Source organism: Miscanthus floridulus, chromosome 18 (assembly GCF_019320115.1).
Source record: "Miscanthus floridulus cultivar M001 chromosome 18, ASM1932011v1, whole genome shotgun sequence".
NCBI lineage: Eukaryota > Viridiplantae > Streptophyta > Magnoliopsida > Poales > Poaceae > Miscanthus > Miscanthus floridulus.
In genome coordinates this window covers 28,137,466-28,208,808 of record NC_089597.1, presented here as the reverse complement: position 1 = coordinate 28,208,808, position 71,343 = coordinate 28,137,466, and the positions used below count along the sequence as shown (strand labels likewise).

Genomic DNA, 71,343 nt, shown 5'->3' with positions numbered 1-71,343 from the left:
AATCACCTACAACTAAAAAGAACAAAGTGTGGATATTTTTTTGTGCGACATTTATTTTGGTTCGTCCGTCTGCCCACGCCTGCGATCCCACGACATCTTAATTACTGATTGATCGTGCCATTCTCCTTGATTGAATATTGCCTGTTATGTGATAGAGGAATCACGGCAAAATAGTAAGTAGAAAAATATTGTGCTATCCATATACACATTACATGTTTGCATGCACCAGCATACATGACAACGAACAAAAGGAAAGAGAATTAACACAGAAGGAAAGAGAATTAAGACAAAAGAACCTCTTTGCATTTCTGAGAACCTTGCCAAATCTATCTACATTTAATTACTTCCCTTCTTTGTATTTGCAAAAGGGACAGCTTTTTCCTCTTTTCATTTGGTTTCACGCTCACGTGTTCCATCGTCCTCGCTTGCTGTTTCTTGCATGAACCATAGTTGATGTCATCTGTCTTTTATGGCTCAGCCTCCTAATTTTAAGAGAAGGTCCCTACCTCTCCCTGACTGGAGATCCGGCCTGCCAGAGGATCTCCTCGAGTCCATCGGGCAGCGTCTTGCGTCAGGCCACGACGCGGCGTCCTTCCGATCCGCTTGCTCCCCATGGCGTGCCGCCGTCCCGTTCGCGACCTTCGGGCCGCTCCTGCTGCTCCCGTTCGACCCCGACTCGGACCGCGTTGGCTTCTACTGCGTCCTGGAGAAGAAAGTCTTGTCCAAGACGCTGCCCGACGTGCGCGGCAAGGTGGCGTGCGGCTCTTCCCGGGTGGCTGGCGCTCATGGACGAGGCGGCGTCCGTGACGCTGCTGAATCCATTCGCCGGTGCCCGTGCCCCCCGCGTTGAGCTCCCGCCAGCAGGCGAACACGTCGCGGCGGCAGCCTCATCGGAACGTGTGTCTAGGGTCTACGGCCGGTGGGTCCTCCATCCCACCAACGGCTATGGACGCGGATGCCGCAAGCAGAACCATCAAGTTAGAAGACATGAGGGACGTGTTCTTCTGTGAGATCGTGCTCTCGGCGCCGCCTGACGCCGCCGGCCGTGAGTGCGTGACCATGGCCATGCTTGGGTGCTCCACGGAGGTCGCATTCTGTCAGGTTAGAGTCGACAGCGCATGGACGCTGCTCGACACCAAACTGGAGTTCTCCGTGGGGTCCATCGTCCACTACCAAGACAAGTTCTTGGCGATCGACTGCACTGGAGAATCTTCGTTTGCAGCGGCAATGCCGCCGACGCTACTCCAACCGCGACGCTGCTGCCATCGCTGTCGCCACCTGCGGGGCTCTGCCATCACAGCTACCTAGAATCAAACGATGAGCTGCACATTGTGGGTGCCATGGTGAGCATGTTTCACGAGACACAGAGCTTCACCTACAGCAGCGCGATCTACAAGTGCAACCTCCACGCACGTACGCCGGAGTGGTCTAGTGTGAGAGACATCGATGATCAGACACTGTTCGTGTCTAAACATTTCAATGAAAGCTTCAGTGGAATAAGTGTATCCAATTTCAAGGAGAACAAAATCTACATGTCTGAGCCATTGTATGGGGATCCATACGACTTGGTCCATCGACTGGAGATCGTTGATATTGCTACCGGCGCATCCGAAGTGAAGCCCGTCCAGAAAAAGTACAGGGTTTCGAGGCTCTAGGTTGGATTCGACCCAATTTCTGAAAGCTCTAGAGTTTGTGAGCCCGCGACGCCGTGCACTCCGTGACTGTGTTAAATTCATAAACTTTGTTTTTTTGGATTAAATGCCACTTTAACGTTGGTATTTAATTTAACAGTATTGTTATCTTATCGAGCGATCCGTGTGTTTTTAGTATAAATTGTTAGTTATCCCGTAGCAACGCACGAGCACGCTACCTAGGCCATGTTTAGATTGCAAAAAATTTCAAACCCGATGAATAGTAGCACTTTCGTCTTATTTGGTAAATATTGTCCAATCGTGGACCAACTAAGCTCAAAAGATTCATCTCGTGATTTCCAACTAAACTGTGCAATTAGTTATTTTTTTTTTACCTACATTTAATGCTCCATGCAAACGGCTAAAAATTGATGTGATGGAAAGAAAGTAAAAAAACTTAGAATTTGGAGATGATCTAAACAAGGCCTAGTCAAGTTAAACTTGATATGCTTAAAGAGTCGGGACTCTTGCTCGGCACGCAAGCGCTCAGAACGATCCCGACGCACGTGCGCTCAGAGCGGACAGCGACGCGCGCTGTGCTGCGAGTTAGTTGCGCTCGAGTCTTGCCTATGGACTTTGCAGCCTGGTTCTCCTATCTAGCTTCATTCTAAGGTCCATTTAGCTGCTGGAGTCCAGTTTTCTCCTGTCTTACATTCTGGGCCAATGGGCCAATTTGGATTCTGCGAGCTATTTTTTTTTCTCTTTCGGGATAGCGGGTTTGTGGGAGATGAAAAGGGCGGGGCATGGTTTGACATCCATTTGGATGTAGAAGTACTATTTTCAAATTTCATATATCTTATGTCCCTTAATACTTTATACGGAATTAGTAATTTAACCGACACTGAAAAAATAGTTATCAACAAAAAAAAACTATTAAAAGGAGTACATCTTATTTGTCGAGATATATATGTATTTGCAAATAGCTAATATAAAGCACATGTGGCTTCCGTTCTTCGGTGCTAAAATAGTTGTCATTAATACCCTGGAAAAAAAACAAGGTACATAGATTAAAAAAATGCATGAAGTTATGTTGAACTTTACATCTGTGCATGTAAAAAAAATGAATACTACAAAATTGTAAAATTGATTCTAGAATTTATAAACTTTAAACTATCACGTTACAAACTTTATAATGATAGTTTCAAAAATTTAAACTATCACATTATAAACTTTACACTGTTAGGTTTAAAAAAATTTACACTCAGAATTTATAAACTTTGAACTATGACATTACAAATTTTATACTTCTAGGTACAAATATTTAAACTATGACATTATAAACTTTATCCTACTAGGTTCGGAACTTTACACTTAGAATTTAAAAACTTTCAACTATGACAATACAAAATTTGTAATGTTAGGTTAAAAACTTTAAAATATCATATTATAAACTTTGTACTCCTAAGTTGAAAACTTTACACTCAGAATTTTGTAAAAAGCTTTGAACTATCACATCAGAAACTTTATAATGCTAAGTAAAAAAACTTTGACCTATCACATGACAAACTTTGTACGGCTAGTGGAAAACTTTACACTCAAATTAATAAAACTTTGAACTATAACAATATAAACTTTGTACTGATAGCTTCAGAACTTTACACTTAGAATTTATAATCTTTAAACTATGACACTACAAAATTTGCACTGCAAGGTTTAAAACTTTACACTAAGAATTTCTAAAACTTTGAACTATCACATTGTAAACTTTGTAATGGTAGGTTAAAAACTTTGAACTATCACATTATAAACTTTGTACTGCTAGGTTCAGAACTTTACACTTAGAATTTTTAAAACTTTGAACTATGATATTACAAACTTTGTACTGCTAAGTACAGAACTTTACACTCAGAATTTGTAAAAACTTTGAACTATCACATACATACTTTGTAATGGTAAGTTAAAAACTTTGTAAAATCACATCATAAACTTTGTCCTGCTAGGTTGAAAACTTTACAGTTGGAATTTATAAACTTTGAACAATCACATTATAAACTTTGTACAGCTAGGTTGAAGACTTTACACTCAGAATTAATAAACTTTGAACTATCGCATTACAAACTTTATACTGCTAGGTTAAAACTTTGAACTATCACATTATAAACTTTGTACCGCTAGATTGAAAACTTTACACTCAGAATTTATAAAAACTTTAAACTATGACATTGCAAACTTTGTACTGCTAGGTTATTGTCAAATATATATGCTGCAGATTCATCTGTATCAAAAAGATGCATATTCTAATCTTTCCTGGCAGCATTCATACTTGAAAAAATGACATGTATGCATATTTAAGAACTTGTTATTGTGCTATTGAAAACTGTATACAAACTTCATACCTGCTAATGTGCATCTTGTTTTTCATTATAGGGATTGAGATTGATACCCTGAAAAAAACAAGAAAAGGGAAAAAAAAACTGAAGTATATGAAGTAATACAAATTGCAACATGAACTTTTTTGAAAAAAAAAGAGAACTCACGTGTATTGATAATATCTTCTTGATATGGAACAGAGAATCAAATTTTTCATTGCTTGGGTGGGTGAGTAAATAATATGACAAGAACTCTCGTAATGTCTTTGCTTCCTCCTGTTAAAAAGAAGTGATGCAGTTGTGATATTTAAAAAAATGTTTATAAGGATTGCAATGAGGCGTTATGAATCCTGAATTTTAAAAACACTATACTCAATGGATACTGGGAAAAAAAGAACAAAGAGATAGCAAAGCATACAGTTTATTAATGTAACAAAGATGAAATGTGATCCAATATACACTTTGAACCTGTCATAACACATATATATATGTAAATAAGATCAAAAGTTTGGTTTTGTTCTAGGATCATACAAAGAGTGTAGAATATGAAAACAGACAGTGTTTCAAAATACACATATACAGAGTTTATACTCATATAAGGAGATGGGGTGGTTCAATAGTTACCGGTTTGAATAGGTGCTGGCTTTCACCATCATGGCTTTGGATGAGCTTCATCACAAAAATTCCACTGTCACAACTTGTGGACCATCTTCCTAATTTAGAAAAAAAGAATGAAATTAGGAAAGGGATGTTTATAGAAAACGGAGCATTAAAAGCACAGCAGTACATAACCAGAAACTAAAAAGAAGCATGGAGCGCACGGCTTCCTATTCAGTATTAGCTACTATAGTAACTAGCTAACTATTGGGTGGTATTGGATCTGAGCAGAGTCTTAGGTGGTTGTTTTAGCTAGCAGATCCAAACCACACCAAAAGCTAAAAAAATAGATAGCTAAAAAATATTAGCTAGTGAAGTATTGTATTAATCAGCTATCTATTGGATGCTATTAGTTCGTCTTAGCGAGAGACATCAAACTACCAACTAATTGTTAGCCTACAGACACTACTCATCCGTCCACTACAATAGGATAACCTGTCAAAAAGCATAGGTGTGCGCTCCTCCATCATCAGTCAACTTGTAATTTTTAATCTACTGGGCTTTAAGCACACCACAGCCAGCTAGATTATGATATGTTGCAGAAATGCGTCTCAATTCTCAAAACATCTAGAACATGGTGGTTGCTATTTGATAGATGCAACCTTAATCCTCACACAAAAAGTGGTTAGAACATGACTGCTATTGTCAAAAATGCAACCTTGATCCTCAAGCTCAAGGATTAATCTAGGATAATGATCTCATTCCTCAGTATAAAGGAACAGACCACAAAAAAAGGCGCGGAACTACATTTAATTTCTAACGTATTCGAGAACCTGGAACGCCAAGTTGTTATCTAACTATTCACATAAACTCACTATTAAAAATACATCTCATCTTTGCCAAACCAGAGAAGCTTATATGAGGGGCAGAAATAATAATCCAAAAGGTTAGCACAGCACAATCAGGCAAAAAAAATATAAAAAAAGAAACGAGCAGAAAAGCACAAAAGTCAGACCTCAAGCAATCCAAATGATCTACCATCTCCACTGTTTATAACTTTGTACTGCAGCATCATAAATTTCATACTCACAAATTTATAACTTTATATATTAAAAACTTCACATGCTGAATTAGGAACTTTATACTAGCTCATTGAAAACATTATAGTTCAAGATATAAAACATACATGTTTAGGTTAAAAAAATTGTAACACCATCAGCTAACGTACAGAATTATACATGAGACTTGTAATTTAAAATCAAACATACATGTTTAGGTTACTGAACATTGCCTCTATAATCAGCGCAATGGTTACCAGGTAGCAGTTTTATGTTGAAAGATCAACACAAAATCTTCTGTGAGTTCTGAAAAAGAGGTTCTCAGTTTTTTGAACTATATGATGACTACAAATTTCACCCTATAGATTTGCACAAGACATAGGCACATTGAATTAGGTCACAGGTATACGGTCAGAAGAACATGAATTTGATCAGGATGTACTGAAAGCAAAAGCAGGAAGCTGATGCCAGTTAAATTATATAACATTCCTACTGGCCTGCCTATAGTCTTGTAATAATGTTTATCCTGATTGGGTGGTAGTGGTACTAGTTGGTGTGGAATTGATTGGTTGAGTGAGTTGTCTCATCTTCAACCAGAAGGACCAAGAAGAAAACTAAACTACAACATGAAAAAGCGGATAATGATGCCTCAAAAACTAGCCTCTTAGTTCAGGTTTGAACACGTATTACATATTTTGCTTTACATGTTGAAAAGACCATGCTGTTTTTTTGGCTACAATTGTTTTACATACTCATGTAATATATTTTGATATATGCTGTAAATTGTTCACAGGTAGCTGTAAAAAACTAAAAATTATGGCAAAACAATCTTATCTGCACAAAAAGCACCAGATCACAAAAAGTGTATGCCCTCAAGTCCCAGCTACAAGATGTATCTCTTCACATTTCAGGTAACTATACAACTTTAAGATTTTTTTGAGACAGTAAGATAACTTTGTGCAAACTGTGATGATATCGATGAATACAAACTTAGTTGACTCGATCTTTCCTAGCAAGCTTCATTGTACTGTTAAAAATTCTGAATAACATAGGAATATTAAATTTGCTACACTTTCTGAACTGAATCAGGAAAATATCTTAGCAAGAAAAAAATAGTCAATTTGTAACCAGAGGTACAAAGTTAGCAAAAATCGTAGGAAGAGTACCAGACTATACCTCGATAGTAAAAACAGGGAGGAAATAACCAAAATCACTCTTGTCCAGAAACGTTCTTTTCTTCAAATGCTCCCACAGACCATGACCTGAAAAAAATGGAGGTAAGTCATAATTGTATTTGTTAGTTTCTAGTTTAAGAAATGCATTGTATTAGCACAGCTCACTTGTTTATTTGTTATTTTCTGGCATGCCCAGGAAGACAAACTTTCAAGATCCATAGCTTCATGCAAAGTAGAAGCAAGCACTGTCAGTGCATGGATCAGCTTTTTGAAAAGATACATGAAAATTGCAGTCCTTGTTTGAAGAACTAAGGGAAAAGCAGGCCAAGTAAGTAGGCTCTCTCCCTGAACCCCTGAACAACACATTGTGATAACTAATAACCATTCTCAGAAGTTACAGGCTCAATATTTGCTGACATACAGTGGCATTTCTCTTATGTTGACTGCAGCGAAGAATTGGATAGATGTGGACTCTGTTTTGCGAAATTGACGAAGTATCATGTTTCTGCATGCGTGGTAATTATTTTAACTTTTACTTTCCAAAGAAGTGATACGCTATTGTAACACCCAAAAAAAAATTCAGTCTTTTGAAATAAGAAAATTCGATTTAATTATGTTATTATGTGAGCATTGAAATATAGGAAAGAAATATTTTTTGTGAAAATAAAATCAAATATGAGGTTAGTAACATGTTGATGCATTCATGCTGTTGCACATTTGTTTTTGTAATGATTGACTTTGACTAGAATTTGAATTGAATTCAAATTCAACTTGAAAATGGAATTTGAAATTGATTGAGAAAAAAAGAAGGGGCTTCTTCATTCTCTCCTCCCCTTTCTTCATTTTCGGCATGCTGGCCCACTTTCTTCCCCGCGGCCCGCTCGCCCTCCTCCTCTTTCCTTCTTGGGCTGGCCCAGCTCGGCCACAACTGCACGGCCCAGCCAACGTGCCGGCCCAGCACCGCGCGCCTAACCGCTGCCGCGCGCCTGCGCCCCGCGCCCAGCCGCTGACCGCCTGGCCCCACCTGTCGGCGCCGCCTCCTTCCTTCCGCAACCGTCGCGCGAGCCGCAACCGCAGCCCGCTCCTAGCATCGTGGGCGCGTCGCCCCACGCCCGGCCTCTACAAAAGGGTGCCGTGACCCCCGCGCGCACCCCTGCTGCCTATCCCCGCTCCCATTTCGCACTCGCTCGAGCCGAGGAAGCCGAAAACCGCCGCGCCGAGGATCGCCGGTTCCTCCGTCCGTCTCACCGCGCGGACAGCCGTCCTCGAGCCGCGTTCGTCCCCGATTGAAGTCGCGGTGAGCTTCGCCTTGTTCCCCTCTCTCTCTGTGTGCCTTCAATTTGACGAACCGTGGCCACTAGGGCCCTATCCGTTGCGCCATGGAGCTTCTTGCCGCCAGCCATGGCTGCCACCGCGCCAACCGCGTCCACCGGCCCCGTTCTTGGCCTGACCGAGTTCCCCTGCTCCCCCTTCTTCTCCCGGTGCCCTCGGTTCTTCGAACCGTGGCCCGTAGGCCCCTAACCGCGCGCGCCGGCAAGCTCTCGCCGCCGTCCATGGCAGAGCCGCCGCGGCTGCTACTGTTCCGGCGCTGGCGTCACCTTCTCCCTCCCCAGATCTAATTTGTGCCGCCCAATCTTGATCCAACGACTCTCAGAGGCCGATACCCCTTCGCTGGTAGATTTGCTAAAGAGCCCTCCTGGTTTCACCTATTTGAACCCACCGTCCCTAGCGCAGTTTTCAGAGTACACTTTCTCGTTTTAAAAACGTAAAGTACACTGTTTTAGTTCAAAATACGTTTTCAGTATTTACAGAAATGCCACTAGATTTGTTTTGCTCATAAAAACTTCATTTTAGCTCCGAATTGACCCGTTCAAATTGCGTTAGCTTCGTAATTTCATAATCTATGTGTTAGTACCACTGTTAATCAAGTTTGTAGCTTTTAAATTTCATGGTTAGGTTTAATTAAATAAAGTGCTATAGGAAACCCCGATTAATTCATAACTTTCGCGTTTTAGCTCTGAATTTCGTGAACTTCGCGTTGACGTGATCGTAGCGAGACGTAGATTCTTTTCATAAATATTTTAACTTGTTTTCTATACTGCCGGTGTACTGTTCTAACCGTAGGATTGTTTGCTTGGCATGAATGTTCCTGGAATGTTGTGTGTTGCCGTGTTGGTCGTGTTCAGACGGTGAGGAGAACGTTGGAGACCAAGAGTTCTTCGACGACCAGCAGAACCAGCAAGAGTTTGTGAACCAAGGCAAGTATAGCATGGGATCTACCTTGATGCCTATTCACCTTTATTAATTACTCATTTGCATGTGTCTAATTTTGATACCCGTAAGGACATCCTAGTGATTGATTATCCTGTTCCTTGTCTCCTATGGGTTATATGCATATGGGTAGTTTGCTAGTGCTCAACATAATTGTATATGATCTACATATTGAACAATAATTCTAGGGAAAGAAAAGGTAAAAGTTGCTTTTAAACAACTGGATTATAGGGCGATGGAGCAAATGACTTTCGATCATGATGCTCTTGGCCCTCCATAAGGACTTATCTGTCGGCAAAAGCTGGGACTAACAGTGCAACCATGAGGGTCATATGGCTCTGACTTTAGCTCAGTAATAGGACCTTTTCTAGCTTGTTAGAGGTTACCTTTATGGCGCAAAAGGGGCTTGCCACGTTGGGTATAGGACTGCCTCTGTTCCTATGTGTATAGCCGCGATGGATATGTGCCATAGGAAAGGGGAGGTTCCTACATCTATCTGCTAAGAAAACCTAGCGACCCTAACTTGTTAGAGAAACCTATGAAATGGCTTCATAGTGTACCCTGTCCGTTCACCTTGGCAGTGACATGGGAGTAATTAACCCGAGCATATGGGAACCATGACTCGCGGTGAATGTGCACCACCTCTGTAGAGGGTTACAAACTATTATAACAGTCGTGCTCATGGTCACGAGCGGCCCGAAAAACTCACAGAATAATTGGTTACTCAATGTGGTTCATTCATGATGGTATACGATGATAATATGATACAAATGATTCTGATATCTAATTATGTGGGTATAAATGGGAGCTTAAGCATAACTTGTTAATACTTGATAATAAAATCTTGACTTACTAAAAGAGCTAACTGCAGTAAACCAGTGTCATCCTTTTTGAGCTTCATAACCCCATGTTATCTTATTAAGTACGGGAAGTACTTACGCTTGTTTACTTTCTATATTTGGATAAAAATCCTGGATGGGTAACATATGACAATGTGTATGAGGAGTTTCCTGAGGATTTTTAGGCTTATGGTCAACCAGTTGACCTTCCCTGTGATGGTGTTCCACGAGAGAGTTATCTTTTATTTTCCGCTGTGATGTGTAAGACAAAGTTATGTTAATATCGTGATATAAGATACACTGTGATGATACTCTTTTATAATTTGTCAGCTTGTGTGTGTGACTGATCCCTGGGCACACATGAGTTAATGCATTTAATTTTATCCTTAAAATTGGGTGTGACAAATTGGTATCAGAGCCGTGTTGACTGTAGGAAGCAAGACTAGTTATAAATGGTCGTTTTAGCATCTTTGCTCCTCTGATTTCATGCTTACTGTCTTATTCTTGTTATTTTATTAAAATATTTATGCTTTTCATACCTTAATCTATTATATAAAATTGTTGATTCTAATTCTATCTCACTTTAAATCTTTAGATGTCTCATAACCCAAAGACCGCCCGTCTCAGCACTGTAGGCTACCGTGCCTTGTTCACCCCACGTGCTCCATAGGCGGAGGAGATTGTGATCATCTCTGACGATGAGGAGATGGCTACCCCGACACCTGCACCTGCTCCTCTCCAGCTGTTGCACCGGTCTATCCTGTTGTAGCTACACTCGAGGAGTCATCAGCTACTTCACCTACACCTGTGCCATCCACAGCTGTCCCTGTAGTGGATGAGGAGATAGGCTAGAAGTGCAAGTATTACTTCAAGCCAGCCCCTGAGACAGCCTACTACCACACCCTCCTCACCCATATGCTGGACGACTACTACCTCGATCTGTACGCCCCCATCAGCTATCATTGTGCAGAGTACCAGCATCCTTTGGAGGCAACCTTTTGGAAGGTAGAGCTGGTTGTCACTGCTTGGAATGACATTAAGAATGGACATGAGGTGGAGACTGTCCACCGTGCCACTGCCAGGAGGGCCCATGCATTGGATGGCATGGAAGATGCAGCGCAGGACGCCTACATCTACTACCATGGTCGCCACTTTGAGACCATGAGGGAGGATCATTTCAGGTTCCTTCCTCGCAATGATCATGAGGGTGTTTGGCAGGTCTTGGCACCACCAGAGAGTGACACAACTCTAGAAGCAACAGTGCAGCATGGCCATGCCATGCAGGGGGTGGATGAAGAAATCAAGGGAGAGCTGCGTGCATCACAGAGGGCCGAGAGACGCCTCTAGAAGCAAGTTGATGAACTACGTGCTCAACTTGGGCAGCCACCCATCTACAAGAAGAAGCGCCGGTCGTTCACCATGATTGACACCGCCCCATAGGTGTTAGGTGCCTTGTTTAAGATTACAATATTGTTAGTTTGTGAGTCATGTTTAGACTTATTGGTCTTGTGAACTTTGATGATTAGATGTTTTAATTTGTGAACTTGGTTGATTTGGAGTTTGGTTGTTTGCTGGAAGTTTGTGGGCATGTCCACAACTTTCTTAGGTTGGAACCATAAGTTTAGAGGAAATCTTAATACAGATGGTTTGCTTTATCTTATCTCTGCTGTGCTGTTTTCTGGAGCAGCCTGTGATCTTTATTTTGTATCTCGAAATCTGGGCTGTCAAAAATTCTAAAATTTTTGTGGAGATAACTAGACTTCTGTATCTTTCAAATGTCTCTAGAATCACGTCAATAGCTGTTTAGGTTTGTGAGATCTAGCTGTCACAAGTTGATGTTCCTGCGTAGACTGGAACCTAGGATAGATTCGGTTTAGCTCTATTTATGACCATGTGTATGTCAGAATCTGTAAAAGTGATCTAAATAAAAGTTGTAGCTGATCTCCTAAGCTTTCCAACTGTTCTTGGTACACCTCTGTTGGATCTCTGAAACTCGAGTTATAACAGATTTACTGAACTGCTGAATTTGAATCTTATCCAGAAAATTCTCAGTATGGTTTCTTATCTTTTGTAAGCTCTCTATAATTTGAAAATATCTAAATTTTGCGCATTTGTTGGAAAATAGATGGCCGCAAGAGGAGGAAGAGGCAGAGGCCATGGTCGTGGACGTGATGCTCTCATAAATCCACCACCACCGCCACCTATGACCATGGAACAATTGATGGGAATGCAAGCGCAGTTGATGCAAGCTATGATGCAGCGCTTGGATAATGAACCTGCAAGAGGACTACCGCCTGTTCAGGTCAGGGATAAGCGTGGAGAGTTTATGAAGGGTCGCCCACCGGTGTTCACCCATGCCTCAGACCCTATGGAGGTAGATGATTGGTTGCGTGCTGTGGAGAAGCAACTTAACATAGCACAATGCAATGATCTTGAGAAGGTGTTGTATGCTTCTGGTCAACTCCAGAGAGCAGCTCAGGATTGGTGGGATTCTTTCTAGTATGGATATCCCAACAACGCTCCTGCTATCACCTGGCAGGAATTCAAGGACAATTTTCGGTCTTATCATATCCCTGATGGACTCGTGGAATTGAAGCAGGAGGAATTCAGGTCCCTCAAGCAAGGATTCATGACTGTGGCGGAGTATCGTGACAAGTTTGTTCAACTGTCACGCTATGCTCCAAATGATGTAGCTGAGGATAAGGAGAAGCAACGCCGCTTCCTCAAGGGACTTTACGATGGCCTATAGCTCCAGCTAATGTCCAACACCTACCCTAACTTTTAGTCCTTGGTGAACCGCGCTATTGTGATTGACGATAACCGCAAAGAGATGGAAGCCAAGAAGAGGAGGCTTCAAGGGCAAGCTTCTAGAAGCAACACCCGCCCGCGTGCCTATCCCCAGTAGGGTTTTCAACAAAGGAATCAAGGACCATCTAACTAGGGAAACCGTGATCAGTATCCTCGGCGTAACCAGTTCCAGCAACGTCCTCAGTACCAACAATAGTATGGTAATCAGCGTCCCCCGCAACAGACAGGCAATCCGGCAACATGCTAGGGAACGCCCAACAATGCTCCTGTGAAGAGTGGTGCACCCAATAACCCCAATGCATGCTACCGCTGTGGAGAAGTAGGTCACTATGCTCATCAGTGTCCAAAGAAGCAGAACCAGCAAGCCCCTCAAAACCAGACTGGCAATCAGAAGTTCAACGCCCGACCACCTCACACTACGAAGGTGAACTATGTGTCATCTGATGTAGCTCAGGAGACGCTCGAGGTCATGTTGGGTACGTTCAGCGTCAACTCTATCTCTGCTATAGTACTTTTTGATTCCGGTGCTTCGCATTCTTTTATTTCCCAAGCTTTTGTTAGAATGCATAGCATACCTTTGTGTGCCATGAAAAAACCCATACTAGTAAATTCACTGAGAGGTAGTATGCCCGCTTCTTATTGGAGTCCCTCAACTAGTATTTCCTTAAGGGGGGTAGACTTCAAAGTGAAACCTATTGTGTTGAGAACAGTGGGAATTGATCTTATTCTAGGAATGGATTGGATGAAACAACACCAGGCAGTGATTCAGTGTTAGGAAGAAATCTGTGGTTGTGACATCACTCAATGGAGATAGGATCTGTGTAGAAGTGATAGTGCAAGCTCAGCCAACAGCCACTGTGAATCAGTTGGATGGTGATGCCAATGAACAAGATCGTGTCATGGAGGAGTTCCCGGATGTCTTCCCCGATGACTTGCCAGGTATGCCACCTGACCGAGACATTGAATTCATTATTGAATTATTACCTGAAACTGCACCAATAGCTAAACGTCCATATATAATGGGGGTTAATGAATTAGAAGAGCTTAAGAAACAACTAAAAGAGTTGCAAGAAAAAGGTTTCATACGCCCCAGTTCTTCCCCATGGGGGACACCTGTGATCTTTGTGGATAAGAAGGATGGTAGTCAATGGATGTGTGTGGATTACTGTTCACTTAATGAGGTTACAATCAAGAATAAATATCCTTTGCCTAGGATTGATGACCTGTTTGATTAGTTGAGAGGAGCCTTTGTGTTCTCCAAGATTGATCTTCACTCAGGATACCATCAACTTAAGATTCAAAACTCGGACATACCCAAGACAATATTCACTACATGGTATGACTTGTATGAGTATACCGTTATGTCTTTTGGATTGACCAATGCACCTGCATACTTTATGTATCTGATGAATAAGGTGTTCATGGAGTTTCTCGATAAATTTGTGGTGGTATTCATTGATGACATACTGATATTCTCCAAGACTAAGAAGAACATGCTGAACATATAAGGTTGGTCTTGCAAAAGCTTAGAGAACATAAGTTGTATGCTAAGCAGAGCAAGTGTGAGTTTTGGTTGAAGGAGGTCTCTTTTCTGGGTCATGTTGTCTCCAATGGTGGAATAGCAGTGGATCCAGGCAAAGTACAAGATGTGTTGAATTGGAAGCCACCAATCAATGTAAGTGAGATTCGTAGCTTTTTGGGATTGGCTGGATATTACAGGAGGTTCATAGAAGGTTTTTCCAAGCTTGCTAAGCCTATGACAGCTCTGTTGAAAAAGAATGCTAAATATGTATGGTCGGATAAATGCCAGGCAAACTTTGAATGAGCTAAAGAAGAGATTGACTACAGCTCCAGTATTGATTTTGCCCGACTTAAGCAAGAACTTCTCTATATATTGTGATGCATCCCGTTTGGGCCTTGGATGTGTGCTTATGCAAGAAGGAAGAGTGGTGACATATGCATCTAGACAGTTGAGGAAGCATGAGTTGAATTACCCTACTCATGACTTGGAATTGGTAGCTGTGGTACATGCTTTGAAAATCTGGAGACATTATCTAATTGGGCATAAGAGTGATATCTATACAGATCACAAGAGTTTGAAGTATATCTTTACCCAATCAGATCTGAATCTAAGACAACGTCGTTGGTTAGAATTGATCAAAGACTATGATTTGGAAGTGCATTATCATCCGGGAAAAGCAAATGTCGTAGCTGATGCACTTAGCAGGAAAAGTTATGCTAATGGACTTGGGATGACATTTCTGTCAGTGGAGTTGTGTGCTGAAATGGAGTATCTCAACTTGAGTTTTGTCACTAATGCAATGGAAATTGGTGATAGAGCCTACATTGGAGCAAGAGATACGCAAAGGTCAATTGGAGGATAAAAAACTAAAAGAGATAGCGGAGAATGTAGTGCTTGGAAAAGCACCAGGATTTAGGATGGATGAGAATGGTACTCTTTGGTTTAGAAAAAGGATATGTGTACCTGAAGTGAAGGCTATCCGTGATGCAATTCTACAAGAGGCCCATGAGTCTGCTTATTCCATACATCCCGGAAGTACGAAGATGTATTTGGATCTCAAGGAGAAGTATTGGTGGTATGGTTTGAAGAGAGATGTGGCAGAGTATGTGGCTTTGTGTGACACTTGTCAAAGAGTGAAAGCTGAGCATCAAAGACCTGCAGGGTTGTTACAACCAATGAAGATTCCTGAATAGAAATGGGAAGAAAGTTGGTATGGATTTTATTGTAGGTTTGCCCCGCACTCAAAGAGGTTATGATTCAATATGGGTAATAGTGGATCGACTCACCAAGGTTGCTCACTTTTTATCAGTCAAGACTACCTATACGGGTGCAAGGTTAGCAGAGTTGTATATGGAAAGAATAGTGTGCTTACATGGTGTTCCCAAGAAAATTGTGTCGGATAGAGGCACTCAGTTTACATCAGCAATTCTGGCATAAAGTACATAGATCCTTGGGGACAAAGTTGAATTTCAGTTCTGCTTACCACCCGCAAACTGATGGACAGACTAAAAGGATCAACTAGATTTTGGAAGATATGTTGAGAGCTTGTGCACTACAGTATGGTAATAGTTGGGATAAGAGTCTGCCATATGCAGAGTTCTCGTACAACAACCGTTATCAGAAGAGTCTTAAGATGACACCTTTCGAGGCGCTATATGGACATAAATGTAGAACGCCTTTGTTCTGGAATCAGACTGGTGAAACTCAAGTGTTTGGACCTGATGTCCTTAGAGACACGGAAGAACAAGTGAGAATGATTAGAGACAATTTGAGAGTGGCTCAGTCCCGACAGAAGAGTTACGCTGATACTCGTAGAAGAGAGTTGACTTTCAAAGTTGGTGATTATGTGTACTTGAAGGTGTCACCAATGAGAAGTGTGAAAAGATTCAATATGAAGGGAAAGTTGGCACCAAGGTATATATGACCTTTTAAGATCCTAGAGAGACGTGGAGAAGTAGCCTATCAATTGGAACTGCCTAAAAGTTTGTCAGGTGTGCATGATGTGTTCCATGTTTCTCAATTGAAAAAGTGTTTGAGGGTACCAGAAGAGCAGATTCCATTGGAAGAGCTTGCTGTTAAGGAAGATCTTATATATGAAGAGTATCCGATAAAGATCTTGGAAACTGCCGAAAGAGTTACAAGAAGCCGAACTATAAAGATGTGCAAGGTGCAGTGGAATCGGTATACAGAGGATGAGGCTACTTGGGAAAGAGCAGAGGATCTGAGAAAAGTCTTATCCCCAACTGTTTGAGTAAGCAATCACCTGAATCTCGAGGACGAGATTCATCTTAAGGGGGGTAGAATTGTAACACCCAAAAAAAATTCAGTCTTTTGAAATAAGAAAATTCAATTTAATTATGTTATTATGTGAGCATTGAAATATAGGAAAGAAATAATTTTTGTGAAAATAAAATCAAATATGAGGTTAGTAACATGTTGATACATTCATGCTGCTGCACATTTGTTTTTGTAATGATTGACTTTGACTAGAATTTGAATTGAATTCAAATTCAACTTGAAAATGGAATTTGAAATTGATTGGGAAAAAAAGAAGGGGCTTCTTCATTCTCTCCTCCCCTTTCTTCATTTTTGGCCTGCTGGCCCACTTCCTTCCCTGTGGCCCGCTCGCCCTCCTCTTTCCTTCTTGGGCTGGCCCAGCTCAGCCACAACTGCCCGGCCCAGCCAACGCGTCGGCCCAGCACCACGTGCCTAACCGCTGTCGCGCGCCTATGCCCTGTGCCCATCCGCTGACCGCATGGCCCCACCCGTCGACGTCGTCTCCTTCCTTCCGCAACCATCGCGCGAGCCGCAACCGCCGCTCGCTCCTGGCATCGTGGGCGCATCGCCCCACTCCTGACCTCTACAAAAGGGTGTCGTGACCCCCGTGCGCACCCCTGCTGCCTATCCCCACTCCCATTTCACACTCGCTCGAGCCGAGGAAGCTGAAAACCGCCACGCCAAGGATCACCGGTTCTGCCGTCAATCTCACCACGTGGACAGCCGTCCCTGAGCCGCGTTCGTCCCCGATTGAAGTCGCGGTGAGCTTCACCTTGTTCCCCTCTCTCCTCTCTGTGCCTTTAATTTGACGAATCGTGGCCACTAGGGCCTTATCCGCGGCTGCCATGGAGCTTCTTGCCACCGGCCATGGCTGCCACCGTGCCAACCGCGTCCACCGGCCCCGTTCTCGGCCTGGCCGAGTTCCCCTGCTCCCCCTTCTTCTCCCGGTGCCCTCGGTTCTTCGAACCATGGCCCATAGGCCCCTAACCGCGTGCGCCGGCGAGCTCTCGCCGCCGTCCATGGCTGAGCCACCGCGGTTGCTACTGTTCCAGCACCGGCGTCACCTTCTCCCTCCCCAGATCTAATCTGTGCCGCCCGATCTTGATCCAACAGCTCTCAGAGGCCGATACCCCTTCGCTGGTAGATTTGCTAAAGAGCCCTCCTGGTTTCATCTATTTGAACCCGCCATCCCTAGCGCAGTTTTCAGAGTACGCTTTCTCGTTTTGAAAACGTAAAGTACACTATGTTTAGTCCAAAATACGTTTTCAGTATTTACATAAATGCCACTAGATTTGTTTTGATCATAAAAACTTCGTTTTAGCTCCGAATTGACCCGTTCAAATTGTGTTAGCTTCGTAATTTCATAATCTATGTGTTAGTACCACTGTTAATCAAGTTGGTAGCTTTTAAATTTCATGGTTAGGTTTAATTAAATAAAGTGCTATAGGAAACCCCGATTAATTCATAACTTTCGCAGTTTTAGCTCCGAATTTCGTGAATTCGCGTTGATGTGATCGTAGCGAGACATAGATTCTTTTCATAAGCATTTTAACTTGTTTTCTATACTATTGGTATACTGTTCTAACTATAGGATTGTTTGCTTTGCATTGAATGTTCTGGAATGTTGTGTGTTGCCGTGTTGGTCAGTGTTCAGACGGTGAGGAGAACGTTGGAGACCAAGAGTTCTTCGATGACCAGCTAGGACCAGCAAGAGTTTGTGAACCAAGGCAAGTATAGCATGGGCCTACCTTGATGTCCAATTCACTTTAATCATTTACTCATGTGCATGTGTCTAAAATTGATAACCTCAAGGACATCCTAGTTATTTGATGACATGTTCCCTTGACTCCTTGGGTTAACTGCATACGGGTAGATTGCTAGTGCTCTAACTGAACATGGTCTACACAATGGTTAATGGTTCTATGGAACTAAAGGTAAAACATGTTTTATAACAACTGGTCCATAGAGCGAAGGTGCAAATGACTTCGATCATGTTGCTCCTGGCCCTCCATAAGGACTTATCTGTCGGCAAAAGCTGGGACTGACAGTGCAACCATGAGAGTCATATGGCTCTGACTTTAGCTCAGTAATAGAACCTTTTCTAGCTTGTTAGAGGTTACCTTTATGGCGCAAGAGGGGCTTGCCACGTTGGGTATAGGGTTGCCTCTGTTCCTATGTGTATTGCCGCGATGGATATGTGCCATAGGAAAGGGGGGTTCCTACATCTGCCTGCCAAGGAAACCTAGCGGCCCTAACTTGTTAGAGAAACCTATGAAATAGCTTCATAGTGTACCCTACCCGCTCACCTTGGCAGTGACATGGGAGTAATTAACCCGGGCATATGGGAACCATGACTCACAGTGAATGTGCACCACCTCTATAGAGGGTTACAAACTGTTATAACAGTCGTGCTCACTGGTCACGAGCGGCCCGGAAAACTCATAGAATAATTGGTTACTCAATGTGGTTCATTCATGATGGTATACGATGATAATATGATACAAATGATTCTGATATCTGATTATGTGGGTATAAATGGGAGCTTAAGCATAACTTGTTAATACTTGATAATAAAATCTTGACTTACTAAAAGAGCTAACTGCAGTAAACCAGTGTCATCCTTTTTGAGCTTCATTACCCCATGTTATCTTGTTAAGTATGGGAAAGTACTTACGCTTGTTTACTTTCTATATTTGGATAAAAATCCCGGATGGGTAACAGATGACAACGTGTATGAGGAGTTTCCTGAGGATTTTTAGGCTTGTGGTCAACCAGTTGACCTTCCCTATGATGGTGTTCCATGAGAGAGAGTTATCTTTTATTTTCCGCTATGATGTGTAAGACAAAGTTATGTTAATATCGTGATGTAAGATACACTATGATGATACTCTTTTATAATTTGTCAGCTTATGTGTGTGACTGATCTCTGGGCACACATGAGTTAGTGCATTCAATTTTATCCTTAAAATTGGGTGTGACAGCTATTGAGGCCTTTCTATTTACGAGCTTTTGCACACCAATATTAGTTATTCTACTGAAGTTCTCTTTTGGAATTCTAGGAAGTGCTAAGCACTTCTATTGACTGTATCAAAGCATTTGTTGATAACTTGAAATGTTTTGGTGATAGGTACGGTTTTCATTTTTCAGTCTAATTTGTTCAAAGCATCTTCCCCTATGGCTGAACATTTTTAGTCGCATCACCAGAACCGTGTCAGCGGAGGATGGAGCTAATGGTCTGTCTAAGCAATCAAAACCCTTGTAAAATACCTTGATGAAGAATATCTCCAAACTGAGAAATAGATGATTTTGAGGTAGGTCCATTTCATCTTCTCAGTTTTTAGAACTATATGATGACTACAAATTTCACTCTATAGATTTGCAATACACAGTTATTCTTATCGATCAAAACATAAGGTCAATTTGAAACAAATGTTGTAGACAAGTTGGTTTGCTTCTAAATTTTTAGCAGGATGGCATCTCACCGTGAAACCCACTGCTCTGCTAGCACACAACCAAAGTAGGAACGAGAATGAAACTATCAACCGCCTTGTCCAGGACCTTGCGGGTGCCTAACCAGGCATCGGCCGCAAAAAGGGAGTCACCACGACACGCATCACTAGTGAACGGTCGGCAGAACGCACAACCGTGTCGAACAAGGTCAACACCAATGTCCTGGCGACCGCGGAACATGACGTCGGGGATCACTGAATGACCGGCGCAACGCACACAAGTCTCGCACGCGCACCTAGCGGGAGTAGAGGAGCGAAGAGCGGGGAGGGGTAGGCGGACAAAGCAGCGACACATACCTAGAAAAGCTGGAGTCGTTCGAGACCATCGCCGGTGACAATGTCGATGTCCTCGTAGCCGCGCGGCCGTCAGTCGTGTCGTAGTAGGGTTCGGATCCTTGTTCCCGGTCCTGACTGCAGATGCCGGGTCTCGACGGGTGGCACATTCGTAGGGCCCCTCACTCCTTAGCCCGAAGCATGCTCGAATCAGCCTCCACCGCCTCCCGCCTCCACCTCAAATCGAGGCCGCGTCACCGAATCCACCCCAAATCGAGGCCTCGCCGACGACGACGGACCTTCACCTCCACGTCGACCGGCCCGCACCAGCATCGATGGCAGAGGAGGTCAGCTGGTGCCACCCAAATTGATGCCGCGCCGCGACAATGGAGCTTCCACCTCTGCCTTGAAGAAAGTTGAAACCAACGCGTTGAATATGGAGAAGGGGGAAAGGGCATGGACGCACTGTTCTGATTTTTTTTAAATGGCAGAATCCAGACAGAACGTGACAAAAACATGACGGTAAGGGCAGTCCCAATGATGTATTTACGGTAGTTTCTATCTTCATTAATTACTTGGACAAGTCAGCATTTTGCTGATGTGGCATGAAAATTAATGAAGAGAGAAAAAAATGAAGAAACCATTTCTTCAGTAGGGAACGACTTCGACGCTAGCAATGATGCACCTAGAAACTACGAAAATCCCGTTGGGAAGAAACGACCAGCGTCGAGCGCCCTGCACCCGGATCCCATGCGTCGCCGCCCCCTCGCACCGATGGCGCGCGCGCTCACCCTCCCCTCGCTCCCGCCTTCGATTTCCCATGCGCGCTTGCCCTTCCCTCCCTTCCCCGCGCTTCTCCCGCCATTGTGTCGCCCTTTCCCCCATGCGCTCGCCTAGATCTCCCCCGCGCGCTCACCTAGCCTCAAATAGCCTGGCCTCCAAGACCAAGAATCATCTAGCCCCCAATCTGCAAGCATGAATCTTCTCCGGACGCCATCGTCAAGCTCTAGGCAAGGCAGGGCAGGGGAAGGCAGAACAGGGTAGGGCAGGGGTGCTCCTGCCACCCTTGCTACCCGATCTGATTCGGTAGTCGGTGCTCCCGTTGCCCCTGATGATGGATCCAGTTCGGCCGCCGATAATCCCTCTCGCATGACTATAGCAGCATCTCCACCACTTCCAAGCCTTCAAGCAGCCGGATTTCCAACATGGTGGACAAATTCCTCTCCGATGGGCTCCAATGAAGGGTATGTGTTCTTATCAGTTTTAGTGTTCCAATTTTGATCGAGGCAATTGTGCTGGTTCATATTGTTACTACAAGTATTTATGGTAGAAAATGCTTTTTCTATATGATCAGATGAATGCTCATTGAACATCTCTTTTTATTTTTTTAGGATGTACCCACCAGGTGGGTTTACCAATTTTCTCCAGTCAAATGGTAGTCCAGAGAATTTTCATTTAGTTGGAAATACAACAAGTAGAACTACAATTTCTCCAACTGCTCCAAGTTTGAAAAGAACCCTAGAAAGCAATGCACAAGACAAAGAAACAATCAATATTGATGCGAATGAAACCAACGAAGACGAGAGGACTGAGAGGCGATTGAACTGGACGAAACCTAAAGACGTTAGATTGGTAAGCATCCTTTCTTAGTTTGTGAACAACTTGAACAATCTGCTTGGTTATAAACTTTGAGGTGTTGTTTTGTGAATGTAGGCTTCTGCTTGGCTGCATAACTCAAAGGACCCAGTTGATGGAACCGATAGGAAGGCAGATCAATATTGGGCGGATGTTACTAAAGAATACAATAAAAACACAGAGGTTTGTTGTAGGAGAAACCGGAATCAACTGAAGATCCGCTGGGACCGTGTTAAGAAACTAGTAATGGATTTCCATGGTTGCTGGAATAGAACCACCAAAGTCTACAGAAGTGGTGTGAGCGATGATCAATTGATGGAAATTGCTGAGAAGATGTATGCTGGTGAACATAATGATAAAGATTTTACACTTAAGCACTTTTGGAAGGTTGTGCGGAATGAAAGGAAGTGGTCTGCATATGTGAAAAAGGAACAGGAAAAGGAGAAGAACAAGAGTGCAGCTGATTCGCCGTCTGAAGTGGTGAATTTGGAAGATAATCATAAGATTCGTCCTATTGGACATAAGAAGGCTAAGGCTAAGCTCTATGGGAAAAAGAAGACACCTGAAGCTTTTTGTGCTATTAGTGACAAGCTAGACAAGTTCATTGAAGTAAGCACATTGGCTAGAAAGGTCCATGAGAAGATGGCGGAGACACAGCAAATTATGGCAAAAAGTAAGGTAGAAGCTGCTAGGTTGACTGATAAGGCAGCAGAGAAGCAACTCAAGTGTAAAATGCTAGACACTTATAGAGGGCTTCTGTTAGCACCAACAACTAATATGAATGCTCATGCTTTGGCTGAGAGGGAGAAAGCACTAGAGAGTATGAGGTTGGCCTTATTTGCTACAGATAAGTAAGGTATTTGCTAAATGCTTGTAGTGACAATTACTTGAGCACTAGAGAGTATGTGTTAAAGTTTAATTTATTTGTGACAGCAGGTCTTCAAGTATGAACTTGGTGTCCAGAAGCTTTTTCTTCTACTGGAGTGTATGATGAGTTTCTATGTGACATTACTGGGTTTCTAGGTAACTGGCACTTGAAAACTCGTACCTATCCTTTCAAGTATGAACTTGGTGAAAACTGATGTATTTATTAGTGTGAAAACTGACTCTAGTGTGAAAACTAACCATTATTTGTGTGAAACTGAAACCCATCATGCCATGCTGAACGTAACATGCCTGCTTCCCTGCATATATATGTGCATCTAGCGGGTATACATACTCCTCTTTCTGTAGTTCTTCTCTCTTCATACTCCTAATGTCTAACCAACCACCGAGTGATGCTGAACCTCAAGACAAGAATGGCAGCATAGATCCAGAAGAGTTGTACACATTTGAAGAATTTGAAGCCGAGCAAGAACTATTAGAAGACCTGCAAGATGAGATGGTTGTAGAATTGAAGAATGATATTGAAGCACTAGAAGAAGGGAGGAGACGCAAGGCCTCGAGAAGAAGACAATCAGCGGCTTATGGATGACTATTTCACGGAGAATCCTATCTATAATTCTACTATCTTTCGTAGAAGGTTTAGGATGAGAAGGCTCTTGTTTCTGCGCATTGTCCATGCCCTAGGTGAGTGGTCTCCCTTTTTCACCTTAAGAGTGGATGCTGCTAATCGCCCTGGGCTATCTCCAATTCAAAAGTGCATTGCTGCAATAAGGCAGTTAGCAAATGGAAGCCCAGCAGACCAGTTTGATGAGTATATTAAGATTGGTGAAAGTACTGTAGTAGAGTGTTTGAAGTTATTTGTGGAGGGAGTGATTGCAAAATTTGGGGCGGAATATTTGAGGCGACCAACAGTACAAGATGTTGAGCGCTTAATGGAGATTGGTGAGCGTCGTGGGTTCCCTGGCATGCTAGGGAGTGTTGACTGTATGCATTGGCACTGGGAAAAATGTCCTTATGCATGGAAGGGTATGTATACCCGCGGTGATCACGGTGTTCCTATGATCATTCTAGAGGCAGTTGCTTCGCACGATCGTTGGATATGGCACGCCTTCTTTGGTGTTGCCGGATCGAACAACAATATCAACGTGCTTAACCAATCACATTTGTTTGTCGAGCAGCTGAGAGGAGAAGCTCCTCAGGTGCAGTACTCTATCAATGGTAGACAACATAATATTGGTTATTACTTAGCAGACGGCATATATCCAGAGTGGCCTATTTTCGTGAAGTCTATACGTAAACCACAATCTGATAAACATAAACTTTTTGCTGAGAAGCAAGAAGGGGCAAGGAAGGATGTTGAATGCGCCTTTGGCATTTTGCAGTCTTGCTTTTGTATTTTGCGTCGACCAGCCCGTCTATATGACCAAGGAGATCTGGAGAATATCATGCTTGCTTGTATAATTCTCCACAACATGATAATTGAAGATGAGAAGGATATAGAGCAGGTTCCAATTGATTTGAATGAGGAAGCCAGCACATATACTGTTCAAGAAGCTACAATCTCTCATGGAGAAAACCCTGAGATGGAAGATGTACTTAACAGAAATACTACCTTACATGATCGCCAAGCGTATAGACAACTTCAATCTGATTTGATTGATCATATTTGGCAAAAGTTTGGGAATACATATAGGCAAAATAATTAGGTACATATCTTCAATCTGATTTGGTTTAGTGTGCAAATATAGCTAAGTCATCCTAGTATGTTTGTTTACAAAGAACAGGTTAGTTTTTTGAAAAACACATGTGCCGGTTCAACCTTTCCAATTGCACTAAGTAATGTTTTTCATCTAATCACTATTTCTTTCCTTGTAGATGATGGTTTCTGAAGATTTGGAGTCCATTGCGACCTGATGGATTTTGGAGTGCATGTGCAACCTACCTGACATGGACGTGGCACCTTATTATTTTATTTTGCATATGATGAACTTCAGTACTTCCGTACGAACTATGTATGTTACATGTTATCTTTATCTCCGGATTGCTATTATTAATTAATGTATGGTTTTCGAGACTGAAATCTGGGTTGTTGCATGGTGATATTTGGTTCTGGAAAGTGATGGAATGCAGAAATATGATTTATGTTTGCCGGCTGTGTTGATTTGCTGACAGCTATCGACCAATTTTGTTTCTTTGTCATTGTGTGTTGTCGACGGAACACATGTGGGCTGCAAAAATAGTTGTCACAATTGATCTATCTGTTTTTGGTGCTGCATTTAATTTACTCTTTGTATGAATGATGTTATAGAAACCATGGGTTGGAAAGCAGTACTTTTTGGTGCGGTATTCTATGTTATAGAAATTACTAGTTTCTTTCATTGGGACTGCCCTAAGGGAAAGGAAGCAGACGCAAGGAAACGTACCTGCCCGAAAAAGTAACCGCGCGTTGCTAACTCGTACAGCGCACGCGCGCTGTATAAGATCTGGGTTAAAGAGTTGGATGTTTTGGTGAAGCAGGCGCATGAAAAGTCGGGAAGAGTTAGGAAGTTGCAAGAGGAGCTGGATAAGTCACAAAGCATTGCAAAGAAGAGGAAGAGGGAGGCGTAAGGAGAGCTTTAGGGTAACATTGCATTGGCATCGAAGTTTGGTGTTGGTGTAGTTGACGAATCCAAGGCTCTTAAAGCATTGCAAAGAAGAGGAAGAGGGAGGCGTAAGGAGAGCTTTAGATATGAAGAGTCGCGATAGGTAGATGATAGGAAAGAAATAATATGTGATTGTACCAAATTTATCCTAAAGAAACCATCCATTGAAAATATGGTTTTGTTGCGTAGTGTCTAACTTGACAAGTATTTTTTAACTATTGCAGGAGCTCTACCTTTCAATTAATATAGGAGTGAAATAAGTTTATGTACAAGCAGGTAAGGAATAAACTACGCCCCCGTGGGCATAACAGAAGGGTGGAAGCCCACTCAGAAAAAAGAAACCCCTTCTAGCGGAGCGCTCCTTCCTCTGTTCGATGTCATCTTTGATCCTCGCAGCTAACTGCCACACTGTTCCAGAACGTGTATATTACTATGCCATTGAACCTCTTTTGATCGGCTGGGGGCACTTTGCTAGCAGCCTTCTCCCACCAAGGCATGATCTATAGGGGGTCTTCCTGTTGCTGCCCCAATAAACCGTCAAAGTGCTCTCAAGTAAGAACTTGGTTCCAAACCTTCTTTGCAAAAAGGCAGCATATACACAAGTGAAGGCCGGTCTCCAAGGGCCCATTGCATAGAACACGGTGTTTCTGGTGCGGCCATCCTCTTTTTTGCAAAATGTCCGCCATTAGGATTTTTCCATGAATTAGGATCTAGGTGAACACCTTGCGCTTGTTTTCCGCCTGCGCTTTCCAAACGTGGTCCCTCGGGAATTTTGCGAAGGATCCTCTAAATTGGATCCGGTAAGCTGAGCGAGTGGAGTAGTTACCCTCCGGAGTCCATTTCCAGATGATGGAATCCATGACGCCTTGAGCCAAGTGCACATCTTGGATCCTGATCCAAAGAGAGACAAACTATAATTTTATGGGACTGATGTAAGACACTAGAATTTTATGGGAATTGGCTAAGGTGTTCCAATGACAGATAATCTAATGTCTTGCATTGCACAAGTCATGTAACTACTACTTCCTCTGCCCCTTCTTAGGCGTTGTTTTAAGTTAGTCTCTTGTAAATTTCACCGAATCTATAGAAAAGAGTGTGAACAATCATAACACCAAATTCGAATGATTAGATACATCATAAAGTATTCATAATGCGCTCACTTAGAATCATAAATTTCGAACTCTTTTTCTATAAATTTGATCAAAAATAAGAAAGTTCAACTCAAAATAATTCTAGAAATTAATTTATTTTAGATGCGAATGGCTAGATGAGAACCACATGTCCACACAATCTTAGTATGACTATATAGATGTAATTATCTAAAATCAATAAAGCTTTCCTTTTCGTTCTAGCCAAGCGGATGGTATTTAGGATATTATTCATCACAACTCATCACTTATTTATTAGCTTCTATATAATACGAATTATATAATTTATAAGACAGTCAATTATCTTTTTACTACCATGATGACATATGCCAGCATGATATTATTATTAACTAACTAAGCTACTAGCTAGTTTCTCACGAAGAATGTACTACTAGTAGAGGCAAAAATCAAATGGACTACAGTTTTAAAAAAAATCAAATGGACTTGTCAGCGGCAAAATTTCAGATATACTACTCCTACATATAGTGCTGGATTTGTATGGTGTCCTTCGCCAGCTGCCGGCAATCCAGCTCCTCCTCGACCAGAGCGAGCGCTCGGTTTCTGAGCGATTCTCCGTCCGTCGCGCTGGCATCGCCACCACTCCGAGTCTCCGATGCCGTCGAGGTCAGCCCTTGTCTCTTGAGATCTGCGTGTCTGCCTCTGTGGATGCAAGCATTTAAGGCAGGTATTGAAGGAAATTTTCTATTACTATTCCCAAGCAACAGCCAACAACCTCCGCGAGGCAGGCTGACTGTGAACCTGCTAGCTAGCTTAGACTAATGGCGTCATTAACATAGATTATAGAGTTGAGCTCCCAGGTTCGTGCTAATGGTCGATCTGCACATGCTTGTGATGCTTCTAACTAGGAGTAGAACCTGTTGACCTCCACTCCAAGCGAGACTGCGCGCGTCCAACCGGCTGGCGGCAGCTCGGCACGGCAGGCGCGCGCGCATGGCGCCGGAGTGCAGCCGCCGCGACGCTTCCCCCAGCGCGACCCTTCTGATCGTTAGCGTTGCACTCTACACCGTCCTCGCCGCCGCCTCCAGTCCGAAGGCGGTGGCGTCCTCGTCGGCGCTGTCCTCTCGCGCAGCGCCGGAACAGCGGCAGCTGCCCCTGTCCGCTGATCTCACCACGGTATTCATCACCTGCTGATCTCGTGAGTTTACCTTAGCATTCACAGAAAAAAAAACTGTTAAGAGCTTAGCTAAGCGGACCTTTGTGTGCCACGACCAGGAGAGGGCAAGAAGGCCGGGGGAGACGCGGAGACCGCTGAGCGTGGAGCAGGAGCTCGACGTGGCGCGAGCTGCGATCCGGCGCACAGCGCAGCGGCACGGTGTTGCCGGCCGAGCAGGCAACGGCAATGTCAGCTCGGTGAACAGCTGGTTCGACGCCGGAGTGGAGCATGCTCTCTTGGCCAGCGTCTACCGCAATCCGGCCGCGTTCCACCGGTGAGTGAGTCGTCCATTATTCTGGCACAAATCACACAATGCGAAAGTTGGTTGTCGAGCAGCCTTTGGTGTTACACGTACGGTGCACGCGCAGGAGCTATACGGAGATGGAGAAGCGGTTCAGAGTGTACGTGTACGAGGAAGGCGAGCCGCCGATCCTGCACGACGGTCCGTGCAAGAACATCTACACCATCGAGGGGCGCTTCATCGAGCAGCTCGAGCTCATGGCGCCGTCGTCGGCAGCTTCGTCGTCGCGGCAGGGCAGCCGCTGGCGTCGGGCGGTCAGTGGCGTCCGGACGTCGGAACCCGCGCGCGCCCACGCCTTCTTCCTGCCGTTCAGCGTCTCCCAGATGGTGCAGTTCGCGTACCGCCCCAACAGCTACGACAAAACCCCTCTCCGCGCCATCGTCGCCGACTACGTCCGCGTCGTCGCGTCCCGACACCCCTACTGGAACCGCTCCGCCGGCGCCGACCACTTCATGCTCGCCTGCCACGATTGGGTCAGTGTCGCCGCCAGCCCGCTAGCTACGAAATCTTGGCATCTTGCTCGATCGACGCAAACGGCTGGTTTGACGAACATTTTACTGGATCTTACTTGCGGTGGCTGCATATATGCACAGGGTCCTGCGGCGTCGAGGGGGCACCCGGAGCTGTACGCGAACGGCATCCGCGCGCTCTGCAACGCCAACACCTCGGAGGGCTTCCGGCCGGGGCAGGACGTGAGCGTGCCGGACATTAACCTCTACGACGGAGAGATGCCGCGGGAGCTCCAGGCGCCGGCGGCGCCAGGGGTGACGTCGCGTCCGTTCCTCGCCTTCTTCGCTGGCGGCCGGCACGGGCACATCCGCGACCTCCTGCTCCGGCACTGGAAGGACCGTGACCCGGACGTGTTCCCGGTGTACGAGCACAGGCATGACGATGCGCTCGACTACTACTCGTTCATGCGGCGCGCGCGCTTCTGCCTGTGCCCGAGCGGGTTCGAGGTGGCGAGCCCGCGCGTGGTCGAGGCCATCCACGCCGAGTGCGTGCCGGTGATCCTGTCCGACGGGTACGCGCTGCCCTTCGCCGACGTGCTGCGGTGGGAGGCGTTCTCGGTGGCGGTGCCGGTCGCCGACATCCCCAGGCTGAGGGAGATGCTGGAGCGGATACCGGCGCTGGAGGTGGAGAGGCTCCAGCAGGGGGTGCGCCTGGTGAAGCGGCACCTCTTGCTGAACCAACCGCCACAAAGGCTGGACATGTTTAACATGATCCTGCATTCCGTATGGCTCAGGAGGCTTAACCTCAGGCTGGATCGCTGAGTTTTTCAACTTGCAAATGTGGGAGTTGCTGTAGTTTTGGTGTTTGAGAATTTAACACTTTTTAGGGGACGGGTTGCAAGTTGCAACGTAGAAATCGTGCCATTTGAAACATCGAGGAACAATGCCTACAAATGAGAGCTGCAACATCATGCATGTTCCATTCAACTACAACAAGGAGCAAATCTGCAACATGCAAGAACAACATTGAGTTCCGAGAGAGAATATCTAAAATATTGAATAAGTCCCGGATCAGTGAAAATTTTCAGGCAGCTGAAATATATAGGAGGTGCAGCATGTCTCTTGGCTTATGAATGGGCAGCCTATGTGTGATGGACCGGAAGCAGTGAAGGATAGACAAGTAGGCTTGGACTAAAGAACCAAGAGGCCAAGGACAGACCATGGGCGGCTGGCATCGAGCACAAGAAGAGAAAAGTACATGAGTGATGATGATGATGTCATCGATAAAATCAAGGACGAGGTTGGACCAAGTCACAGTGAGGTGTCGCTAGCACTTTGTGGACCATGGGTTGAGGACATGAAGGCCAAACACACATCAAGATCGTTAGTCACACCTTGCGAGGCGTGCACGAGGGTTTGCCGATTTGATCCTCAAAACCAGTGATGGATGGTTTTGTGGTTCGGGCCTCAAAACTATCAGTAGTGGGTTTGATCAGTTTAGGCCTCAAAACTTAGAAGTGATGGATCGATGGACACATGGTGGCATCTCAAAGCTTGCCTCGAGGCGAAGCAAAGTTGAGATCGGATGATGAAGGAAGAGTTGGACCGTTTTACCCCTCTAGGTATTTGGGATGAGTACTTCATGTAAGGGAAATTTAAGAAATATCCAAATGTGTATATATGAGAGATGGTTGGTTGTGAGAGCACAACTTGGAGGGATTAGAAGGATTTGGCTCTCATTTGTTATCAGGGGCGAAGCCCAGTAAGGCCCAGTGGGTGCAGATGAACCCCCCTCCCCCCCAAAAAAATCAGTGCTTACCCCCACATCTTGGCTCTTTATGCACCCCCTTGGCCCAACAAGCTGCATCCCCCCAGCAGGCAGCAGCCCAACAGTCTAGGCGTCTAGCGCGCGTCCAGACCACTACGCCAGTAGCCCAGCACGGCAACACCACCGACGTGCGCCGTTTCCTCTCCCTAACGATCTGACGATAGCCTGCCTCACAATCTGACTCCAGCGCCCTTTCCCCCCCCCCCTCATGATCTGACAGAAGCCTGCGCCGCCGCCCGCTGGCACTGGCAGGTGATCCTCGCCTCTCCGCGCCAGGCGCCACCGCGTGACCATGGTAAAAAAATGGCCAGCGTCCCAGACTCCCAGCGCTAGTGCGCGTGTCAGCGTGTGCCGTGTGCCCACTCCCAGCCGTCCCCTTCTCTACAGGTCAGAACGAATCTTTTTATTATAAGCACCGGTCAAGTGCTGTCCAGGTCCGATTGGTGATGCTTTAGGGGCCACTGATTAGCAGAAGCAAGGTATTCACTTATTCTTTCTTAATTAATCTGATTTGTTATATATATAATCGGAAAGTTCTAATGATTGGGTATTCTTTTTCATACAATTATTTTAATGGAATGATTTTACTCCACAGGTCAATTAATGAAACGATTTTACAAAAGGAAAGCACCAGAGTCGGATAGTGGCAATAATGCTAGAAATTCACGTTTGGATGATATCAACTAGGAGGAGGAGATTAAGTCTGATCCAGGATTAAGGAAACAAATTGATGATTATCATTCTAATGTTAGAGAGAGGGTGAGAAGAAAGTACTTAGAGAATGGGCCTTGCCAACCTCGCACAGTTCATTTTCCTGTGACAGATATTAGAGGAATTCCAATAAGGTTTGTTCCAGAATGGTTCGATGAGTTTGGAGGTTGGCTTGAATATAGTGAGTCCAAAGACAAAGCATATTGCTTTTATTGTTTCTTGTTTAGAGAAAAGAAGGATGGCGGATATGAAGCATTTGTTAAAAATGGTTGGAATGGCTATCATAGAAAGGAAAGGCTACAAAATCATGTTGGTAATGTCGGTGGCTCACACTATCTGTCAATGAAGAAATGTGATGATCTCTTACAAACAAAACAACACATTGATGTTGCTTTCCGTGATGTGAGTGAATCTGCTAAGAAGGACTATTTTACTCGTTTGAATGGGTCTATTGATGTTGCTAGAATATTGGCGAAGCAAGGATTGCCGTTTCGGGGCCACGACGAGTCGAAGAAGTCCTTAAATAAAGGGAACTTCAGGGAATTTCGTAATTTTGCAGAGGAGCAAAATCCGACCTTAAGAAAGGCAGTAGATAAAAAGAATTTGGATAACAGCCTTTTGATTGCTCCTGAAATACAAAAGGATATTGTGCATTGTTTTGCAAAGGAAGTGCTACACTCTATTCTAGAAGAAATATGGGATGATGTTTTTTGCTTGCTAGTTGATGAGTCGAGAGATGTTTGTTGAAAAGAACAAATGGCAGTGGTCTTAAGATATGTAGATAAATGTGGAATTGTTAAAGAGAGATTTGTTGCTCTTGTTCATGTGAAAGAAACAAATTCTGCAAGTCTCAAGTCTACTATTGATGCATTATTTGCTGATCTTAAGTTAAGCCTAAAGTAAGTTAGAGGCCAAGGATATGATGCTGCTAGCAATATGCGAGGTGAGTTCAACGGCTTGCAATCATTGATCATGAAAGAAAATAGTTCAGCTTATTATGTTCACTGTTTTGCTCACCAACTTCAATTAGTCCTTGTGCCCATTGCGAGAAAGCATAAAGGGGTTAGTGAATTTTTTACTATGATTTCTATGTTATTGAATGTGGTGGGTGGATCATCTAAGAGAAGGGACATGATTAGAGATATTAATCTTGAAGAAATGAGTAAAGCATTAGGCTACGGGCAACTTCAGACCGGGACATGGTTAAATCAAGAGCAAAGTCTTCAAAGACCTAGAGATATTCGTTGGAGTTCCCATTATAAATCTCTCAAAAGTTTGGTTGACATGTTTCCTACAATAGTCAAGGTACTAGAAATTGTGGAAAAGATAAAAAGGATTGGAAAATTAGAGATCAAGCATCAAACCTTCTATGATACATCCAGTCTTTTGACTTTGTCTTCTATTTGCATCTCATGTTGACTATATTAGGAATCACAAATACCTTGTCATTAGCATTGCAACGGAAGGATCCGGACATAGTGAATGCTATTAAATGTGTGAAAGCAACAAAGTGCCAATTGGATGAACTTAGAAAAGAAAAGTGGGTGAAACTATTAGATGATGTGCATGGATTTTGTGACAAGAATGATATTTGCAAATTGGAAATGGAAGATGAATATATTGATCCAAAGAAGTGGAGCCATAAATCTGGAATTACAAACAAGCATTATTATCAAGTAGATTGTTTTAATGATGTTATTGATTGGCTACTTCAAGAGCTTGACAGCCGCTTCAATGAGACAAGCTCTCAATTGCTCGTTTGCTCAGCAGCTTTTAGTCCAAGAGACTCATTCCATGATTTTAGTATAGAAAATTTGATGAGCCTAGCGAAGCTTTATCCACATGATTTTGATTCTGGGAATTTGAGGGATCTTAACCACGAGCTTGGCCTCTACATATATGATGTGAGAGATGATGAATGGTTCTCCAACCTACAAACTGTTGCCGAGCTTTCTCAAACAATGGTGAAGACTAGAAAACACGAACGTTATCTAATGGTTTACCGACTTTTGAAGCTTGTGCTAGTGCTACCTGTTGCTACTGCTACAGTTGAGAGGTGTTTCTCAGCCATGAAAATTGTGAAAACAGAATTGCGCAATCGCATTGGTGATATATATATTTGAGCAATAGCCTTATTTGCTATGTGAAGAAAGAAGAGCTGTTGAAAGTCACTAATGAGGTCGTGGTTCGTCGCTTCATGAAAATGCAAGGTCGTAGATTTGATGATGAAGGTTAAAGGTAATATTTGTGTTTTTTTCATTGGTTCATTTTTTGGTCTTAAAATATTGTTCGTGGAATTCTTTGGTTTGGTAATTATATTTTATCACTTCTTTATTCTTGCACCCCCCTCCATTTCGCTCTAGCTTCGCCACTGTTTGTTATGTGGAGAGTCTTTGCATATATAGATCTAGATAGAGGAAGAGTGGAGAGGCTCTTTCATTTGAGATTTTTGTCATCCAAACTTTGAGATTTTGCGCGCCTTTGAGCTATATTGCTTACTCCTCATAGCGCTTTGCCATCCCTAGAACTTGCAAGTGCTTTGTGTTCTACTTGAGAAACTTTCTAGGATGGCATTCATGCTTTGGAGTTTGTGTTTGAATTGGTACCAAGTGCTTTTAAGTTTATCCATAAATTGGTATCAAGTGCTTTTGTATTATCGCTTCCACTCAATGGAGTCCTTTTGGTTGATTCCAAGGATTTGTTTTAACCCTCCTAAGCACTTCTTGATCTTGAGCCAAATCCTATCTCTTTTAGCATTGCTTTTACATCTTGTATCATATGAGCACCTTGCATTTAGTTGAGTTTCCTTGTATAACCTTAGCATTTTCTTGTGCTAAGAGTGGATGTGTGCTTTGTGTAGCATAAAAGTGTAGTAAGATGTGCAAGATTAGTCTCATTTTGATGCTTTGACATAAAATCTTTGAGCAACGCTTATTTTGAAAATTGAACATATGCTTCTAACGATATAACTTGAGTAGATACTTAGCATGTGTAGGGCTTGTATTAAGGCTAGTTCTATGATAAGTTTATGCCTGGCATGCTTGTTCTTATTGTTTGGGTCAAATACTTTTTGCCATTGCAAATGTTAAGCCCATGATAGACCCTTGGGAGAGCTAGTCTCTTTTGTGTCACAAAGACATAACCTGTGCTAAAATGCGAATAGCTTTGTGATTAACATAATCTTTCACCCCATGGTTGCTTAATCCTCTCATGACCAAGGTAATTTGTGCTAAATTGTGATCAATACATATGCTTACTTGCTTCATGTTGCTTGCCAAATAAGTGGGCATATGGTTGTGAGAAGTCAACTTGAATATGGAATATAACAAGGCTTGGATCCATATGCAGGGCATTTGCAATGACCTTCGAATGAGAATGTGTTGCCTAGTTTAGGCTTATCATAGCACTAGTGATAACTGATCCTCGTGCTATTCATGACTAGTTACTTACTCTTGAGGTGAACAATTTTTTTGCATAATCTTGAAAGCTTGATAAAATGCTTTCACTCTTAGTGCTTGTGACGTAGTATCACTTAGAGAATTTTGAGGCTCACATTCACACTCTCTTATCGTTACGGAATTGCTATCTGTTGCCCGTGTGTTTCTTTTGTTGGCAGCACACGATTTTTTGCTACGTTCATCTGGCGATGGAGGGCTAGGAGCGCTGGTTTTGGTGGAGAGTGAGGTGCCCTTTCGTTGTCTGGCTGATGCATGGGTCCCACTGCTACTGTTTGTATTTTGGAAGTCGCGCCGGGTATCCGATGGGTCGCGTGGCTCCCCCATTTCTCTCGCTCACATCCCCATTTCTCTCGCTCACATCGCCGAGTAGCCGAGGGGTCGCGTCCCATTTCTCTCGCTCACATTGCGGCGATGGCAACCCTCTCCCTCCCGGCGTGGTGACCAGGCGGTGTATCGGCGGCAGCGGCGCCTCCTCCTGTTGATCTGCTCGATGACCTGTCGACTAGCTGCTTCCCGGTGCGCTGGAGGCGATTTGATCGGCGGAAGCGGCAGTTGCTCCAGCTCGTTCTTCTTCGTCTCGGACTCGTTGTTGAGGTTCGTAGTCGATCCCATTTCTGTGTTGGTAAGATTGCTGGGTCTCAAATCTGTTGGATTTCGTTTCGATTTGGTTTGGGTTTAGGGTTTTTTGGGTTGTGTTTGTCAATTTGGTTGCGGCAGCGGATGTGGTTGAGGATTAGGTTGCAGTCGAATCCTCTCCGCATCGCACGGTTGTGCTAGCAAGCGGCGGGTGGGTTGGAGGTTGTCCGCGGCAGGGAACAGGTGGGGCAGAGTTGTGGGTGGGGGCGCTTTCCTTGCGCTTCGCTTCCCACTGTGCTGTGGTGCCTCGCTCAGGCGGTGGGTGGGGCGAAGCTTCTTCGTCCTGCATTCCGATGAGCTGTGGGTGAGATTGTCCTCTTTTTCATGTTGGTCAGGTCCTTGTGTCTGTACTTGTCGATTTAGAGAAGATATGGTTTGTTTGTAGATCTCGTTTTGATGCATTGCTTGTTGTAGATCTCGTTTTGATGCATTGCTTGTTGTTGTCTGTCGATGAGCGGATGCGGGCTCTGTGTGGGTGAGGTTCGAATGCGTCTAGGGTTTGTTTTGTTAGTCCTTGTTAGGGTTTCTTTAGATTTGCTGATCTATTGTGTTCAGTCTTTTACAGCTGTGGTTCATCTTCAGTTTTTGAATTTTTTTTCTGAATGGTGGTTTAGATTTTTGGTGAACTTTTTTTTGGTGAACTTGTTAATTAGGGTTTGGTTTGATGGATTGTTCTTTTGGTTGTTGGGTTTTGTTTGATGTTTATGAGTTATTGAACTCATGATTCAATCAGATTCAGTTCTTTTGTGTTGTTTCCTCTGTTGCATACAAGGTTCAGTACACTCTGTTGTAGTTTCAGTATGTCTATTTAGTGCTTTTAGTAGAATGTATTAGTCTCGGTGTGTGGCATCATCACTGTCTGTTCATTTGTTGTTCTTGCTCTTTTAGGTAGTGAAGATTTGGTTGAATCCATGATGTGTGTTTTTATCTCAATCAGTTCCTCCATGCTAATGTGTCCTTTATTTTCAGGTTTTGTGTGCACCACAGATAGAAGCATTGCTAGCTTTTAGGCTGTTCTTCCCTGGTTTGTATAGATCATGTGTCATCCTTTTTTTGTGACCTTTTATATCTGTGATTGGTTTCATTGTCGTACATCAAGCTTGTTGATGGCTAGTTGACATCCTGATTTTTTGTTGATGGCTAGTAACCCTAGCTTGCAGAGATCCAAGGCTTGGAGGAGGGTACCCACTGAAGGCTATCAGCAAGGTAATAATATTGTAGCGAGTCCTATCATTTCTGTGTCTTGTATGTTTGTATGTTTTTAGTTGTCCCTTTTCAATTTCTATCAATTTCACAAGAGACTTGAATTAAGGTGATTCAGGACTGCATGCTTATTACGGCCAAACTGATGATTTGTCCCAATGTTAAAATGATGATTTGTCTTGTTAGATCTGCGTGAGGATAAATTGCATTGCACTGTACCTAGGCCAAACAGGTAGCCTTGGTAAAATGATGATTTGTCATTTCTTTTAAAGTGCCTGTTTGATTATATACTTCTTTTTACTGACATTCCATATGGTCCCTTGGTAAGATTGTATACATCAATTTTCAGTTGCCTCTATTCTTGTCAACATTGGTTGTCTCTAAAGCAAACTGCATTAGAATTCTACTGAACTGTGATTTTATTCTATTACTTTATTTAGAAGCACCATTTTCTTGATTGCACATTTATTAGTAGTAAATTGCACACTTTAACTACTGTAATTATGGTGTGTAACATGTGTAATATCTGTTCTTGGAGCATGCAATTTTAGTTAACTTGGAGCATGCAATTGTTCTTGCTTTAGGGCATCGATATTCTTCTGGATGGGCTATTTGGGACTGGACAGTACATTTTTAAGGAGTGCATCTCATTTCTATTTTAATACAAGTCTTCTCTTTAAGGAATAGATCTAATTTGGCTTGATACAACAATTGTTTCCTGAATTGTAGTGAAAATGCTGGTTTTGCTTGCTTTACTGTGAAAATGCTGGTTTTGCTTGCTTAACTGTAGTGATACACCATTTTCCTTAATTGTTTCCTTAATTGTGAAAATGTTGAATTCTGTTATGCTTACTGAAACTCTACGCAGTTTCAAAGAACTTTGCTAAAGCAATATTGTTAGTAGCAAATCTAAAATATTTTGCTTGTTAGTACTAGCTGCTACTTACGGCTTTAGCAATCTGTTCATTTCAGTCTTGTTCTTCTTTATTTAGTTTTTTTAGAATTTCTATGTGTATGGATAAGTATCATTGATACATTTATTGAAGAGTCTCTATTTTTTCAGCGCTTGTTATTTCAGTACTTCATAATTGTATGATATGTCATTTTCAAGCAATGGTGATGTATTGTTAATGTTCAGTTTCAGTTCTTGTGATTTGCTATTTTATTTTGAGCAAATTGTACAACATTGCGGTCTGACAGAGATGATGCAATATTTGTAGTTCCCAGTGAAACACATTGATTTAATATTTTCATCTTTGATCGTTTGAGTTTAGATGGACAGGCGCATGCGGAGCTCTTCATGTCCCCCTATTATTCAATCGTCAGCTCCTCGCGTTGAAAGGGAACCTATTTTAGTGCCTTTGAAAGACGACGATGTCTGTGCTATCTGCTTGGGTGTCTTAGATATCAGAAAAGAGGACGATGACGAAGCTGCTTTAGAGGCTGCCATGGAGACACTGAGGGTGCTGCCTTGTATGCATGTCTTCCACAAGATATGCATTTTTGAGTGGCTTGGTAGCGATAAGTCATGCCCTCTGTGCTGATATAGGTATCCTAGTGTAAACGATGGTGATGATGTTGAGTTGTAGTTTGGTTAGTTGATATTATAAGTATTGTTTTTTTATGAATACCAGCTATTGCTGGCTTGTAATTATTATATTGAACTATGATATATAATATATTTGGCTCTAGTTATTCCAATGATCTTAGTTCATTTTTGTCCTAAAATTCATGTCATTGAGTTGTTTGGAGTTTCAGGTTATTTTTTCAGGAAGGCTATCAGTTATTTTTTATTTGTTCTATAAGCGTCCAATTACTTTTTGAGCTAGTTGTTTTGCTTCTTCTTTTATTGGCTGCAGCTAGCAATGAGGTCATTAACCAATTTTTTTTGTTATGTTATGTAGCCATGTATGATGATGAGTTTCTTTCTGATGCTGATTCTAGAAATGCTGAGAGTGAGGATGACTTTGCTATAAACTGTGAAGAAGAAAACAACTCTGATTCTATGAATGTTGGAGAGGTACTAAGTTCACTTGATTTTGTTTTGTTTGTGCACTTGTGTATTATAATATGATACTTGTTTGGGACTTAAAGGCTTTGTTGTTGTTGTTGTTGTTGTTGTTGTCTTTTTAGGATGTAAATTCCTTGGATGATGATATTGATCCTGCTGTAGCAGTCCAGGCTTTGAAGCATCTGAAAGGAGCATTTTCTGGAGTATGTTCTAAATCTTTTATGACTGAACTGTGCATATTTCTGTATCTCTTTGTACTATTACCTTCACTATGTCATAGTTATAGGAGTAGGGCATCAGTCTGTCTCTCATTTGCACATATCAACCTTTTCTGTTCTTATCCTCCAGCAGTTACGTTACTATTATGAGTCCATGCCACTATGTTTTTTATGAACTAACTATTGATGTTGTTTTTTAGTTTGTTAAGTCTATTAAGAAGAAAGGGAAATCATGACATTCTGAAGTCCAGAAGTGTGCTAGAAAGGTAAATTCAGTAGTATGTGCTTTTTTTGACACCATGTTTAGTGAACTGATGATTAGTTTCATAACTGGAAACTTAGTTTTTCATCGGTTTTTCAAAATCAATTGCCGGTGAGAGCTCATCTGCTAAAGCAGGAAGTAGGTGCAATAACAAGTATTTTGGAGAGAAAATAAGAGAATTGGATGAGTGTAAGAAAAAGATCATCAGGGATCATGGATTTGGGATCTTGCTTGAGTATGATGGATGTTCAGTGCCTAGAAACTTTGTCCAATGGATTGCGGATCAAGTCGATGTCAACTGTTGTGATATACTTGTTGGAGGCAAAGTAGTCCCTTTTTCTGCAAAATCAGTTCACCTTTTCTTAGGGATTCCAATTGGTGGTGAAGACATTAGGCAACAGAAAGATGAGTCTGCAAAGGCCAATTTTCTTAAAGAAATCAATGAGACTTCTTTGCCCCTCATCAAGACCTTTGGCAACAAGTTGGTAGGCAACACTTTGTCTAATGATGACATCTTCCGATACTTCATGGTTGTTGCATTGTCAACTTTCCTGTGCCCAAACTCAAGTACTCTTCCCAGCCCCAAGTATCTAGGTGCTTTGATTGATGTTTCGACTGTGAAAGATTGGGACTGGTCCAAGTTTGTATTTGAATGGTTATTTGCTTCGATATCATTATACAGAAAAAAGCAAAGAAGGACAATCGGTGGCTGCATATACTTCTTTGCGGTATGTCTTTTTTTCCATTGCTTGTTTTTAGCTGTGGCATGTGAAAATGTATCTGACACTATAGATCCTTCAGACTTTGTTTCTAAGCTTGTTGTTCACGTGTTGCCCTGAAGCGAAGTTGTGAGTCATTTCTTTGAATTTTTCTTTTTTAGCTGATAGTCAGTGCCTTTGTTGTAGAAATTATTAGTTTGCGAGTTTTTTTACTAGAAATTTGACCACGAATAAATTTAAGCACTACAAATGACAGTTAATAAATTTGTCTAACCAATTCCAGCTATCTAGCTAGTTTACCCCTGTTGCTCGATGAACTTTTGGTTTTTCTTTAATAAAGGCCTGTAGTGGCTTCAAGCCTCTCCAGTTTCTTAAAAAAATCACCCTGTCTAGCTAGTTTGTAGAGAGACATACATCTACTACTACTAGTAGGTGAGTTGGCTATAAACACTTTTGCACAATGAACCGGTGGGTACTTGTACTGCGAACCTGTGGGTCTCATGATTAGCTCCTATTGTTGTATTTTTGGATGTGAGTATTTTTTTTAGTACTTGTTAGGCTGTCACTTTGGAAGGTCCGTCAGTCTGTGAACCAGTGGGTCATCTATATGTAATGTATTTACTTACCACTTTGTAATTTCTTGTAGGCTTACTATCTAGACTTCCTAAACTTCGGATCTCGTCACCAGCTTCCCCCAAATCTGCCAAGAATTCTGTGTTGGAAAGGTTCTATGATCAAAAAATATGCTTCATATGATTGTGTCTCTACTGATAAGTTTGGAAAGCGTTCGGTAAGTCTTGGTTTGAGGTTTTATAAGTGTTGTCATGTTTGTTTTGTTTTTGTTTAGATTACTGACTGACTAACTGTAATTTTTTGTGTAGGTCAAATCTATTGAGGAAACTTGTTATGCTGAATCTTTGTTACCGGTTGATGCTTGTGCTTCTTTTAGGGATTCTCTGTATACTGATTGTAGATTATTTGATGAACAAGTAGGTGCCTTATTTAGTATGTTCATGAGTATTTTATTTAGTTTAATATGTGTGTGGTTTAGTTCATTGCTATTTTAATATGCAGAATCCGCAATTTTTGCCATTTTAAATTACTATTAATTTGACATGACAGGACAATGAAGCTTTGTGTGGCATTTTCCAAGAACATCACACAGCACATGGTTTCAGGAGCCCTGATAAACTTGTCATCTCAATGTTCCAGTACATGAAAAACCGTCATGGTCATGTAGTTGATGATGATCCACTGCCTGAGAATTCTGCTGCCAGAATCCCTTCTCCAGCCAATGTTAGTCACAAAGATGATGATGCAATGGCTCATGAATTTGAAGCCCCAATGCCTGCTGCTTCAACTCATACCATTGTGGAAGATGTTTTGGATACCACATTGCCTGCTGCTGGTGTATTTAATGTGGAAGTTGTTGATCCCACAATGGCTGCTGCTACTAAAAATAATGATGAAGAAGTTTCTATGACTAAAAAAGTTGATTCAGATAGTGCATACAATGTTTTTGGTAGTGACAATTGTGGTGTTTCTCAGGCAACTGTAATTATTTCTTCCAATAACTCATCAGCTCAAGGTACATAAAGTGTTTTTTGTAGCATTTTTTCAGCATTGAGTTAACTTTGTATCTCTTGTTCATACTCTTATGAATATTTTTGAGGTGCAGATTCAGGTAGAAGGAAGAGGAAGAGGAAAAACTATGCATCACAAACTTCCACTCTTGATAGTGTAGCTTCTAGGACTCGATATGGACTATCTCAAGGTCTTGGAAAACCCCCTCTCAGTTGCAGAAAAGATGATTATGTTGAGGTCAATGTGCCTACATCTTATTCATTTTCCTTTTGTTTTGTATTTTCTAAATTGATGGATCATGTGCATTCAAAATTTTTGTTTTGTTTTGACATGCTTTTTACTGTAAATGGACATTTGACAACACCAGTGCCCCATTGGATTATATGTATTTATTTGGTTTAAAAATAGAACAAGTGCTAATCCAATGTACTACTTACAGCCATAACTAAACAAGTAGCTTAGAGTTATACTTCTCAACATTTCACTACTGCTGTGCATGAAACTATCTGAATCATGTTGCATTGCTGTAGTATTTCTGTTGTCAGAAACTCTCTGAATATAGTTATACAGCTGCTATGTCTGAAACTCTCAATTTTTCAATCCTTTACAAGTTTGCTATTTGCTGTTGTTACATTGCTGTAGTATTTTGTGTGTTTAATACCATGAAGGGTTCTTGCTACTGCATACTGTAGCAAAGTTGTAGCTGCACCAGTCTGTTTGATTGTATTTGTAGATCAGCAATCTGGTTTCTTGCTTGATTTCTTCCAGCGGTACACATGCAAGGTGCCTTTTTGGCAGATTTTTTTGCTTCAGCAAGTCATTCTTGCTTCTCATGTAAAGAGTTCAATTTTCACTTATATTCAAGCGATTGGCTGGAAGGAATTTCTGCAGATTGAAAAACATATTATTATTAGCAGTAAATAATATGTATTTGTGAATTTTAGGCAAGTGTACTGGATCATGCTGGAATTGGAGGTACAAAAGATAATGCTGTACTTATTGAAGAAGCCCAAATATTAGCTTCTAAAGCTAGAACCAAACATCAGAAGCTTGAACTAAAAGTGAGTTTCTGTGTTTCGCTGTTTTTTTCTATGTGTGCACCTCACAAATTTTTATTTTCAGCTCTATTTTCGAACACCATAAGGCTGTGTTTTGTCTTTTGTGTTCTACTGTGGATTAGTTGTTTCTGTTAGTAAGTTAGTAACTTGGAGTTGATTATCTAGCTTTGCTTCACAGTTCTCATTGCTAACTAGGAGGCATGCAACAGCTTTGTATTGGCTACATCTGTGGTGAATTTGTATGAAGCATGATGACATTGCCAATTTTTTATTTGTCCAATCAGTCGCTGTCCCTGAGTATTTACTTGTTATGAACATGTAATGAACATGTTTGGGCCCAAAGGACTGTGCTTCTAGGCTAGATTACAGTAGATGTAGAGTCAAAGTGCAGTAGGGCATCAACGAACTAAACAGAGACATGCAATGAACATGTAATGAACATGTCTGAGTATTTACTGTTCAGTTCAATGAACTGAACAGTAGCATATTCTTATCTTAGTTTGTGTGTATCTACATCGCCTCTATCCAGCAGTGTTTGATTTTATTTCAGTTTAGTATGTAAAGCACTAGGTTTAGTTTAGATCACATTGGTTTACTGGATTATTGCTTGGATCTTTTTTGTGTGTATTTGCGTCTGGTTTAGTTCAGATCACATTCAGTTTATTTCAGTTCAATTTTATTTCAGTTCAAGTATTTTTTGTTTTTTGTTGGAGCTGACTAAATTGTCATTGTTCAGGTAGGTGAAAGAACTAGTGGAGCTGCTAGACCCTCGACCGATACGATTGAGAACACTTCAGGTTTGTCCTGCTCATGAAAAAAATGTTTAACAAAATCTATGATACAAACAAGACACATGTTTGAGCATGGTCTCTGTGCAGGAGATGTGTCTAGTAGAAGGAATCCTGTTGGTTCTCTGATTCATAGTGATCAAGGTCTTTGTGCAGTGAAGAATGTCCAAAATGCTTCTAGTCCTAATTTGCATGTTTCAGACCCAAAAACAATTCCCTGCCATTCAAAAGAAACTCAACTGGCTGAAAATACAACTCCTGCTTTGGATCGTACTGGTTAGTACCTATTTTTAGATTGCACATTTATTAGCAGTAAATCGAAGATTTGAAATACTGCAATTATGGTATTTGACATGTGCAATATCTGTTCTTTGTCACCTGTAAGTTTGAACCTTCTTTATCAATTTAGTATTTGATAAAGCAGGGAAAGCACCTATTCAGAAACCTTGTATGAAGAATAATGCTCCCTACTTTAATAGTCCTAGCATGCCATCTTTTAGAATGTTTGATGATGAGAATGATTTAGGAAATTATGTTGAAGATCCTAAACTAAGGCGTCCTGTCGGTCTAGTATCTGGTATAGCTTGTACTTCATATGATAATCTTCAAAGAGAAGCCCAAGTGCTACCTTCTAAAGCTGCAACTACACATCAGAATGTCCAACTAAATGTGAGTTTTGTATTTTTTGGGTTTTTTTGTTTGAAGTCACAGAACAAAAAAAGAGTTTCTTGTAACTTGTCTTATTGTACTAACACTTGAGTTACTGTCACTCTTTGATAGGTTCAATCCGAGAGCAGCTTCTACTTCCAATTTTGCCCTGCATCAGATGGTTGGATGTTTGTTGACCGGATGAGGTCTAATCCATTTGGTGGAGGCGGTAATGTGAGCAATCAGGAAACTGTTCAGACCGAAAGAAATGACAATGTTGAAACTGTAAGCTTGTTTATTAGATTGGATCAATTTTGTATTGTGACATATCTTGTTACCTCTTTTCTGTAACTAATATCGTAGTATTTCTTGATTAGGACCTTGTGCGAATGGAGCCTTTACCTTTTACTGAGACTCCTGAAGAATCAATTGCTCCTGTTCCTCTAGCTGCAATCAGCCCTTCTAGAGTACACATTGACATTGTAAAATGAGATTTGTAGTTTTATCAATTTGGAACAATTTGTTAGTAGTTGGGGCTGCTCTCAGTCATGTAATAGCTAGTACAATTGCTCTCAGTCATGTAGTATCGATACTCTAGTGTACCTTAGCGGTACTAGTGGTGTATATATTGACAATGAAGGCAATAGAAGCATTTCTATTGTCCCATTCTTTATACCTCTATTATGTCAATTTTAAATCAGACATAATAGAGGTACCTATTATGTCAATTTTTAGTTTATGATTTTCGAACAACTTTATGTTTTTTTCTTGATTTTGCAGGCAACTACACCTCTTTCATCCCATCGAAGTGGGACTTCTGTTTCTGCAAAAAGTATGGGAAGCAATGGTTTATCAGACGACTATGAGTCCTTTTCAAACCAAGGTCCTTGGTAATCTTCTAGTGCAAAGTTGGCTGTTCATCGTCCTAGGAGGACAGTGATCCCAAGCAAATACAAGTTGAGCCCTTATATGATGCCTCATTCGAAGATAACAGTCTCCAGACTTGAAACTGACATATATGAGGTTGTTTTGAAGATGGCAGAAACCAAACATTCCAAGTAAGTTTTCAATGTTTACAACGTCCTTACCGTTTTCACCACTCTTGAGTACACTTGAATCAAGTAATTATGAATTATTTTCATTTGTCTCAGTCTTGCAGTAATCGATTATGGGCAAGTGGTTGTGAAATTAAATGCACTTGCAAGTTCTCTTAAGCCTCAAGGAAAGGTCCATTACTTTGTAGTGAATGCTTTGTGCAGATTGTTATTCCATAGGAAACACCCTAAGAATTCTTACAAGCATTATTTCTTCTCTAAAGTTGGTGTAAGTGTCATTTGTTTCTCTTTTTTTTCTCAATTACATGTGGTAACTATATCAAATAAAATAATATTGACCAATCTGTTTTTGTAGGACTATTTTATTGGAAATCACGGTCCTAATGATAGCAAGGAGAAGGAGCTATATGATAATGCAGTGAAATGCTTTAAGGGTGCTGGTCGTGCAAGGTCATTAGCAAACAGCCAATATGTGAGTAACACATTCTTTTAATTTTTTTTAAGCTTTAGCACATATGTTGTGTGCATTGCAGTTGTGCTAATAATCCCTTCTTTTTCATTTTGTGTTATTTTGTCAGCTTTATTTTCTAATTCTCTTCCATGATCGGTGGTATATGGTTGTTGTGTATATCACTCGAAGATTGATTGTAATCTTGGATTCCTGTACTCTATATTTTGGAGCAAACTCACATTTCCATAAAGTTGTCCGTGATGAATTTATAAGTGGCAGCAGCACATGGATTCACATCATTTTGTTTGAATGCAATGTGAAATTTTGTTCAAATAAGAAAAAATATATATCTGCACTCTAATTATTTCCTCTACCTGCTTTTAGATACCAAACTTGACCACAGTCTGGAGTGAAGTTGTTCAAATTGACTTTGGGTTCCATGGATATGAAGTTATCTATGCAGATGTACCTCAGCAGACTGAGAAGTAGGTAGTGTACATTCTTTTTTATTTTTTTAGATCATATCATTTTGTGTGGTAACTCCGCCTATGGTGGGGCGCCTTTGGTGTCCCAGCATAGCAGGTCCTAAGCCCTGGTAAAGGAGGAGGGTTGTGTTAGGCGTGGCGAGCCAATGTAAAAACTTAGCCACTTAAATGGAGATGAAACCCGAAAGAAAATCGTTGGGGCGTAACCCTCTTAGCGACGCGCCATATCGGAACCCGGGTATGGTGTTAAATGGGCAAGGGCCGGGTCGTCACCCCCGTGACGCGCCGTGTCGTGATCTGGGCATGGTGTCAAGTAACCAAGGATCGGGTCGTTGCTTCCTTAGTGGCGCGCTACATCGGCGCCCGGGTGTAGTGAAAAATGAGCAAGGGTCTTTGCATCAGAGTCGACGGGTGCGAAGGGTAAGGAAGCTAGTCGAACCAACTAGGATCCGTTTAGGTAGTTGGAATGTAGGGTCACTTACAGGTAAGTTAAGAGAATTAGTTGATACCGCGACTAGGAGGCGTGTAAATATATTATGCGTTCAAGAGACTAAATGGAAGGGTCAGAAGGCGAAGGAGGTGGACAATACAGGTTTCAAGCTTTAGTACACAGGGACAGTCGTGAATAGAAATGGAGTAGGAGTTTTGATTGATAAGAGCCTCAAGAATGGTGTGGTGGGAGTGAGAAGGCAAGGAGATAGGATTATCTTAGTCAAGCTTGTCGTTGGTGATATGGTCTTGAACGTAATTAGTGCGTATGCCCCCCAAGTAGGCCTCGACGAGAGTGCTAAGAGATAGTTCTCGGAAGACTTAGATGGCCTGGTTAGAGCTATACCTAGTAGTGAGAAGCTTTTTATAGGAGGAGATCTTAATGGGCATGTAGGTACTACAAGCGCAGGTTTCGAGGCAGTTCATGGAGGTTTTGGGTATGGTAGTAGGAATCAGGAGGGGGAGGAAGTTCTGGACTTCGCGGTAGCTTTTGACCTGATGATAGCCAACACTTTCTTTAGAAAGAGAGAATCTCATCTAGTGACCTTCAGTAGTGGACAACACTGTAGCCAGATTGACTTTGTCCTCGCAAGAAGAAAGGACAAATGAGCATGCTTGGATTGCAAGGTGATACCAGGGGAGTGTGTTGTTTCTCAACATAAGCTTTTGGTGGCAGATTTTCGTTTTCAGGTGCGTGCCCGTAGGGATAAACAAGCTAAGATTGAAAGAACAAAGTGGTGGAAACTGAAAGGGGAGACGTCAGAGGTATTTAGGGAAAGGGTTATCAAAGAGGGCTCTTGGAAGGAAGAAGACGACATAAACAATATGTGGGACAAGATGGCAACCAACATTCGGAAGGTAGCCTCAGAGGTGTGTGGAGTAACCAAAGGAAGGGGACGCGAGGCTAAAGACACTTGGTGGTGGAACGAGGAAGTCCAAAGGGCTATTAAAGAGAAGAAAGAATGCTATAGACGCTTGTACCATGATAGGAGTGTGGACAACATAGAGAAGTACAAGGTGGCAAAGAAGACTGCAAAGCGAGCTGTAAGTGTGGCAAAGGGTAGAGCGTACGAGGATCTTTACCAACATTTGAGTACGAAGGAAGGAGAGAAGGACATTTATAGGATGGCTAGGGTTCGTGAGAGAAAGACATGGGACTGCAACCAAGTTAAGTGCATTAAGGATGAAAGGGAGCATCTCTTGGTAAAGGAGGATGAGATCCGACATCGATGGCAAGAGTATTTTGACAAATTGTTCAATGGTGAGAATATGGACACAACCTTTCAGTTGGATGACTCTTTTGATGACACCAATAGGCGCTTTGTACGGAGAATCCAAGAATCTGAGGTCAGAGAGGCGTTGAAAAGGATGAAAGGAGGTAAGGCGATGGGACCGGATGGTATCCCAATCGAGGTGTGGAGATGCCTCGGGGACATAGCTGTAGTATGGTTGACCAAGTTGTTCAACCATATTTTTCGATCAAACAAGATGCCTGATGAGTGGAGGAGAAGTATATTGGTACCGATCTACAAGAATAAAGGGGATATTCAAAGTTGTACAAATTACCGGGGAATTAAGTTGATGAGCCATACTATGAAGCTATGGGAGAGAGTTATCGAGCATCGCTTGAGAGCAATAACGCGGGTCTCTATGAACCAATTTGGTTTCATGCCCGGAAGGTCAACCATGGAAGCCATTTTCTTAATAAGACAAGTTATGGAGCGGTATAGGGAGAAGAAGAAGGACTTACACATGGTTTTTATTGACTTGGAGAAGGCTTATGATAAAATACCAAGGAATGTTATGTGGTGGGCTTTGGACAAACATAAAGTCCCAACGAAGTACGTCGGGCTCATTAAGGACATGTACAACAATGTTGTGACTAGAGTTCGAACAAGTGATGGAGACACGGATGACTTCCCGATTAGGATAGGACTACATCAAGGGTCAGCTTTGAGCCCTTATTTGTTTGCTTTAGTGATGGATGAGGTCACAAGGGACATACAAGGGGACATCCCTTGGTGTATGCTTTTCGCGGACGATGTAGTGCTAGTTGATGAAAGCCGGACAGGAGTGAATCAGAAACTGGAGTTATGGCGGGAGACTTTGGAGTCCAAAGGTTTTAGACTTAGTAGAACTAAAACTGAGTATATGAGATGTGACTTCGGCACTACTACTCGGGAGGAGGAAGATGTTAGTTTGGAAGGTCAAGTAGTGCCTAGGATGGATACCTTTCGATATTTAGGATCAATGCTACAGAGGGACGGAGATATTGATGAAGATGTTAGCCATAGAATCAAAGCAGGGTGGATGAAGTGGCGGCAAGCGTCTGGTGTCCTATGTGACAAAAGGGTACCACAGAAGCTAAAAGGCAAGTTTTATAGGACGGCGATTAGACCTGCTATGTTGTATGGTGTAGAATGTTGGCCTACGAAAAGACGACATATTCAATAGCTAAGTGTCGCGGAAATGCGTATGTTGCGTTGGATTTGCGGGCATACAAGAAGGGATCGAGTTCGGAACGATGATATACGTGAGAGATTAGGGGTAGCGCCAATTGAAGAAAAGCTTGTCCAACATTGGTTGAGATGGTTTGGACATGTGCAACGGAGACCTCCAGATGCACCGGTGTGTAGTGGAATCCTAAGTCAGGATAGTAACGTGAAGAGAGGCAGAGGAAGACCGAAGTTGACTTGGGTAGAGGCAATAAAAGGAGACTTGAAAGGATGGAATATACCCAAAGACTTAGCCTTAGATAGGAATGCTTGGAAGACAGCTATTCACGTGCCTGAACCTTGATTGTTTCTGTTGGGTTTCAACTCTAGCCTACCCCAACTTGTTTGGGACTTAAAGGCTTTGTTGTTGTTGTTGTTGTATATCATTTTGTGTGGTGCTTATAATATTCTGTCTTGTCTTTCTCATATCTTGTTTCAGCTTTAGTAATGATAGTGGTATCTTTGCGATGAAGAATCTAGAGCTTTGGGAGCTAAATGTCTATTTGATGGACAAGTTTTGTGAAGCTGATATTGGGCATCTTCGTATCAAGTACATCAATGACATGATTTTTAATGAATACAATAGTTCTGAAGATGGTCGATCTAAAGTGATGAAATATGATGTTGAGGTAGTACTAGTTGCAATGTCACTTTGTGTATTGTTCCATCATGTACTCAATTGATTTTTGTTTCTAATATTTTTTTCTCAGGTCTATGAACAGTACTATAAGAGAGCATGACCTGCGTGTTGTGTTTGGATCTTGTGTTTAGGTTCCTGTCATGTAGTGTGTAGGTTGATGCTATGAGTGCATGGTACTTTGTAAAGAAGCAGCTACGTTAATGAGAATAGTTGGTGCTGAAATGGTTGTAAATATTAATCTACAGTCAAGAGGCTAAACTAAAGTGGATGATAATATTTGGTTGGATGGTTTATTTGGATGCTTGATGTTAACTATTTTTTGAACCATTATTCTAAGTTTATGTTCTTCTTTGTTTGTTTGTTATTTTTGTCCACTATGTGTCAGTGTAGTAACCTTTGATAGCGAAGACAAGGACAAGCTTGAGATTTGTGGAGGTCCCTCTTGTTCTTCTAAAGATGATGTCTGATCCGGTTAGTGTGTGCTTTCTCTATTATTTTATGCTCCAAATTGTCTCTTGTGACTTGTTTGTGCTAACACATCTTGAAATTTGTTAATTGTGATTTGTGTCAACACACACCGCCATGCTCGGCGCTGTCCTAGAGCGCTACTCATGGACTGGAGGAGAGATTGGGTTTGACACCTACTTCTCCATGGCTAGGGGCGATGCCACTGTCCCTGCTATGGAGATGACCAAGTGGTTTGACACCAACTAGTAAGTCCTTTGCCTGCTACTAATGGTAATTTCAGTTTCAGATTTTGTATTGAATATTTTTCTGACAAACTTTGTTCTACTTTTACAGCCATTTTATTGTCCCTGAATTGGGCCCTAACACCAAGTTCTCCTACACTTCTCACAAGGCTGTTAACGAATACAAGGTGGCTAAGGCGGTACGATACACTCATTGTATTTCTGTTATCTCAGTTTAATGTGCTAACCTATTCTCCTAATGTTAATTTCCTACTTGTGTACTTAATTGTCTGATGGTTGCTAATACATTTGTATTTCTTTTGACATCATAATTACCCGATAAAGTCATTTGATAGTTTAGCATGCTGGCTTCAGCTAATTGAACCTCAAACTAGTAGCTAGTGGTTTTGGATAGCTGGGCTGTCTTGTGGCTGTTATAGTAGAATATCATGAATTCACATCTTTTAACTCTATTATACTATACAAGAAAGCTGTGTTTAGTATCCATTTATTGATTGCACATTTATAAGTAGTAAATTGCAATAAGCTATAATGGAAATTGCAAGTATCGGGCACCGCAATTGTAATTCTGAGTGTATGCAATATGCTGGCGTTGAACTATTTGCCTCCTTGTCCTTTGTTTATTGTGATTTGTGCTAGCACACACCGCATTTTTGTCTTTGTCCTTCCATAGAAAAAAAATTATTTTTGTGATTTGTGTAACACATTTCAAATATTTGTCTTTGTTTTTCTGTAGTAAAAATTGTATTCTGTTTATTATGATTGTGCCAGCACACACCTAGGACCTTCCTTGTTCTAAAATGTAGCTAATAATAGCATAAATGATCCTGTGATTTCAAATAGATGTTCCATATCTCTTTGTTTTGCAGACTAACTCTTAAATATTAAATCTTAAGTCACCACAGTCATCATTTGTCTTTATACACAAAACCAACTCTTAAGTCTTACCTTCTATTTTTGCAGACTATGTGAGGGTGCTGAACTATTGGACCTTATTTTTGCAAAACTATGTAGGTAGCACTTTATGATTATATCTGTAAATCTGTTGTACTGGTTGCTTTTGTTTGTTGCCTTTTTTATTTTTCAAGGACCAAGAGAGTATGGAGTTTGGTTTTTTTTGTGGGCCTTTTTTTGGGTGGTCCTACTTCTGTATTTGGAGTGTCGTCATTTTCTATCTTTGCCCAGGTGCTTTTGAGAAAATGGTGCCTCTGACAATTGAATGTCATTTGCTCTCAATGTGTAAAGATTAGATTTCTTTGAATTTTGGTATATCTAAGCTTGTTTGTAGGTATGACCATTTCAGGTATACTCATGTGAGTGGAATGGTGGGGTCTCGTGTGTTGGTTAGGCCCACTTGCTAACTTTTTTTTGGAGCTATTTTTGGTGCTGTCTGTAGATCTCGTTTTGCATGCAGTGCTTGTTCATCTATCAGTGATTTTGTCATTTTTGTGCTAGTTGCATGTAGGAGAATGTACTTGCTCCCATCTGAAAAAGAACCGAGTTGAAGAGATAGAGGTGACAGGCACTTCGGTTGTCGAACACAAGCTCACAACCATCAGCTAGTGCCGCTGCAAAATTACTTGAAGCCATCCAAATATTGATCTTGGTCAGTCCCTATGCTTCTTTCGTTTGCCTATATTTGTTACACCATTTGTAGGTGCTTACTACATGCAATCTATATATTTGTCCCTCAAATTTTGTGTGTGGTTAATGGAGGAGAATGGATAATACTTTATCTATATTCATGACAAGCAGCCAACTCCCAACAGTGTATGATGTCATAAAGTTCAATTATTTGGCTTGGTTGTTACTATTCTTCTTGTTGGTTTCTAAATAAATATGAGCATTCTGTCAACTATCGACTGTGTTCGATATTCTGTATTTTCTAAGATAACATTCATAAGTGTTTTCTGATGAAGATTCTAATTAGGTGCGAACAGCGCAGGGATTTTTCTTGTCTGTTCTGCTTGAAGCTAAAACAACAACATTTTGGTGTGTTTGGTATATTAGTCTTTGTCTGTCCATCCATTTCTTCTGTTTGCCCATAATTTTTTTTCATTTTTTAAGATAAAGGAATCAAACTGGCTTCATCTCTTGTGTTTGCTTGTTCAGACCATGACAATGATAGGATACAAATCATCTTTAGTTGTTTTGTTGTGCTACAGTTAAAGGAAATTTGAAAATTTATGAATTGTCAATTATTGGCAACCCTCAAGGGTCAGTGTTTGTTTAATACTATAATTATTTTTGGGGCTTATTGCAGCCTGCTCTACTATGCCTTGTTCCTGGTGTTGTTGGTTTCGTCGCTATTCCCTGTCTGTGGTATGGAGAGGTGAAACAGGTCAGATTCTGAATACTTACTCAGGCACCTTATGGCCCTTTCATCTGTACATTTGGGTAACTGTACTTATCACTCTATCTGTACTACTTGGAGTTTCACAATTGCAATCACCGATAATATAAATTGCAGATATTGGTCACTGCAATTGTAGTTCTTAGCATATGTAATTTTAGATCTAGGCATAATTTAATTTAAGGTTTGTAACATCCTGCTCATTACATAAATTACATAAATATGTTGGCTACTTAAATTTTGCTTGTATCTGCTGATCATCATGAATTGCTGCATGTCTTTGATCACCGTGTCCTTAGTGTGGTGTGGCTTCGGGATCAGTGCTACCATTTGATATTTCCTTCCTCTTTTTTCTTTTTGGCTTCACTGGGGAGCCTACAAAACATTATTAGTTCACATAAATAAGAATTTTTGCATTTGAATTTAAATTCTATTTGTATGTCCTTAAATTTTATACCTGCACTGTCTGTGTCATTTGTTTTCTTCTTTTTCTTCTTTTCTGCTGCCACCAGTTTCTTCTTTATTTCTTCTATATGTGTCTTCATTCTGACAGGTTTAGGTGGCCTTCCCTTTCTCTGAATTCTTTCTAGATCATCTATTTCAGTCTGTGGATCTCCAGCTTGTGCTGCTATAGTTTGTCCTTCTTCATTTCCTTGCTGGTCATTCTATGCTTCACCTGTTTGCTGAGCACATAGCATTCTATCTAAATTGATTTCCATCTTGTCGAATTCTGCCATAAGGTATTCCATGGCTTTTTCATTTTTTGATCCTTTTGAATTCAGTATTGTTAATCTCCTGGATAATATGTTGAATCTCAACAATGAGCTTGTTTCAACTGTTTCTGGTTCTTGTCTTTCAACATGTACCTTCATATCCTTTTTTTCCACCTGTCTAAGAAGTATTTGTCTGGAATTGTGCTGATTTCCTTTTCAATGACTATTTTCAGGATATGAGAGCAGAGTATGCCATCTTTGCTGAATTTTGCACATATGCAGGTAAATTCTTCTTCTCCTTGTGTTAGTTCAATGTTTACTGTACATCTCCTGAACCTATGAACCTCCTGAATCTGGTTACTTTTTTGCCACACCACAAATGTTTTTCCATCTTCAGTTTCCCTATAGTTCAGCCTTGATGTTGCCTTCAGTTGTAGCTGAAACTTTTTGAATATGTTTCTATTGTATAGCTGTTGTGCCTGCTGCTCTATTCTGTAGCCGAATATAAATTCCTTTGGCCTTTTCTGCTTGCTATAGCTGTCCTCTAGCCTTTCTGCTCAATTTATGGTATCAACAATCTGATTGTACTCTTTCAGAAAGCTGATGATACTATAGGTTGGCCCTACATTGTCTTTGAACCTCGCATTTGTTGCCTCACTCCTGGATGTGGTATGTACGAAAGGGAAAAAGTCATTTTTGTAGTAGACCAGAATAAATCTTTTCCTCATTTCCCACATCTTGGAAAAGTAGTTATTCCCTTGAAGGTTTCTTTCCTCAATCATTCTCTTCCAAAGTCGCTCAAATTCTTCCACCGTTAGACTATTGTTCACTATATCTTTGAAGTCTTCATATAGTCCTTCATTTGCTGCAAAGACCTTGACATTCTTATTGTAGCATTTGGTCTTTATGTGGAACAAGCAATTTCTGTGCTTTGTGTTTATGAAGACTTGCTCTATTGCTGATTTCATCGCCATGTCTTGGTCTGTGATGATTGTTTGAGGGTGTTTTCCTCCCATTGCTTCAAGGAAAGTTTGAAATACCCACTTAAAAGTGTCCACTGTCTCATCATGCAGGAAAGCACATCCGAAAAGGCAACTTTGCCCATGTCCGGTGATTCCAACAAATGGTGCAAAAGGTAAGTTGTATCGGTTGGTCATATATGTCGTGTCAAAACTTACACATTCTCCATAATCTGCATAATATTTCATAGAAGAACAATCTGTCCAGAACAAGTTTCTCACTCTCTTGTCCTCATCTAAATCAAACTTGTAAAAGAAAGACGGATCCTCAGTTTGTTTCTTTCTGAAATAATCCAGTACTTGTGTCATATCTGATCCTTTAACTTCTCTATTCAGTCTTGTCATGTAGTTGTTGATATCTTTCTTTTTCATCGGTATAGCTGTAAGCCCCCCTCTAAGATACGATAGAATAGAAACCATCTTCCTAGTCGGGATATTGTTATCGTTTAGAGTCTTGATAAGTCCTTTTTCTATTTCTGTCATATACTTGTGACCAGAAAATAGCTGATCCCTGTCTCCAGGGCATAGCTCATGATTATGCTCCAAATCAAGAGTTTTAACCTTCCATACAGCTCCTTCTTTCACCATCATAACACAAGGACAATCTGACTTCTGCTGAACATTTGTTTTCCTTCTTCTTACCGGTTTCTTTCCAACATCCTTGTCTACTTTAGCTTCTTCTTGCTCTAAACACTTTGGTTCCTTTTCTTTTCCTTGACGAGTGCATCTCATTGTCACTTTGACTACCTCATTATTTCTCTTCTTACTTTGAGTTCGTGTTGTATGTGTTATGGCAACTTGAAATCCAGCTAGGAATGCATAGAAGTTGAAGAAATGGTGAGCATCATCCCTACTTTTAAATTCCATCGATAGCTGTGGGGTGTACTTGCTGTTGATTGGTGCATTGTTGCCTTTAGATGCTGCAACCTGCTCATTTTTTATGAATTCTTCAATCTCTTCCTCCGTTAGTTCCTGGCTGCCATTTACATGTTCATTATCATCTGTTACTGTTGATGTAATATCTGAACTTGTTGGTTCTACTGCTATGATCCTCAAGTCATTTTCTCCCATTGTTGGTTGGTCATCTTGATTTTCATGCTGCACCTGTAAATATATTAGCAGCAGTCTCAGTTTCTGAGTAATGCGATTTATAATACAAATATTTTTTTCAGTGTGGACTGCAATAGTTGAAGAGATCATTTTTTATGTACCTCATCAATGTCCATGTTATTGAATACATCAGTTTGCCAATGGTATTGTTGAATTTCAGATCTATCATCATCAGCTATGCTTGTCGTTGCTCCATCATCATCAGCGACGATTGCCATTTCTTCATCCTGTTTTTACAAAGATAAGTTTTACTTTGATGCCAGTACATATTTGTATTGCTTATAAATGTAATCAAATTGGCTCAGCTATCTGTATGTACCTCATATGACAGCCTTGACTCTGATATTGACCAGTCAGTTTGTGGTCCAAAGATTCCATCTAGATCTTCAAGTCTCATATTCTGTTTTATTTGTTTGATAATGAGAATGGTTACCATTTATAATATAACACAACTAGTCTGACAAGCATATATAATATAGTTTTACCGCATTCCTGTCATTTTCAAGTATCATCTTTGTTAATGATCCTTGCATCTCTTCATGTTGCTGCACAGTTTATAATGAAGCATTGAAATTAAAGTACTGTTATGCTGAAATTACATTGCACATATGTGTGTAATTTACATATGTCTGAATTATAATTTTTGTGTACTGGTATTATAAAATTTTACCTGTGTATTCCAGTCAGTCTGATTATCTTCCTGGGAGTTCCTGATCTGTTCCATCATAAGTTCAGTGCAGCCTCCCTGCATTGAAATATATTATAGTCGAAAAACAACCTTCTTATGTTGGCATTTTTTGATTCTGAGCAATGATTTTGCTCACCTTTTTGTATCTGTAGGTATTTGAAAGGTCACTGGAATAATTTGTGCCTGCAAATATTTGGTAAGGAGCTGACTGCACTTCCATAATTGCTTCTTGTGACTTCACTGATGTTGGATAATCATTACATCTACTTGTTGTGACATACATATTATTCTGCTTCATAAAAAAAGCAAGCAGGTGAGTACTTACATAGCTTTTCATTGCATCATTGAATTGTGTTTCTTACCTCAAGTAGTTGATCAAACTCGACTGGTGCTTGTATTAGTTGCATAAGGAAAGCAATTGAAACCTGCAAGAAAATAAAGAAGCCATTAGTTCTCATTTATTTATTGTTTGTGTCAACTGTTTTGAATTAGGAGTAATTTTACATCATTGTTGCTTTCTTCTTGGCGAATCATATCCTCATAATTGTGAATCTGATATTGTGCCTCTGACATTTCCTGCAGCCTTGTTCTTCTTCCTAGATTCATGTTCTGTTAAAACATCCAGAAATAGAAAGCATAGTTTGTAGTGTTATTCATGCTACCATCATTGGCTTGCATATTTGTTTTTGAACACAATAAATGTATAGCACTAAAGGAATTACTAACTAAACTTGCAGAAGCTTTTGAACTTGATCCTACGATGCATAAAGCCTACTACCGGAAATGGTTAGTGGCACTCTTCTTTTTTCAATAAAAGTTATACATGAACACTCCCATAATTCCCTATGCTACATTTTTGTCTATGTACTAAGTTATTTCTTGTTTATAGTGCTGCATGCATTAAGCTTGAAGAATACCAAACTGCAAAGGCTGCTGTTGAGTTGGGTTCTTCCTATGCATCAGGTGATTCAAAAGTGCTTGTTTAATCAGTATAATTACATTAGCAGCAAATACCAGTTGCAGTATTTGAAATATGCAATTTGTTTTTAGGTATTCTGTATTTTTGTTTCTTGAGTTCCTTAATTTGCGAATCTATATTTCTGATTCCTGAATTTGGTTGCAGCAAATACTAGCAATCTTGGATTACATCTTTACGAGGAAGTCGGTGTGCTTACCTGGTTGGTTGGCCCTTTCCTCTGGTCTGCTTGCCCCCACGCAGAGGAGATCTTCATCTTTGATCTGCCGGTTGTTTTCTCCTTTCTCCTGCTCTGATCTGATCTCATCTCCACGCAGAGCAATGCTTTGCTTGTCCCCACGAAGAGATCTGATCTCCACAAAGGGCAGAGGCTTCCCCCTGTTTGCCCCCACGAAGAGATCTGATCTCCCACCAAGAGGCTTCCCCACGAAGAGATCTGATCTCATCTCTGTGTTCTTAGTTATTGGGTTCTGGGCTGAACTAGGCATCTCTGTCTTCTTAGTTAGTGGGCCTCTCTGGCATGCCTTTATTGGGCTGAACAACAGTTGTGGGTCTTGTTTGGCTGATGGAATTTGTGTGTTGCATTCTCTTAAAACACATGTTTTTTTCCAGTGTTTCAATTCGTGTGTTTCTTAGGCCTCTAACAACCATGTGCTAACTAGTTCAAAAACACATGGTTTTTTCTATGTTGAAATCTGTGTGTTTTACATACAGCTAACGACCATGTGTTGGCTTATGTTAAAACGCACGTGTGTACAGTAGACATACTCTATCGTTATTGCGGTCTTTCATAAATCAATGTCTAAAACATCAGAAAACAACGTCTGCAATGTGATATAATTCAAAAACAAAATCACACTACTACGCCGGTATTGTGGATATAGTAATGTAAATTTTGTGTTATCAACGATATAGAGTTTTAGACATCGATTGACCAAGTTTCAAAAATTAATTAAGAAAAAGTAGTTGGGTGTGTGGAAAAGATTTATCTAATTAATACGTCTCTATCTTTTTTTATACTTATTAGTAGAATAGAAAAAACAATATATCTGTAGTGAACATGCAAACTCTATCTGTAGTCATAAATGTTATGTAGCAGTAGACTCGCTGTAAACTGGTCAATAGGAACTGACTGGAGTGAGCTCGGTCATAAGCAAAACCCAAGAGAAACATCTCAAAACATGGTGCATCGGTCTCTGGGGCAGTCGACGCAGGAGCTGGCCTCCGGGTTCCTACCGCCGCCGCCGAGCCCGTATGAGGATGGCCTCCTCGGTGGTGGCCCGGCGCCCGAGAGCGAGCTGGCCTTCCCCATTGTGGATGTGCAGGTGCAGCGCCTGCCGCCTGGGCGAACGTGAATACATCGAGGAGGCCGCCAAGCTTCGCGCGCCGGCGCTCGAGCCACGGGGCCTTTTCGCGGTACGCATGTCTCGCCGCCGGAGTGGCAGCTGCTGCGGGGCTTCCCTCCGTGCAGCCTTCTTGACCCTTACCTTTGCGCTTTCCACCGTCCTCGGCAGCTGCTCTGTCGACGTCTCCAGCTCGAATGAGCTGTTCGCCTCTTCTTCTTCGTCGACGGCATTTTCTCGGCCTGCGCGGGCAGAGCAGCTGCTCGTCTCTTCTTCTCTCACCACGGTGTGTATGCAAACCGAAGCTGCTGCTACACATCGCTATGATTTTTTTTTTGTTTCCTTGCCTTTACGGTACTACCGTGCCCGTGAGGCAGGAGAGGACCAGGAGGATACCGCTGATGAGCGTGGAGCAGGAGCTTGACGCGGCACGGGCCGCGATACAGCGATCGGCGCGGCGTCGGCGGCGTGTTGATCCCGGCCGTGGCGGTGGCAACGTAACCACGGCGGACACGTGGTTCGACGCTGGAGTGGAGCATGGTCTCGTGGCCAGCGTCTACCGCAACCCGGCCGCGTTCCACCGGTGAGTCGACGTTGACCCAAACCCAACACGGAACGAAACGATAGCCATTTGATTTCACGAGTACGTACGGTGATTGGGAGGCACAGGAGCTATAGAGAAATGGAGAAGCGGTTCAAGGTGTACGTGTACGAGGAAGGCGAGCCGCCGATCTTGCACGCCGGCCCGTGCAAGAACATCTACACCATCGAGGGCCGCTTCATTGAGCAGCTGGAGCTCATGGCGCCGCCGGCGCCGCCGCAAGGAGGCCGTCGTGGTGGCGGTGCGCGCAGCGGCGTGCGCACGTCGGACCCGGCGCGCGCCCACGCCTTCTTCCTGCCGTTCAGCGTCTCCAAGATGGTGCAGTTCGCGTACCGCCCCAACACCTACGACACAACCCCTCTCCGTGCCATCGTCGCCGACTACGTCCGCGTCGTCGCGTCACGGCACCCCTACTGGAACCGCTCCGCCGGCGCCGACCACTTCATGCTCTCCTGCCACGACTGGGTCAGTGTGGTGGCCGGAGGCTACGAAATCTTGCTGGATCGAACATTTTACTGACCCTCTGCGTCTGCGGGATGCATAGGGCCCTGAGGCGTCGAGGGGGCACCCGGAGCTGCACGCGAACGGCATCCGCGCGCTCTGCAACGCCAACACCTCGGAGGGCTTCCGGCCGGGGCAGGACGTGAGCGTGCCGGAGATCAACCTCTACACGGGCGACATGCCGCGGCAGCTCCTGGCGCCGGCGCCCCCGCTGGCGTCGCGCCCGTTCCTGGCCTTCTTCGCCGGCGGTCGGCATGGGCACGCCCGCGACCTGCTGCTCCGGCACTGGAAGGGCCGCGACCCGGACGTGTTCCCTGTGTACGAGCACAGCCACGGGCAGCAGGACGGGCCGCTCGACTACTACGCCTCCATGCGGCGCGCGCGCTTCTGCCTGTGCCCGAGCGGGTACGAGGTGGCGAGCCCGCGCGTGGTGGAGGCCATGTACGCCGAGTGCGTGCCGGTGATCCTGTCCAACGGGTACGCGCTGCCCTTCGCCGACGTGCTGCAGTGGGAGGCGTTCTCGGTGGCGGTGCCGGTCGCCGACATCCCCAGGCTGAGGGAGGTGCTGGAGCGGATACCGGCGCCGGAGGTGGAGAGGCTCCAGCGAGGGGTGCGCCTGGTGAAGCGCCACTTCATGCTGCACCAGCCGCCGGAGAGGCTGGACATGTTTCACATGATCATGCATTCTGTCTGGCTCAGGAGGCTTAACCTCAGGCTGGATCGCTAATAGTAAAGGTCCTTCAACACAGGAAGTAGTATTTGTTTCTTACACAAGAGAAGTACAATGACAAATGCAATAAGCTCAATTTCTTTACTAATTGCGTTGTGCACGACACAATAGGTTGCAAAAGTATCGACTGAATTGCATGCACAGGACCAACCAAGTGTCACCCTGTCCGTCAATTCCCTAAGTAACAATGTGGTAAGAACTTTATATGAGCAAAACAGGACATTCAGATTCAGGTCAAACAAAAACATATGCCAGGTTGCCGATTATGTATAGGCCTCTTATATATAGAAAACATTGTAGTGATTCAGCAAGCTAAAAGCGACAACATAGCAACAGGTATTTGGAACGTAACTACAGAACACTTCGATTGTCGCCCATAGCAAAGAACCACCCCGCAAGAGCAGGTCAGATAAGCATTGATGCTTATTGTCACATGACACAGCACACAAGTGCACAGCCTCAACTCTTGAACTGTTCGCGGGCATATTTCAGGTCTCTTCACATCCATGCCTTTGTTTACATCTATCAGTACGTGTGCAAAACCATACAACACCTCAATTCATATGTGTTGAGGTGGATTGGGGTGAAATTTAGTTCAAGTTCTGCTCCAATCCACCTCAACACATGTGGATTAATGTGAATCCGACTACATCCAAACAAGGTCTAAAGCCTGATTGTAGCTACGACATTAAGAACTGATTTTGTAAAAAAAAACTTATGCCCAATAACTATTGAATTGACAGCCCAAACAATACATACCCTATCTGCTCGGAGATATGCAAATATCAATTTGTTGTGTATTAGTCACAAACTTTAGTCCATAGGACGTCCACAATGGCAGGTCCTAAGCCAGTCCGATAGCTATTTGACCTGCCTCTATACATTGTTCTATTCTGCCTCTATACATTGTTGTACCACTCCTACATATAAGATGTCTGGGTACATGAATTTCGGTCCTATGAAATAAAAACTTGTTTGGATCCATTAGGCCGTAGTAAAGCCAGAAAATATGTGGGTCTAGGTACAGCAAATTGAGCACACTCAAGTTAAGCTGCGGTGTATAAAATAGATGGAACCGGTGCTACTTAGTACGTGGGACCCACAACTCTGATAAAGGTTCTGTTCGCCTTGCTGAATTTTGGTTGAAATTGGCTGAAAAACACTGTTCTGGTTAAAATGTTGTGAAAGAAAAACATTGTTCCGGCTGAAAAAAGAAGCCGAACAAACCAGATATAGGGTAAGCCGAACAGGGCCAAAATATTCATCTGTCTTCCCCACCATCCGTTTCACTTGTGCGTCTTCAAAGCTCAGGTTCTGTTCGGCTGTTATAAATTGGTTGGCTGGGCTGGTCAATCAGCTGATTTGAATAAGCTCATCGTCAGCCAGCCAACCAGTTGCTGCTGCAAGCATTTGAATGTACTCATTTCAAATCAAATTCGGGCGCCAATGAATCAAAGTTGGCACCAACTAACAGACCCATTCAAATACACGTCCGACAACAAGTATCAACATTAACACATACAAGTTAGTACCGACCAGTTCTACTACTATTCCATTACATCTCACTCAAACGTGCTTCCAAGGCCATTGAAATAACACTTCATTACAATAGCAGTACAAGGCACCGCTGCTAGCTGAACCAATTTGCCGGCATTACAACAGCTCATTGGAATTCCTAAGATCCAATTACAACAATTTATTACAGCGGTACATACCTCAGTTGTCCATAACACTACTACTTAGAGGATTACTGGACCATTTACAAAACTTGTAGGAGTTGCACAAAACATTTGCAACACCTATAGAAACATGCGTCTTCTAATATGCCCATGTACTCCATGTACAACATCAACCTACATTGGCATACAATCCTACGATTTTCAATTCCTACCATTCCTCTACAGGTAACAAATGTCCTAAGTGAAATCTATACAAATTTTGTACCCTTTTCAAGGCACATAATAATAAGCATGAAACTGGTTCCCATGCAAAAGTCACGTACCCAACCATCAATGGGTCTTCATGCCATCCTCCAATCCACTTAGACCTCTCATCCACCACTCGGACTCGCCTGCAAGTGGACATCATGTCATAACCTACATGTACACATACCAGCAAGCTGTAGCTTTAATTGGAACTACTTTCCAACCTAATTTACATCACCTTTGCCCAATCATTCTCCCCAAAGAGCCAAAGAGATGTACTCCCTCATCGCTGTCATACTATTATGTGCATTGAGCTGCACCCACTCGCCAGGTGTGTACGTAGGCGAACCAAATCCATCTGACCAATGTACAAATAATTGTGCATTGCAAAGCATGACATAATAATCATCTTTTGCTTCTCCCTATGGCAGTATGGAACCCCATCCAAAATGTGCCAATGCGCCTACAGAATCCCAAATGTCCATTCGATGACATTGCGCAGCCTCAAATGCGCCAAGTTAAATTTCTCCTGTCGAGACAAAGTCTCAACAGGTACATCCCTAAAATCATCCAGATGATACCTTGTATTTTTTAAAGGACCCATGTACCCATACTCCAGCGTGTATCCAGTGTCCACTAGATAGTAGCGTCCTGCAACACATGAACGATTTGCACAATTAGTTTTTAATTTATGCCCAAGCTACTAGAAATGTTGTTACAACAATTGCCTGGCAGTACTCACTAACCAGCAGGTGGATGCGGGAAGTTCTCTTTGGCCCAACAATCTTTCAGGATAGCCATGTCATGCACCGACCCCGCCATCCCGGCACCGACATATGTGAAGCGGCCATCCATGTCGACAATGGCACAAACATTAATTGTTACATCTCCTTTCCTATTTATATAGTCAAGTTTGGCCTGCTTATTCACTATCACCTTAATGTGAGTGCTATCCAAAGCCCCGATGCATCCATCAAAGAATGGTGCATATGTTCCAAGTTGAGCTTTCACACCAGCATAAGTGTTATCAGTTGGAACAAGAATAGAGTCTGCCCACCGAAACATAACCTAATCTACATGAGTAACCTTCCTACTAACTGTATCTAAAGACCTTTCGAATCTATCCCCGCTCCTTCTAGTTGCACCGTTGTGAGCACAAGTCCATACATATAGACCTAAAGTTTCTAGAGATCCTGTCTGTCATGTACCCTTGAGTCCAAACCCAAGTAAAATATCATGCAACCGTAGGAAGTCATTAGGAGACATACGCAAGTTGTCGAGGCACTTTCGTTTGTTGCTCAGATTGAGTTGAATCCACTATTGTCCGGTCATCTTGGGGAAGGGGAGTTCAGGGTTGGCAACTGGAGCTGCATTGGCACTGCTGCTTTGTACCTTGCAAGCGTGACAACAGCAGCAGCCAAGTTGAAAATGTGTGGTCCGTCGCTGGAAATGTCGATGCTGTTGGACTCCTAACTGCTGCTCATCTGCAAGACCATATCAAATTATTGTACGCAAACTTATTGGTGCTGACATGAAGTAGTCCTAACTCATACTGCTACTTTCTGAACAAATGAGTTAATGAGGTAGCAAATACGAACCTTCAAATTGGTTCAATCTTAACTCATGCTAATTTAGTCCAAATGAAGGGTCTGCGTGTTTCAATCGTACAATAATAGAGTCTTGTCTTGTTTAGGAACCAATGAAGGATTACAGGAGAGCTGAACCTAGAACACCAATTAATAGAGATACTCTGGTAGCAATTGCAGGTGAACCTACAACACCAATTAACAACAATTTAGGACTCAAGTAGCATATACTAACTATGTGCACACAAATGTAGAGAAGGATTCATACCTGGGGACTCGGTGGTGACTGCAACAGCTACCTCGACCTAAAAAATACAGACCCAGTACACCATAGAACACATCAAAAAATGAAATGTATGTTGAACAAAGATATGAACATCACAGATCACATTTTATTTGGATTAAAAAACAGCACACAAAGTTCAGGCAACAGGCCACATTACAGCGATGCAACTTAAACAAATATTGTCCACGACAAAGTACAACTCAACATGCACGGTTTGGAAAATAAAACTACATAGACTACCGCAGTGGGAACGCTTCTTCGGATAACATCTACTTGGATCTAAATCTCCTGTCCTCCCAGTAGATCTGTAGAAAGTTTAGGCGACCCTCTTTTGTTTCCATGGTCAGGAAGTTCCTACGGTGCACTGTGTTCGTGCAAATAATGAAAGCGTAAGCAAACATAGCATCAGACTCTAGCAAACCATCTTCTTTCAAAATCTTTTTTACTTTGTCCATCTCTTTCTGCTTGCTGGTACGGGCCTTCTGCAGCTTTGAAAGCTCTAGTTTGGTTTTGGTTAATTGATGAAACCCTAAGTGCTAACCTAGTTTATCAAAGTGATTATGAGATAGGTAGAACTACTCCAAGTGATGAAGTAATGGTGAAGATCATGATGATGGTGATGGCATGGTGATGATCAAATGCTTGAACTTGGAAAAGAAGAAAGAGAAAAACAAAAGGCTCAAGGCAAAGGTATAAATAGTAGGAGCCATTTTATTTTAGTGATCGAGACACTTAGTGAGTGTGATCACATTTAGGATCGATAGCCGTACTATTAAGATGAGTGAAACTCATAGTGAAATGCGGTTATCAAAGTACCACTAGATGCTCTAACTCATTGTATATGCATTTAGGATCTAGTGGAGTGCTGACACCATTGAAAATGTTTGTGAAAATATGCTAACACATGTGCACAAGATGATACACTTGGTGGTTGGCACATTTGAGCAAGGGTGAAGAAGATAGAGTTGAAAAGGAGTTAGTCGCGCTGGTCACAGAGTGATCGGACGCATCCGGTATGGTGACCGGACACGTCTGGTATTAACGACGAACTCAGCGATCGGACGCATCCGGTCGCCACATCGGACGTGTTCGGTGTAAATCAGCTAAGTCGTTGTTCAGTGAAACAGTTGATCGAACGCTGGCAGCGTCCGGTCCGAAGTGACCGGACGCGTCCGGTCGACCGTGGGTGCTTACTGGACTCAACCGGACGCTAAGGCTCAGCGTCCGGTCAGTTTCTAACAGACGCGTCCGATCTACCTCGGGTACCCTCTGGACTCGGCCGGACACTGTAGCTCTACATCCGGTCATTTCTATTTCAACGTCCGGTTTGAGCGTCCGGTCATCAGCAAGTGTGGGCAGCAACAGCTACTTTGGTTTGAACTGGACACGTGGCAGTCTGGGAGTGATCGGACGCATCCAGTCGACCTACCGAATGCGTTCGGTATTCATGAACAGTGCGTCCGATGCAGCGTCCGGTGCACTCGAGCAGCGCGTTCGGTCGATGCGTAATCTGCCCAATAATTGAGCCAACGGCTCTATTTCGTGGGGGCTTCTATTTAAGCCCCATGGCCAGCTCAAACTCACCCTCTTGGCCATTTGCATTAACATAGCAACCTTTTGAGTTTAGCCAAAGCCCTCCCACTCATCTCCATCATTGATTCATCATCTTTGTGAGATTGGAACAGAATCCAAGTGCATTGCTTGGGTGATTGCATCTAGAGGCACTTAGTGTTCGTGTTTTGCTGTGGGATTCGCTTGTTGCTCTTGGTGGTTGCCACCATCTAGATGGCTTAGAGCAGCGGAGGAGGATTGGCATGAGCTGGTGATTGTTCGTGGCCATCTCCGGTGATTGTGAGGGGATTTGTACCTTCCTCGGCGGAGCACCGAAAGGTAACTCTAGTGGATTGCTCATGTCATTGAGTTACCTCACTTGTGGGTAGGTTCTTACGGTGTCCAATTGTATGGACGAGGTTCGTGTAACACCTCTTAGCCATCAAACCACCAAGTGTTGGTCGACACAACGGGGACGTAGCGTATTGGCAAGCATGTGAACCTCAGGAGAAAATTGATTGTCTCTTGCCCTTTGGTATTCTCCCGGTGATTGATAAAGTATCCATCTTGTGATTGGTTCACTCCTCTATGCGGCGGTATAATCACCTCACTTACTCATTTACATTCCCGCAAACTAGCTATAGCAAGCTCTTTAGTGTAGCTAGATTTGAGAGCTTGCTTTGTGGATTAAGTTCATCTAGTGGAGCTCTTTAGTGTAATATTTGTGAGAGCTCTTAGTGAGTAGTGACCTAGTAGATTGTGTGCCTAGTGATCATAACAACTAGAATTGTTGGATAGGTGGCTTGCAACCCTTGTAGAGCTAGAGCAAGTTTGCTTTTAGCCATTTATCATTCTAATCAAATTGCTCTAGTTGGTTTGTAGATTTTTAAATAGGCTATCCACCCCCCTCTAGCCATATTAGGACCTTTCAAGCTTATAGTCTTTAATGATGTCGGTCAGGTCATTAAGGCAGTCATCAATCGAAGCACTCTTCTTCCTAGGAACTTGTTGACAGAGTATTCCCTAGTGGATCTCTTGGAGGACTGACCAATACTCTAGAGATCTATGGGGTCCTGGGACATTTCGTGTGGAGTATTATGGCTATTAGTACTGGGTGTCCTCTCGCGATGAAGTCCACCAGAAGAGAGTAACGTCCCCCTGTCGCATGGGGTGTGTCCCCAAAGAATGATCAGTAGGTCAAGGCATTTGGGAATTTTGGTCCGCTCCGCCGTAGATTTGCTATTTTCCTACACGTGTCATGGGTCCACTGGTTAGAACAAGTAGAATGGGAACTTCCCTAGTACTTCGTATTCAAGGGGGATAGAAAGGAATAAGGTTAGAAGTTAGTACCCCATTGCCACCCTCAAAAAATGAGGGGTCAACTATGATGCCTCCTGTATTGGGGTCACTGCCTAGGCCAATGTGGGTTTGAAGGTCGCGCCAATTAAAATATGCCCGCTTCATCTCATTGAACTTGTTCTACAGTTGTTTCTTGTCATACGACAACTTCATTGCATTTTTGAATGCTGGATACACATTTGCCCAGCCAAGGGTTGTGAGGCCTTTCTGGTTCCAGTGCAATAGGTTTTTCTGTTCTATCACTAGTTCCAGAAAGGTCCTCAAGGTGGCATCATCCCAGTTAGCACGATCCGTGCTCATCTGTTGCCATGTTGAAAATGTTTGCTTTGATTTATGCAGCATACAACAAAAATGCAGCAGTTGTAAGAGGTACAAACAACAGAGTTAGGGCGTAAGAAATGGGGACGTGCCTTGGCAAAATGCTTGGCACATTTTGAGCAGAGATTGTAGTGTCTGGCTTCAGGTGAAGAGCACAACGAAGTAGACGACACTGCCAGTGTGGGCAGCGTTGAGCAGCAGTTGTTAGCATGGCCACGAAATCACTGTAGAAAGCGTAATAGTTCAAATGAGAGCGTTGCAGTGCGAGAAACAAAACAAAACACCTTGTAAACAATGCACCAGGTAATCTCTTCTTAGAATAAGGAGTTCATAATCACCTCCTAAGATCAACCGATACAATCCAAATCAAGCAAAACTAATCAAGAATTATGTGTACAAGTGGTATAGCCTACAATCTGTCTTCTATGTTTGAATAGCACATATGTATAGCATGTTTGTATTATACCACCAGTGTCAAGTATTGCATGATATCAACCTTACCATTAGTTCTAAGGTTCGTAGTTTGTGGGTAACCATAGGTAATAAGTACAACAACAATGATAAAGAAAATGAAAAAGGATAAGTGACAGTATATATTACAGTACAATCCATGGCAAGGTATCCAGTGCATAACCCAAGATACTGCTTCTCAAGCATGTAGTTACCAGATATAGTAAAATAATGTGTGGACAAAAGTGGATCATGTTCAGCTTAACTATGTGATAGTAGTTTTGCATATCATGAGTGAAACAGAACTAACAGAGAATAAACAAAAATTATCAAGCAAACTGCAGTCAGATCAAGGAAGTGAGCCATTATGCAATGAATTGACCAAGAATCATCAAAAAGTAGCAACTGCTGTATGAAATTAATACCATACCGATCCTAAAATTTAAGGCCAATTCAATTAGCAGCATTGCGCTAAGAGTATATATTGCAAAACAACATCTCATTTAGGATTGGTTCTTGGAACAGCTGTATAGCCCCAAGCAAAAATTCTGTTTAGCGGTCACTAGTTCCTCTAAAAATTAAGATACAGTAGACGACCAGGAGATATAATATAACTATTGGGAAATGACACCCCTGGAGATAAAAGTAACAGAACTAGACAGCGTGATGCAAAGCAGCATGGCTCGGTAAAGCAGCGTGATGCAAAGCAGGACAACACAGTTGTCGGTGTTTTGGAACCGGGGGTCCCTCAACCAACGAGTGAATTTATGCTGCGTGCCCCTAATCCCGGATGGTGATGCAAAGAGACACAAGGTTTATACTGGTTCGGGCAATCGAGGCCCTACGTCCAGTCTGAGAGATCGATCTTGTATTCCTTGCACCGGAGTGCTCGTAGTAGGGGGTTACAAGTTAGGTGAGAGAGGGAGCTAGCCCCAGGTCTCGGCGAGGGTGGTGCGGGCTGCTTGAGACGTTGTTCCTAAGCAGCGTAGAAGTGTGTAGTTCTATCGGTGTGTTCGTCTTTCTGCTCGTTCCTCTCCCCCCTAGAAATGGCCCCAGTCCCTCCCTTTTATACTTTAAGGGAGAAACCGGAACGTACACATATTACTACCTAGCGCTTTATTAATAGGGGTGGCGTGTCCGAGCCCTGTAGCCGGCCACTATTCGTGGCATGGTCGATGGAGTGCCCCCGTCCTTGTCGTGCAGAAGTGACGCGCCGGTCATACTTGGTCTTGTGCATTGTGGGGCTCCCGTACAGCTTGACGCAGGACACGGCGGGCGACGTGCTGGTCATCGTGTGATGACGTCGTAGGGGGCCGTGGCTCTGCAGATGCCGAGGCCGAGCCATCGTGGGGCTTCGGCGGACATGGATCCTCAGGCTGCCGAGCCCCTGAAGCTAACTGCCGAGGCCCTAGAGGGAATTATTGGTCCTGGGTACTGATTCCGAGGCCACAGTATCCCAGACGTGATTCCCCATGCCACGTTGTTCTCAGAGTACGAATTGGCAGCACAGTGAGGCATGGGCGTCAACCATGCGCATAGTGGTTGGCACAGTGGCGGGTAACCCCTGCCCAGTCCGGGCGACGTGCAGGTCATCGTGTGATGACATCGTAGGGGGCTGTGGCTCTGCAAGTGCCGAGGCCGAGCCATCGCGGGGGGGCCCGACGGACATGGATCCTCAGGCTGCCGAGCCCCCGCAGCAAACTGCCGAGGCCCTGGAGAGAATTATAGGTCCTGGATACTGATTCCGAGGCCACAGTAGCCCAGACGTGGCTCCCCACGCTGCGTTGTCCTCGGAGCAGGAGTTGGCAGCACAGTGAGGTACGGGCGCCAATCATGTGCATGGTGGTTAGCACAGTGGCGGGTAACCCCTGCCCAGTCCTGCCTCCTGTCCCGTCAGTCGTTCTGCTGTACTGTGCCGAGCATGCGGCTGATGTCAGGGGCAGCAGTCGGCTGAGTTAATGCGACACGACATTTTGTCAGAGGGACGGGAGGAGGAAGAGGCAGTGGAGTGCTGCCGTGCCCGCCTCGTGCGAGACGGAGGGTCGGTGGCCCGGGCGAGGCCTGTGACGAGAGGGGGTCGGCCGAGGCCTTCGGTGGGGGGTCGCCCGAGGTCTGCGGTGAGGGGGCCTCGGGCGAGTCGGAGAATTGGCCGAGGCCTGCGGTAAGGGGGCCTCGGGCGAGTCGGAGATTTGGCCGAGGCCAGCGGTGTTTAGCTGGTTTCGATTTTCATGAAGTCTAAGCAGTCGTTTTTTGGTTCTGGCTTAGGGTACCCCTTCTCATAGTATCCGACAGTAGCCCCCGAGCCTTGGGGGGAGTGGAGGCACTCCCCCTAAGGTTCTGACGAGAATTGGCCCTTGATAGTTCCTGTCGGGATGGTGTTTCGTACCCGAGGTTTTGGTGGGTGCGCGTGAGCGCACCTGCCGGGTGTAGCCCCCGAGGCCCTGGAGGAGTGATTTCACTTCTCCAGGGGCTTTTTTCTCTTTCGAGTGAGGGGTTTACATTGTGTTTGCCAGGCCTGTGGGTGCGAGTTCGGATCGCGGGGCCTCGACGATGCTGCGGAAAGAGCCCCTTTGCCTCTGCCTAGAGCGAGAGGGCCGTCAGGGGCTCCCCCGGCTTTTTGTACGACCCTCGCGCTTCCTTTTCGCTCAGAAGGAGGGGTGGAAGATGCCATGCTACCCTCGGTGGGCGCGAGCGATGGCATTTCCGGTGAGCTATTATCGGGTAAGTCCGAGTGGAGGCCCGTACCCCGTTCGCTGGGGGTCGGCTAGCGGTCCGGAGACGCGCTCCAAGAGTACCGGAGGGTTTCTCTAGTGGGTGCCGAGGCCGTTCGCTAGGCCTTGGTGGCTCAATGCCTCCCTACGGTGGGATCCCATTCGGAGACCTCCCTGCCGGTCTCGGACACGACACAGGGCGCGCTCATACAGGCTCGCCCGTAGTCGTCCCTGACTCTTCTGCCCTGGGGCGGCTGTCGAAACCCCTGGGGGCCCAGCCTTCGAACCCCTGGACCGTAACGGGCTCGGGTCGCTTGTCTTTATTTTGGGTGCAGGAAGAGCCCCCGAGCCTCCACACGGAGCGAGAGGGCGGTCGGGGGTCTTCCTGGCTTTTTTGTCCGTCTCCCTTACGTCCTTTTCGCTCGGACGGGGGCTGTTTGCCGAGCCCACTCGTGTGCGAGCCTGAGCCGCTGGGTCTCGGCAAAGTTGCAGGAGGAGCCCCCGAGTCTCTCGCATGGAGCGAGAGAGCGGTCAGAGGTCCCCCTGCCTTTTGGTTCGCCCCTCGTGCGTGAGGGTCTGTCGGCCGAGGCCCCCTCGGGTGTGAGCCTAGGTCGCGGGGTCTCGGCGTCTTTTGCGAAAGGAGCTCCCTAGCCTCTGCACGGAGCGAGAGGACCGTCAGGAGTTCTTCTGACTTTTTGAACGACCCTCGCGCTTCCTTTTCGCTCGGAAGGAGGGTTTGTTTTGCCGAGCCCCCTCGCATGCGAGCCTAAGTCGCTGGGCCTCGGCAATGTTTTGCAGGGGGATTCCCTTAGCCTCTGCGCGGAGCAGGAGGGCCGTCAGGGATTCCCCTGACTTTTTATTCGACCCTCGCGCTTCCTTTTCGCTCGGAAGGAGGGGTGGAATGTGCCATGCTACCCTCGGTGGGCGTGAGCGATGGCATTTCCGGTTGAGCTGTTATCGGGTAAGTCCGAGTGGAGGCCCATACCCCGTTCGCTGGGGGTCGGCTAGCGGTCCAGAGACGCACTCCAAGAGTACCGGAGGGTTTCTCTAGTGGGTGCCGAGGCCGTTCGCTGGGCCTCGGTGGCTCGGTGCCTCCCTACGGTGGGATCCC

At 43.2% G+C, this 71,343-nt stretch overlaps 4 protein-coding genes and 2 pseudogenes across 7 annotated transcripts in view; all 6 read left to right on the top strand.

Moving 5' to 3' along the window:
• LOC136522605 (probable nucleolar protein 5-1) overlaps positions 1 to 154 on the top strand; it is a 5,141-nt gene extending 4,987 nt beyond the window's left edge. For all 4 annotated transcript variants that reach the window (XR_010775945.1, XR_010775943.1, XR_010775944.1 and 1 more), the window contains one exon: positions 1 to 154. This exon is cut by the window's left edge and continues 95 nt beyond it. The gene's annotated coding sequence lies outside the window, so the exon portion shown is untranslated.
• Positions 155 to 21,478: 21,324 nt separating this feature from the next.
• Positions 21,479 to 22,819, top strand: LOC136523569 (uncharacterized). Its single transcript, XM_066517208.1, has 3 exons — positions 21,479 to 21,573; positions 21,721 to 21,961; positions 22,043 to 22,819. The coding sequence occupies exons 1-3, from the start codon at positions 21,479 to 21,481 to the stop codon at positions 22,817 to 22,819; spliced, it is 1,113 nt and encodes a 370-aa protein (XP_066373305.1).
• Positions 22,820 to 23,327: 508 nt separating this feature from the next.
• LOC136523568 (uncharacterized) lies at positions 23,328 to 24,555 on the top strand (annotated as a pseudogene).
• Positions 24,556 to 27,590: 3,035 nt separating this feature from the next.
• On the top strand, positions 27,591 to 29,385 carry LOC136523567 (probable glycosyltransferase At5g25310). Its single transcript, XM_066517206.1, has 4 exons — positions 27,591 to 27,773; positions 27,873 to 28,087; positions 28,182 to 28,587; positions 28,708 to 29,385. The coding sequence occupies exons 1-4, from the start codon at positions 27,591 to 27,593 to the stop codon at positions 29,383 to 29,385; spliced, it is 1,482 nt and encodes a 493-aa protein (XP_066373303.1).
• A 1,609-nt stretch (positions 29,386 to 30,994) lies between these two features.
• Positions 30,995 to 33,338, top strand: LOC136523566 (uncharacterized; annotated as a pseudogene).
• Positions 33,339 to 58,052: 24,714 nt separating this feature from the next.
• Positions 58,053 to 60,043, top strand: LOC136523565 (probable glycosyltransferase At5g25310). The gene is made up of 4 exons (XM_066517205.1): positions 58,053 to 58,196; positions 58,592 to 58,797; positions 58,884 to 59,280; positions 59,360 to 60,043. Exons 1-4 carry the CDS (start codon positions 58,053 to 58,055, stop codon positions 60,041 to 60,043), a joined length of 1,431 nt encoding a protein of 476 aa, XP_066373302.1.
• The last annotated feature ends 11,300 nt before the right edge of the window (positions 60,044 to 71,343 follow it).

Excerpts from the sequence above, each read along its gene's own strand:
- LOC136523569 (XM_066517208.1), top strand. The coding sequence starts at position 21,479 with ATGACTATAGCAGCATCTCCACCACTTCCAAGCCTTCAAGCAGCCGGA. Across the intron at positions 21,574-21,720 it reads CCGATGGGCTCCAATGAAGG|GATGTACCCACCAGGTGGGT; the intron begins GTATGTGTTCTT and ends TTATTTTTTTAG. Across the intron at positions 21,962-22,042 it reads AACCTAAAGACGTTAGATTG|GCTTCTGCTTGGCTGCATAA; the intron begins GTAAGCATCCTT and ends TTGTGAATGTAG.
- LOC136523567 (XM_066517206.1), top strand. The coding sequence starts at position 27,591 with ATGGCGCCGGAGTGCAGCCGCCGCGACGCTTCCCCCAGCGCGACCCTT. Across the intron at positions 27,774-27,872 it reads TGTCCGCTGATCTCACCACG|GAGAGGGCAAGAAGGCCGGG; the intron begins GTATTCATCACC and ends TGCCACGACCAG. Across the intron at positions 28,088-28,181 it reads AATCCGGCCGCGTTCCACCG|GAGCTATACGGAGATGGAGA; the intron begins GTGAGTGAGTCG and ends GTGCACGCGCAG.
- LOC136523565 (XM_066517205.1), top strand. The coding sequence starts at position 58,053 with ATGGTGCATCGGTCTCTGGGGCAGTCGACGCAGGAGCTGGCCTCCGGG. Across the intron at positions 58,197-58,591 it reads TCCCCATTGTGGATGTGCAG|GAGAGGACCAGGAGGATACC; the intron begins GTGCAGCGCCTG and ends CCCGTGAGGCAG. Across the intron at positions 58,798-58,883 it reads AACCCGGCCGCGTTCCACCG|GAGCTATAGAGAAATGGAGA; the intron begins GTGAGTCGACGT and ends TGGGAGGCACAG.